At 48.8% G+C, this 71,471-nt stretch overlaps 1 protein-coding gene across 1 annotated transcript; it reads right to left on the reverse strand.

Annotated features, from left to right (window-relative positions):
• Positions 1-3,270: 3,270 nt before the first annotated feature.
• Positions 3,271-58,491, reverse strand: BCAM (basal cell adhesion molecule (Lutheran blood group)). Its single transcript, XM_054999193.1, has 16 exons — positions 58,361-58,491; positions 26,254-26,381; positions 25,927-26,143; positions 21,780-21,850; positions 20,454-20,550; positions 19,113-19,295; positions 18,876-19,000; positions 18,197-18,356; positions 17,963-18,078; positions 15,225-15,366; positions 13,802-13,926; positions 12,517-12,655; positions 9,168-9,200; positions 7,597-7,744; positions 6,341-6,455; positions 3,271-5,569 (listed from the first exon to the last, which is right to left on the reverse strand). The coding sequence occupies exons 1-16, from the start codon at positions 58,434-58,436 to the stop codon at positions 5,564-5,566; spliced, it is 1,881 nt and encodes a 626-aa protein (XP_054855168.1). The 5' UTR covers positions 58,437-58,491; the 3' UTR covers positions 3,271-5,563.
• Positions 58,492-71,471: the final 12,980 nt, after the last annotated feature.

A 71,471-nucleotide genomic window follows, 5' to 3' on the forward strand; every position in this document is an offset into this window, starting at 1 on the left:
AAATGGGAACAAGGTGATGTAAGTAGTGCAAAGAACTCTGTGTCATGCAGAGGCTTACACACGCTTTTACCGGCAAAAGTTGGCTGGATAAAACGGCTTGTTGCATTGCTTGTCGGGTAATACACACACTGCATTATTGAACGCCTTAAAATGCAGATTGTAAATGTTCCTGCATTATTTACTATGTTCTGGCTCCCCTGGTGATTGCTAGATAAACGTCATACCCATAAAGAAAGTTTTGCAGCTCAGCAGAGCTCTCTTAAGTTGAGATTTTTGCAGATGTGGAGTTATGCAGAACTGGCCGCCATTATTCCTGATAGACCTCAAACTGGAGCTTGGAGACACACACACACCACAAAGGGTAGCCTCACAGCTCTCCTCAATGCCAAGGTTGGCTCTTGGGTCAAATGATGCTGTCTTCTAGAGAACACGGGAGATCTCCTCCTCTCCCCTCCTCATTCTTGCTTGTAGCAGCAACAAGGTGTCTCAGTTAACACCAGGTGAAGAGGCACAGGTGTGCACTGGCACAGAGCAGGCCACATGGCACCCTCAGCTGTCCTCAAGGCCTGGGGGGAGTTTGACAGGGAGGCAGCAGCTGGAGGAACCAGCTGGCTTGAGCTCTGGTTACCTAACCCCGATGGCCTTTTCAGGCTTCTCTTTCCCCTCCATGTCTTATACCAGATCCCACCTCCCCCAAGACATTTTTTAAGGCCTGCATCCTTCTGAAGACTTCTCCAATCTCTCCTTCTCCCGCAGCCCCATATGAGACCAACCCCTTTCCTTCCATTGCAACCTGCAACGGTTTAAACAAGCAGGGGTTTCCCCCTCCCCTTTGAAAAACAAAGATTCTGGAAATGAAACAAAACTTTGCACCGGTTCAAGCTTTGGCAACATTTCAAATGTGTTTTGATTTGAAGTTTTAAACTAAAAATATTGTTTCCGGATTTCAGAGATGGCTGGCTGTAAAACGCCTTTCTGTGATCAAAACTAGGGCTAGTTACAACCAGTGCTTTTTTTCAGGGGGAACGCAGGGGAACGGAGTTCCGGAACCTCTTGAAAATGGTCACATGGCTGGTGGCCCCGCCCCCTGATCTCCAGACAGAAGCGAGTTGAGATTGCCAGCGTGGAGGGCAATCTCAACTCCCCTCTGTCTGGAGATCAGGGGGCGGGGCCACCAGCCATGTGACCATTTTCTCTGAGGCAACCCACTGAGTTCCACCACCTCTTTTCCCAGGAAAAAAGCCCTGGTTACAACCAATTCCCACATGCAGGGACACCACAAGTTGCCTCAGTTGTGTTTGGCTGCTCTCTCCATTGTTTCTGACCTGTGAGGTCTGTTTTCACACCCAAGGCACCGGTGGAAAAGCGCATGTGAGAACTCTTTTGCAGGACAAGACATTCTTCCGCCCCTTATATAAACCTGCAAAGAGTTCCACCAGAACCTCTAAAGTACCAATTGTCAAGTGGTACTAGAGCACACGCTCGTGCTTTTGAAATAAGTTAATGGGATGTTCACAGAACATCCACCTAGCATGGAGGCTGCCCATTGCAACTCTGCATGATTCCTGACTCTGGCGTTGTCTACTTCCCATCAGTGTCAGCTGGAGGGGGGAGGAGTGCAAGCTAGTCTGCTGCCATCTGCTTCTCAAACCCAAGCTAAACATCACTGGGGAGAACTGTACCTTTTCTTGTAAATGACGAACGCCCGCAGGAGGCCTCATTTATGAGCAAAGGAGCAGCCTGCTGCAGATAGGGAGCCTGACCCATCCCCTGTCCGCAGGTTTTTGAGCTAAAATCCCATCCTCCCGCTTTTTACACCCTTCAGGTGCATTTGAGTATCAAACTGGCTAGAGGCAAAAGGGTTCAGCAGTTCCACCCTTTCTTGCTCAAGCTGCACGGCTTTTCAGCAGCAAAAGGAGACTGAGATGCACAGGGGTTCTTCTCTAAAACAGAGGTCAGCCTTCAAGAGCTCCTCACAGTAAGCAGCACTGAGAATCCATTCCCCCCTAGGCTCCAAGGATGGGAAGCCTGGCTGGGCATGGTCAAGCCCACGTATGCCCGGGACCCTCCCCCCTTCTTGCCTTTCTTCAGGTCTCCTCAGGCGAATCTCAGCTTGCAGGGACAGCCAGAACCCGGAAAGGGAGCCTTGGCAGGAGCGGAGACCGCTGACGGCTGCCAAAGGCTTCCGTATCCAAGCACAATAGGGAAACTCCGTCTCCTCCCGCCTGTAGATTTCAGCTGTAGAGCAAAAGTCAGCCTGCAATTCTTTCGCCCCCCTGCACAGATGCAGCAGCCAGGGCCAGAAGAGCTTTGCCACTTGTTCACGCTGTCCCAAGCACCCATGTCCACTTCTGTGAACTTGTTCACGGCCAGGTGGCCTTCTCTATAGCCGTGTTTCAGATGACCTTCTGGCCTTCCCCAGCCCACTGCAGTTTCTTTTGGTTTGCAACCCCCACAATAACTTCCTTCCCATGACACTTCTGTCCCGTTCAAGGTGGCTCAGTCCCTTGTTTTCCAGCCTACTCCCTGTGCGTGCCCTCTCATCCTACAGCCACCCTGCCTTGGGGCTACCTGTACCTGCTGCATTTCTGTGGGATTGCCTCCTACTAAACTTTCCTGCCTCCAGGCTCTTTCTCTCTTCTGCTTGCACAACTTCACCTGGTTTTCTTTTTTTTCCCCCTCCCACTGAAAGTCATTTTTTTCATTTCAGTTAACAAAGGTTGGCTGCCTTGAACATTCTATGCCTGACAAGCCGTTCCCAACAGCAGGAAGAAATGCTTGTGAACATTCCGTGTCTGCCACAAATTAGAGTTTAGGTTCAAGAAGCGCGCACGCATCCACACGAAGCTCCAAATATGCCTACGGCCAGTACTCAACAGAAACGGTGCTTAAACTTGTATGGACGTGTTCAACAAAGAGGGCATGCAAAATGCAGCCTGTAGTTCACAAATGGTCTGGTAATTGGTTTCCAAGGGCTAGCCGGCTCTCTCAAAAAAGAAAAGAGCCAGGCTCTATGGAGTCTCCTTCTCTTCTCGACTCCGTCCTTCCTGGAAACCCAAACATCGCCAGCCTCCACGCCGAAATTAATTTTCCTTTGAAGGTGAGCTGAAGAAAAAAAAAATCTCTTCTGATCCTTCAAAGGCTGTGGATGTTACATCTCAGATGAGGTTCTATTTTTAAAACTCATTGACAAAGGGGTGGTGGTGGTGGTGGTCAGGAAATGGATAGAGAAGAAGGAAAAAGAAAAACACACACACCAGATGCCCCAGAGGAGGTTACAGTCTCTTTAATTGCTAATGTACAGTGTAACCCGGGGAGAGGAGCAGCAGGCAACAGGCAGTTTGGGAGAGAGGGAAGACTGGGGGGAGAAGAGGAAGGGCGATCGAGGAATGGCGACTGGCGAGGGTGGCCAATGGATCAGGGAAGGGAATAAGAGGGGTGGGCTGCTCGAGAAACCAGTAGGGGAAGAAGTTTTTCTACAGAGTTCATCCCCGCTGCCATCGGCTGGTAAAGGCACAAGAGCAGACCATTTATTTGTTACTTTGGAAGGGCATCTTTGGCCACTGAAATGTACATGGGAGAGAGAGAAACCTCACTCTTGTGAGTAAAGAAGTCGGGCAGGGCAGAAAAGAATGGATTTCCCAGCTGCCTTGCAAAGGGGGGGCATTAGAGTCTCCCCCCCCCACGCCCGCACAGAATGCGTCTTTCAGGCTAGCCGCCAGATGATCACCCCTCCGTCTCCCACCCCCGTCTCACCCTCACTGCTGCCTTCCCATCCCCTCCCCCAGTTGCCTCCCTTTAAATATACAACACGTTATTTCAAAGGCCCCACATCCCACCCCCATAAAAAGCCAGTGTCTTGACCAGACAGTGCAAGAGAGAAAGAGGGAGCGGTGGGAAAGAGGAGCTACCTTGGAGATGGAGGGATGGCAGGACGATTACAACCCCAAAACACAGAATCCCGTACAGACATATAAAAACAAATACATTTCATTGAAGAGAATCAATGTATTGGAGGGGACAGAAGTAGACCCACCGCTTATGTGTGTGTGTGTGTTGTGTGTGTTTGTGCCTATGCATGTTGGGGAGAAGAAACCTACCTTGTAGAAAGGCAACGAAGAGCGGCTGGAACCAACCACGGAACTGTCATTGGCTGAGACTTTGCAATGGGTGTGGACGGACTGCCCGTCCCCCCAGCCAGAAGGCACCAGCAAGTGTGGGGAACAGGAAATACAAATAGGATGTGTGTAGGTTTATATGGGGAGGGAAGGGGGCATGGCGTAGGCCGAGCTCGTCAGATCTCGGAAGCTAAGCCGGGTCGGTGCTTGGATGGGTGACCACCAAGGAAGACTCTGCAGAGGAAGGCAACGGCAAACCACCTCTGCTTCTCACTTGCCTTGACAGCCCCTTGCTGAGGTCGCCATAAATCAAATTGTGACTTGACAGCACTTTATACACACATACACAGAGGTTTATATGAACATAGCAGGGACTCCCTGGGCAAGTGGGGTTCAGAGATGCCAATCCTGAATTAGTAGAAAGACGTCCTGGAAGCATCACCCTCAAACCCCTAATAGTGGCAAGAGCTGGCGGTGGTGCTAAAATGCCAAGGGCACTCTGCAGCTTGTCAAGTACGGCAGAGCAACAAGTTGCCCTGCTGGGGTATCAGGTTGGAGCGTTGGGGACACAAGTTGGAGCAGTTCCAGCAGGTGGGCACCGGAAGGAAAGAAAGTGTGCTTCTGGGTTGCCAACTGGCCAGGAACAAAAAGGAAAACTCCTGGCGAGTGCTTTTAGTTTTGCTCTGGAAGAGTCGGCAGGCGACGCTTTTCATAGCACGGAGTGCACACGGGACACGTTCATACCTGGAAAAGAGAGGCCCACGTGCAATTCTGATGTGTGCAGGTAAGAGGCACGGTGAACGGACGCATGCCTGCAGCCGCTCAGTTGTCGCGCCTGCTTGCATGCAGGGGAGGAGAGCGTGTCTGGGGGGAGATGCTTCTTAGCACAAGCGTAACACAGCCACTTGCCTGGTCATCTAGGGTGAACAACCCCCCCCCCCAGCCGAGCAGGCAGGGCAGCTATACAAGAACCGATTCCTTCTAGACGACAAATGACAAAACAGGCACGCAAGACGCTTTTGTAAGCCAGTGACTTGGGAGGGGAAGGGGAGATTGACTTGCCAGGCCAGGTTAGCGCATGATTGACGTAAGTGCATGGGTGGGCTAGTTTCTGTCCACAGGTCGGCATGGGCCCGCAGGGGGATTCCGTCGCAGGCTGACGGCAGAGCGCTCTGAGCATGTCAGTCTTTTGAAAAGAGAAACCAGACGTTCTAAGGAGGAAGTCGTAGTAGTGGCAGCACAAGCCCCCCACCCCACCCTTGCACGTTCCCTGTGACAAGAGTCCAACTTGCAAGGATGCCCACTCCCCTCTTGGGCCAAGAGGCCTGGAGGAATCGCTGTCCCCCTCCTAGCACAGTCCAATCTGAGCACTCTCTTCTTCCATGGTGTGGTGCAGAGCGGGCGAGGGGGGGTCTCTCTGGAACGAGCCCACTCCAGGCTCCTTCTCAGCACTGCAGGGAGGCAGAATCAGAAAGGAGGGGGAAAAATCACCATCCTGCTCTTCGCATTTTGTTTACTAAATCTAAGTCAAAGTGAATATGCCAAAGCGGATCATGGTTCGCTCAAGGCACTGGAAAATTTCTCAAAACTCTCCGCCCTCCCCAAAACGCTCATCACTGCCCGCGTCCATGAATAATGCAAGCAGCTGTTACAGGGAGCTCACTGGGTGAAACGGGGAAAGGTAGGGCTGGTGCACAGTCCACACATTCAAGCCTCTGCTTACCTGCAAAGGATCATCATCTCGACTTAGATCCAGAGGAGTTAGCCGTGTTAGTCTGTAGTTGCAAAATAGTAAAGGGTCCAGTAGCACGTTTAAGACTAACCAACTTTATTGGACATAAGCTTTCGACAAACACAGCTCTCTTCGTCAGATGCCATTTGACGATGGCATCTGATGAAGACAGCTGTGGTTCTAGAAAGCTTATGCTACCATAAAGTTGGCTAGTTTTAAAGGTGCTACTGGACTCTTTACTCGTTGCCTTCATAAGCCATTTTACCACTTGCTAAAGCTACAACCAAAGCCGTTTACACTCATAGGTTTGGGTCTCCTTTGAAAGGAGCCAAGCTCTCAATGCCATCTCCTCTCTTTCTACTAGCTGCAGGCAAAATCAAATGACACACATCTCCATCTGGAGGGGGGGAGGCTAGACAAAATCTGGCAGACTTGAGAGCCGTTTTATGTTGGATGCCCGCAAGATTCCTTCTTTCCAGCTCTTCCTCACCTCGTTCGTCCCGCCTCCGCCGCCCCCACCAGGGCTCAGCAACCCCGTCTGTTCGTTCCGCTTGTCCGTCTTCATCTCCACCACGGTGTCGTCGGGATTCCCTTCCTTGGGGGTCCTGGCAGGAGAACGAAATGGACATCAGAGCGTGACGTTCCAGGGACAGGTGGCCGAGTGACCCGGTGGCATAAGATTACTGGCTGGGAGCTCTTTGATCCTCCCCTCCTCCTGCCCAAGGTCCTTCCATTCCATCTGGACTCCACAGTTGAACATGAGAGAGCTCCGTGTTAAAAAATAACAATATGTGCTCCGAGGCCATTGCCATATCTGCATATATTTGCATGTGTTTGGGCACAAATGAGGAGGGTTGGAATAAACCTCTAGTTGGTGAGTAAATTTTAATCAGGGGACTTTGTTTGAACTGAGCATGGGGAGACAGGCTGCAACATTAACCTTGAAGCAAGCAAAGGGCTCTTTACCCCCTTCCTTGTGTGTGAGCAAAGGTTCTTTGACCCAATCCTCTCCTGTCTCTGCAAAGGGCTCTATAACCCCTCCTCTTCTATGTATGCAAAGGGCTCTATGACCCCTCTTCTTCTGTGTGTGCAAAGGGTTCTATGACCCCTCCTCTCCTGTGTGAGCAAAGGGCTCTATGTCCCCTCCACTCCTGCAGGAGCAAAGGGCTCTATGACCCCTCCTCTCCTGTGTGAGCAAAGGGCTCTATGACCCCTCCACTCCTGCAGGAGCAAAGGGCTCTATGATCCCTCCTTTCCTGTGTGAGCAAAGGGCTCTATGACCCCTCCACTCCTGCGGGAGCAAAGGGCTCTATGACCCCTCCTCTCCTGTGTTAGCAAAGGGCTCTATGACCAGAAGTGCTGTCTATTATGCCCCCCAACTACTCTTTCACCTGTGGTAGCCAAGACATGAGCTGTGATGCAAAACTGCCAGAGCCTCCATCAAATGCTCTTGAGAGCCCGTTTCTTTAAATGCCACCTTGTAGAAGGAGATAGCAGTTTCATGCATAACGGGATGAGGTCCACATCAGAAGCCATTGTGGGCCAGAAGGATCATCTCAACTGCTGGTTGCCTAACCCCTACCAAAACCACAGACTTAAGCACCAAGTGTGCATGTGACAGCCGGCCAATAGGCACTCTCTGCTTCTCATCTGACAAATCACAAGGAGAAACTAGGAGGAAGGCCAAGTCTGGGCAGGTGCATTAGCAGGAGAAAGGAGGAAGGCATCAGGACACGGGACACTCACAAAGATCTCTTTTCACCCCCGCCACAGGGCAGCCGGCCCCGGCGCTGCATGAAGTAGAAGAAGCCCACAATGAGAAGGAGCAGGAGGACGCAGACGCAGACTGCGATGACGGCCACTGTGCTTCCACCCTGGCTCTCTGACCCATCCACTGGCGGGGGAGAAAAAACACAAGTGGAATAAGAGGAGCTCGTACGGACACACGCACCCCACCTTATGCCATACAGTCCCAGAAACCCATCGAGACTGCTGCCAGTTCCAATCAACGCAGGACATAAACGACCTCCTGAGAGAGGGACTTCCGGCAGCGATGACTCCTAGTCACAGCCATTATCACAGGAACACACAAAACTGCAAATCAGACCATCGCTCCGTCAAAGTCAGTCTTATCTACATGGGACTGGCAGCCGCTGTCAGGGTCTCGGGGACGGGTCTTTTACATCATTTCCTAGTTGACCCTTTTAACTGGAGATGCTAGGAACTGAAGGACACTCTTGGAGTCTATCTTGATACAACATTGGCCTATCCCGTGATATAGCAAAGGGAACCACGCCTGACCCTCAAACTCTGTAGCTTGCGTCGTGAGGAAGGGTATATCTACACTTAAGACTTCAGATAGGTTTACCTATCGTTCCTCCTCCCCCATGGAACCCTGGGAACTCTCTCTCTCTCTCTCTCAGCAGACACAAAATATATTCCCCAGAATGCTTCAGTTAAAGTGACATAAAGCTGATAAACCCAGACTCAGAGGACCAATCTCCCCAAAAGATATTCATGCAGATATTTATTCATTCATCCACCCATCAGTACACATTCTTCCACACAGCCTTTCTTTGAGAAGGAAATCTGCCTTGCCTTCCACGGAGGCGTGATTTCCCAGAAATCTGAAGGTGTGGGACTTTTTATCTCCTCTAGGGGAAAAAAAAATCCCCATGAAAGTCTGAAGCTAATATAATATTTCTGACCTTCTACCTGACCACCTTGGGGTCAGGTAGCGATTTCCCCCAGGGCATTTCGGCTGGGGATCCCAACAGTGTTTTGCCATCTTCTGGGCATGGAGCAGGGGGTCACTGGGAGTGAAGGGGGAAGGTAGTTGTGAATTTCCTGCATTGTGCAGGAGATTGGACTAGATGACCCTGGAGGCACCTTCCAACCCTCTGATTCTATGATTCTACAAATGCAAAAGAATCCTGCAATGAATTAAGTCGAGAAATTAAAATATTCCTTTCCTCTTTTCCTAGAACTCCTTTGCATATTTTCCCAAGTTTTCTGTCATTCCTTTGGGGAGAGGGGCAGGGGCAGAAATAAACGAAACTCAAATACTTTTTTTTCCTTTCCCAGCCAGCTCTCTGCATAACATTTCTGGGAGGACGTAACAGGCAGACCCTCCCGCCAATACCTACCTGTCTGCAGTACGGGGTTCCCTGGGAGGCATGCAGGAGAGGGGAAAAAGCAGTTAGCGGCCACCCCGTATGATGTGGCTTGCCAGCAAAGCCCACCCGGTCAACCTTGTGCCCACACTGTTCACCTTGCTCACCACACTAGAAGGCCCTTGAGCCAGGGAAAGAACTTACCTGGCACTGCAGTAGCGGATACTGTTGGGGATGCTACAGGAAGAGACAGGGTTGTTAGCAAAAGTTTGTGGGGAGTGCCTTGCTTCGGCCAACATTCCACCCACTCCAGTCCCCATTTCCCATTCTCCTATCCTGGCAAAATGACTGCCCGGGGCCCTGTTCACTCCACAGAGCTGGAAATGCATTGCATACATGCACAACAAATAGCCCTCGGTGCCAAATCGAAAGAGCAGAGTGGAATTAGGTGTTACCCAAGAGTTGCAAGGATACTGTCGTTCCATGTCTCTGTTCCCTCGCCCCATCTCTTGTAACACGTAAGCCTTGTTTACCATTTTATTATGAATTCATTGATCAGGGGCTACGGGTGGGTGAGGTCCCTCTGATTCGCTCTGGGTCTGAACCTTTGTGGGTACAACGGGAAATGTGTTCCCGACCCCAATCCCTGCCCCTTTGACAGAGTTCCCCACTGCCCAGCAGTCTTCACACCCAGTTGCTTAAACCCAAGACTCTGTTTACACCTTCCACTAAATATGCAGAGCTCGGGAGTGCAGCCTGAGAATGTAACATCTTCTCCCCTCCACCATCCCATGCCATCAGCAAATTTAATCAAAATTTAATCAAAAGAGTTTTTTTGCGGAACATTAGGAACTTCCTGACAGTTAGAGCGGTCCCTCATCGGAATAGGCTTCCTCGGGAGGGCTCTCCTTCTTTCCTCGGGTGGGCTCTCCTTCTTTGGAGGTGTTTAAGCAGAGGCTAGATGGCCAACTGATAGCAATGCTGATTCTGTGAACCTGGGCAGATCACGAGAGGGAGGGCAGGAAGGGTTACATCAGTGCTGTGTTCTCGTGGCCCCTTCTTACATGCCCAGGGTAAGGCCAATCGCCACTTCGGGGGGTCAGGAAATCATTTTTCCCCAGGCCAGTTTGGCTAGGGATCCTGATGGTGTTTTGCCATCTTCTGGCCATGGAGCAGGGGTCACTGACGGTGTAGGGGGGGAAGTAGTTGTGAATGTTCTGCATTGTGCAGGGGGTTGGACTAGATGACCTTGGATATCCCTTCCAGCCCTATGATTCTATGATTCTAGATGCAGTTTTGTTGTGCAAATACAGTGCCAGCTTAGCACAAAAGTGCAGCATGATGTTCTTGTGCTCTGTAATGCTTAGGGACCCCCTAGCCTCCTTGGCTGATGTGGCGGCAGGCCCACGCCGAGATGCTGCATCACTCTTTTCCCACTAAGTGAGATGTTGTGAAGAACACACAAGGCAGCAGCATCTCACACACACACACTTGCTCCTGCGTAAAGCATGCAACAGACTGAGGCATAAATGATCTAGTATAAAATAAGTAAATTATATATCTAATAGAAACAAAGCCCATTGTGCAAATAAATACAACAGGCTCTAGAAAGCTGGGGCTGGGGAGGGCTGGGGAGGGCTGGGGGTTGCGAAGGGCTGGCAGGCAGGCAGGGGGGTCTTGGGAGAGCTAACAGGCAGGAGGGTCTGGGGAGGGTTGGCAGGTAGGGGGCAAGGGGGGGTCTGGGGAGGCCTGAGACACAGGGGGTCGACCCCCCCCCGCCCTGTGAACCCGGGCCATGCCTCGCTGCTCTCGGTGGAGCCAGGGAGACTGGGCGAAGCACCCGCCGCCATGTGATCCCTGCTGGAAGGGTGTGCCCCGGCTCCGGCAGGGCTTAGAGGGGGGCAGACACGTCACCCCCTGGCCCCATTGCCCCGGCTCCACTGAGACCGACGCTGCCCGGCTCTGGCGGGGCTCAGAGGGCGGTGGGGGCTTCACTGGGAGGAGCTGGGGAGATGGGATGAAGTGCCCGCCACCCTGTGAGTCCCACCGGAGCTGGGCCGTGTCACTCCCATCGCTCCGGCTCTGCCGAGAGCGGTGTAGCGGGGCCCGGCTCCAGCGGGGCTCACAGGGCGGCAGGCGCTTCTTCCTCCCACCCTGTCTCCACAGAGAGCGGTGCAGCCCGGCTTCGGCAGGGCTGATGGGGCAGCAGGCACTTCGCCCCCGCCCCATTGCCCCGGCTCTGCCAAAAGTGGTGTGGCACAGCTCCGGTGGGGGTCAGAGGGCAGCAGGCACTTTGCCCCTGCCTTGGCTCCACCGGGGATTGCAGGTGTGCCGCCCTTCCCGTGCCACCCTCCTCCTCCTCCAGCTGGGCTACATAGCCCTGCGGTAGAGGCCCGAACAGAAGTGCCCGGCCCTCTGCCACCAGCGGCACCCTCCGGAGGCAGTGTTCCACGGTGCCCTTTTTATCCTGGTACACCCACGCAGGCGCACCAGGATAAATGTGTGTCGTCTGAAACACGGTAAGAGAATTATGTTATAGGATTTGTCATTTAAAACACTTGTTGTGGAATACCACCTCTTTCGGTACAGAATTACAATTTTAGCGCTGAAGTCGTCTGTCTGTGGAAAAACCCAGGAGGCAGTCAAGTTCAACAACTTCTCAGCCCTGTTCTCCAAGTTCCTCTAGAGTAAACCATGCAATCTGAACCAACGTATGCCACAAACAGAGATCGTAAGACGTAATGCAGCAAGGCCAAGAGGCCAAGCAGGTAACTCAAGTAAGTACCCTGGGACCCGATTTAAATATGATGCGGGCAAGGGAGAAGCACTCTGCTGCAGGGATTTGGGCACGTGTGACGTCTCGTGGAAAGTGGGCCACTAATGGTGCAGCCTGCGTAGCCCGCTTTGCAGGTGCGGCAGCCCAGTTTCTACAAGATGACAAAGCCCCACATGAGAGCAGTTCCGCCCATTTGAACTGGTCCCGAGTGGCACATGATGGGGAAAGAAACTGGAGACAGCAGCCAAATAGCTGGGAGTGGGGGTGTAGCGCAATGACTGGGAAACTTGGGAGCATTAAGCCAAATCTAGCTAAAGGTGACCTGAAGACAGAAATTGGGGGCATGGGGGAAAGGAAGGGCTCACGGGAAATATCAAAAGCTAAAGGAATATCTTTTTGAATGTAAGCAGGAGCTTTAAATTAGAAGGACGTTTTAAATAGAAGGAAGGCCAAGCAGACAGGCACCTGGCAAGTGGTGGGTGCCTGCTCCCCCCACAGGGTTCCCCCCTGCCCCTGGCCAGCGTGGACAAGGGTGAGATTCAAGAGCATCAGGCTACAGGGAGAGACAAGAGATGGTATTTGGTAGGAGGGAGCAAACTTCACCTGCGCCAAGTATCTCATCTGTCCCAATGATTTCCCACTCTTTAGTCTGGACGCTAATTTAGCCAAACGGCCATTATCGCTGCACAGCGCATAACTGGCACACACCCAGCCCACGCATCCTGTGCACGGGAGCAAAACACTGCAACCTCTCGCTTCTCCCTTGGGGCTACTCACCGGTCTCCAACTGGAACGTCCGCTCGTCCGAGCCGTGCTGGTTCTCTGCCAAGCACTTAACCCCGCTCTCCGCCAGCTCCGGAGTCACCTCCACGGACAGTCTACTGGTTACTCTGTTAGCAGAGCTGTTAGTCAAAGGCTGGAAGCAGCAAAGTAAAATGAGGTTTACTCGGGGGGGCAGAACCCGGCCCCACCTCCTACTTTGGGCTGTCAGTTTTGTCTCTGTGGAACACCTGAAGAAGTTGGCTGGCTTTGAGATGGTTGGAAGAAAAAGGCCTCTAACACCATTCCAGGCAGGAGTTACTACTGTATCTACTAACGGAGAGAGCTGATGGAGTGACCGAGAACCAGGTTTAAATCTGCCCTGGGATATGCAGCACCAAAACGGGGCAAACTTCATTCCCCAAGGCTATTTTGGCTCAGAAAGCGGCATGGAGGGAGGCAGGAGCTCTTTCTCCCATCCCATACTGCAGTCCCAAACCAAACTGCCCTCCCCAAAACAACTGGAATGTCCGCTCGTCTGAGCTGTGTTTCGAAAATGTTTCGAAACAACATTCTCTGCAGCTGTTGCATGGCTGCAGAGAAAGCAAATGAAGTCTAGGGAATCAAACGTATTGTGCAGTTTGGCCCTGCGTTCAAATTTTCGCTGCAGTGTGTATTGAGTGCTGCAAAACCGGTAATTTTCGAGTCACTTCTGTTCTTGTTGGGCTTCAAAAACTTGGCAAGCTGTTTTGCATTACTTGGGAAAAAGCAGGCGTTTTAAATTAAGTCTGTGTACAAAAAGCAACGGGGGCACTTAAAACCTAAAGTGCTGCCATATGTGCCCTCTGGGCAAAGTTACCCTTTCCTGGTGCAAGTTAAAACATAGATCCAGGACATTGAAAGGGCAGGGTAAGGTTGGAGAGAAAACTTTCTGGGGAGAAGTGGCAGACAGGGAAAGTGTTAAGAGCTCCGGAGCAAATGTTTTTGTCCCCTAGGCATTTGGCAACGAAGAACCCCCACCCTGTAGATATACAGCAGCAATGGATGTGCACGCTCACACCAAATGATCCCTCAAGGATGTGTATTTTAGGAGGACGAGTAGCAGAAGTAAGCAAACTTTGCAAGACAGCTCAGCTACCTTTCCCTATTGTATTCTTTAAGAAGCTCTGCGACACCTTATGAAAGCCAGTGCCCTAGATGGCATGGAGGGGGTGCGGAAAGTAAGGCCTCGAAGGCTTTCACTCAACGATCTCCCCAACAGACACCTGTCTTGCCTTGACAAGCCTCCTATCCCCATACTCACCTCTCCAGGTATGCTCCAGGTGATCCGTGGTTCTGGATGGCCCAAAGCAGAGCAAGTCAGCGTTACCTTCTGGCCAAAGCTGTGGTAATGGCTCGGCGACTGATGCTGCTCCAGCTCTGGTTTCCCTGGTTTGGGAAGAAGTCAGAAGGTTGAAACTAGAACCACAGGTATTCGGCACGATGAACAGGTACTTGCTTTGCACACCGAAGGTTCCAGCTCAGGTTCAATCCCCGGCATGTCGAGTTAAGACAGGATCTCGGGGTGCAGGCAAGAACCAGCGTAATTATGATGCTGGGCCAAGATTGCCAAGACAGGATTCAAGCTCCTATTCTGCCAAGAAGCAGAGAATGCTGGGAAAAAGAGAGGGAATGGCCTTACCCTCCTCCTTAGTTTCTTTCATTTTTCCTCCTGGTAAGAGCAACAGGGGGCATGTGCAATCTTACCATTTGGAGACCGTGGAAAATATGCTCACTGTGACTTCCTGAGATATAATGTTTATTTGTTTGCTTGTTAGTTTTCGCCTTTCTCACTGAGACTTAGCGTGGATTACACAGAGCAGGTGAAATACAATATAATCAACAGCCAGGACGTTCCCTTGGAGAATTTCTCAGTGCTAACTGAGCTCCTCAATGCGACCGATGCAATCTGAAGAGCTCAAAGAAGCAATTTTGGCACTCAGAAAATGCACCCCAAATGCTGAAATCGCCTGTCCAAGCACAACCGTAGGCTCCCGGAAGTAACTCTAGCATTTACAGAATTCTCCCTTATGTACTAGCTTGCTGTACTCACAAATGTTACGATCCATCCCTCCCATCTCCTGCAATGTACTTTTTTTCTGGTTTGCTTCTTGCTTTTTAACACCAAAAAAAATAACAACATGCATTTTTTTCTGGACATATGGTAGGGGGAGAGGGATCCAAACTTGCCTGGATCGCTCACAGAAAGTTCTGTGGAAGAGGACTCAACCCAAAAACACGGGTGAAGGGAGCAGAATGTTCAGTTGTGAAATCTGGTTTAATTGGATTTTGCAACCATTCCATTTTGTGTAGCTCTGCCCTAAGAAACAGTAGGTGGGACAAAGATCCCCTGCTTTGAACTTAACGAGCATAATCCGCTGGAATTCCACCGCTCACCCTGTTTAGTCTTACGTTCACGCTCTTTCAATTTCATGCGTGTAGAGATCCAGGATTAGGGCTCACACTGAGCCGCATCAAACCAGATCCATGGATGTGCTCCGATGCAGTTTGAAAACCCACAACGGAGTTACAAATCAGATCAACCAGAAAAAAAACTAGTTCTGGAAGGCCTGCTGAACTGGTTATTTGAATCTGTAGTGGCCTCAATGGGCATGGCGACAGTCGCAAAAGTGAAGCAACCCATTGAATGGTGCAGGGAAGCACCTTTCCCTGCTCCACATCCGTACCTTCTACTATGACCCGGACAGACTGGTCCCTCCGCAGTCCAGGGACGCTGGGCACAGAAGCCTCACATGTGTATGTGCCAGCCTTGTGGTAGGTTAGTGAAGTCAGGCTCAAGATCCCGCTGTTTTCTACTTGTTCTTTTCCCTGCGGGAAGAAGAGGAAGCTGCTGTTTGGGGCTTTTAAAAACTGCTTTAACCTGATGTGAGTGCACCAGCCTCAAAATGTGCCGATATACAGGGGTCATATCGTAGAAAAAGAGCTGCAGGGACTCATTAGCATAACTTATTCACTCAACACATTTGCATATGCCACACCCCTTGTCATCACCTATCCTGGCTGTTTTGGACCCAATCCTGGCCATTCAGGGCCAAAATTGGGCCCAAAATGGCAAGAAGGGACTGAAAATGGCTGAAAAGAGGCCCAAAATGGTCAGGATTGGGCCACTGTTGAGCAAGAGAATGATCCACTACCCATCAAAGACCCGATCCTGGCCATTTTGGGACCAATCCTGGCTGTTTTGGGTCTGATCCTGGCCATTTTCGGCCTGAACTGGGCCGTTTTGGCCCTGATCCAGGCCGAAATGAGCCCAAAATGGCCAAAAATCAGGTGGGCAGGGCCACTTGACATGTGACCTTTTTGGAGAACTACCGGAACTGTGTTCCTGCACGTTCCCCCTCAAAATGAGCCCTGCCAACCCACATTGGTTATAAAAAAAAAAAATGAGCCCTGCCGATATATATCCCACTAGCCCAAAACAGAGGGAGGAAGATGGAGGCCACACACCTCTCCATACTTTCTTAACGAGGCCAGCTCAGATATTAGATGCAAAGCCAGTTCACAAATCTGGCAGACCCTCAGACAAACAAAACCCAAAACGGGCACAAGTTCATCCCTGTTCATGTCATTCAAAAAGATGTAGCCAGCGGTTAGTTCTTATGCACAGCCTTCCGGCAGGAACCATCTTTCTTTAAAGTGAGACCGGTTGGGGCTTTTTATACCCCCAAGGTCTGGAATTTCCTTCCTCTAGAAATGGAAAGAGAATATTCCCGACAAACCTGAAACCACTATGAGAAAGAGACCGAGTAACCTGGACTCTGTACTCTTTTTAGACTTTCACAAGAATTGCAGTCGTTTTTATTATGATTTGGTTGTTTTCCATCTAGATCTTGAATTTTTTAAAATCTGTTGGCTAAGAAGTGGGTTCTAAGTATCCTAAAGAAATGGAAGTGCTAACTTTTGGATGAATCGTTCCCTTAGACAGGACTTCTGTGCCAAGTCTAATGGTTTAGGGTTTTGTTATCTGGGAATACAGAGCTTAGTACAGTATCCAGTTTGTGGAGTTGCAATGGATACAGTTTACGGGGATATGATAAAGCCAGAACGAAAACAGCAGCATTACGACAATAAGCAGAGAGAAAAGGGCATGGGTCACGGCGCGCCAAGGATGTTGTTCGTGATCCCACTTTGTAACACTGCGAGGTCATTTGGTGAACCTCAGAGTGTCCCAAAAAACTCTGATAAGCAGAGGCACGCTTACTCCCCCACCCTGAATTACAAACAATCCAAGCTACCCTTTATTCCTGCACCCAAGAAGACCGACATCTAAAATGTCCAACAGTAAGAACTCACTGCCCTCAGAAGAGCTCTCCTCCTCCTCTTATCTCTGCATGAGTTACTGATGTAAGCATGCTTCTTGGCTGGAAAGGAGTAGGTGCCTCATGAAGAGATACAACAGGCAGACTCCTCAACTGGAAAGAGTCTGATAGTATTTGACTGCAGACTCTAAGCTATTTCTGAAGCCAAGGGGGTTATTTTTACCTGAACCACCAAAACCTAACAAGGAGTAGCAGCATGAACAGCAGCGGCCAGACAATTCTGAGAACTGCAGAAAGGACACTAAAACCTCCATCTACCAGCTGTGTAAGACCACACCTAATCTGTTAGTGGATTTTTAAAGCTGCCTCAAGACAGATATACAGTAGAAAGGTGGAGTTTAAAAAAAAACCTTTTAATTAAATAAATTAAAAACTGTAGCATGAGACCTTGTATAAACCATTACAAATACAGGGAGACCACAGGCTCAAGCAAGCCAACGGTCTCGTTCGGTATAAGAACCAGTGTTTCCCGGGCTTTTTTTCTGGGAAAAGAGGTGGTGGAACTCAGTGGGTTGCCAGCACAGGGGGCAAATCTTGGTGGGAGGTGGTGCCCCTGGTACCACACACAAAGTACACGCATGCTCCCAGGGCCAATGATGTCACTTTGGGTCAGCTGGAACAAGAGGGGAGTTTTTAAAAGTTTGAATCACTTTCGGCGAAAATGGTCACATGGCTGGTGGCCCCGCCCCCTGATCTACAGACAGGGGAGTTTAGATTGCCCTCCGCACTAAAGCGGCGCGGAGGGCAATCTCAACTCCCCTCTGTCTGGAGATCAGGGGGCGGGGCCACCAGCCATGTGACCATTTTCAAGAGGTGCCGGAACTCTGTTCCACCATGTTCCAGCTGAAAAAAAGCCCTGAGTGTTTCTATCTGACTTTTCTAGATCTAGACTTTACCAGGTTTCCTTGGTGGCTGTAGCGGGTGGAGCAAGAAGCATAAAAGATGCAATATTACTAAGAAGTAACTCTATGGGACGTATGTCTAACGTTGATGAGAATGACAAAGGACACAGATTTCCCTGCTGCCAAGCCAGGCACATCACACACCGTTGCCCCCTCTGCCATGTTGGTGGAGGCCCAACTCACCTTCCTCCATGACAATGTGGGTGTCTGGGAGCCGCTTCCGGCACAGGCAAGCTCAATGCTTCCTCCCAGGGGGACTTTCACGGTCTTATTAGGATTCAGTACCAGCGTATCTAGATCTGGGGTGGGGAGAAAGAAAAAAAGATGGAGAGACAATATTGGGGTTGAATCCCTGGCTTTCTTCTTTCAGGGAAGGCCACGTCAGCTTCTCTCCCGGAAAATCCTCGGGGCACTCACAGTTGACGTGGATGGTGACTTCCTTCTCCAGTTCCACTTCAGGGGGGCTGTCGAAATCGAGCACTTGGCACCGGTATGTCCCGCTGTCGCGCTTGGTCACTTGCTGAAGGACCAGGAGTCCGTTAGGGTTGGCCCCCAGGTCTTCAAACTGGTCTGCAGTCTGGATTTGCCGAGGCAGGCAAGGGGGAACGGAAGGCAGCAGAGAAGGCGAGTCAGAAAAGGCCAACCCAAAACACCAGCCAGAGTTCCACCATCAGAAACAAATGCGTGCCAAAGCCAACAACTAGAATGCGGAGAAGGAAGCTGCAATCCACTCTGGCACCCCTTGCATCATGCGTGCATTTAGCACATTCAAAGGGGTGTACGTTTAACGCCTTCAGCAGTGCACCGAAAAATGCCAAGGACGGGTGGTCAGCATAGAGGCCCAGAGGCCAATCCCAAAAACGCAACAACAACAACTATAACAACTATTACTACTACTACTACTACTACTACTATTATTATTATTATTATTATTGAGAGGGGTTAAAAAAACACTAACATAATAAATAAAATCTGGCGCCTGCAAAGTAAGCCACCTGGCACAAGAGGCAAAAGAGAGAAGCAAGAAAGATGCCATGGTTGGCCAATTCCCTCCCCGAAGAATTTCCCGAGTCGGGTAGACAGCAGTGAGCGTTACCTTCATTTTGGAGAAGACGTACTCTGGCGGGGGGTTTCCATCCCCTTGGCAAAGCAGCCGCACTTCATCCCCTTCCTTGATTACCTTGGGAGAGTCCAAACTAAAGTGCACGTTCTCCGTATAATCTGCAAGTTGTGTGCGGGGAGGGGAACGAAAGGAGGAAGGAGGGTCACTCTCTTGCACGCACCAGGGCTTATTGGCACATGACTCAAGCACGCGGGTGTGGGAAGGACTCACAGTGCAGTGTGAGCTTGAAACTTTCCGACTCGAGGCTGCCGACTTCTCCACGGGGCATTGAGTAGTTGACCCGGCAGTGGAAGTGCGAGTCTTTGTCAGTTTTGTTCGGGCGGAGATACAGCGTGCTGGAGACAGAATGGAGCCCGGAAGCCTCTTTCACTGTCCGAGACACAGCGTACAAGTCTGGGGAGAAGCAGAGAACCGCTGGTGATAGGAAGGGGGCAGGGAGCATCCAGGGAGGAAGAGAAAACAGTAGAGAGGAACTGTTCTCCAGTGACAGAGTGGAGATTATTTGCACCTGCTTTTGGTTTCTTTACTTGGGAATATCATCCCTACGGACAAACTTTGCATGATTCTTGCAAAGACTGCTGTGATCATACCCACGGAAGCACTTTCAAACACCCCCCAAAACAGGCTGCATCAATACGATTTATAACTACAATCACCAGAGATATGGAAGCAATGAGTTTGAGGCTCACGGATTCTACAACGGGCAGGGGAATATCACAGCCGTCGAGATGTTTCCTTGACAAACAGAAAGGTGGAATTTGGTATCTACTTGGGGCCAAAAGACACAGTGTTAGGAATTCTGTGGAAGGATCTCTTAGACATGTTCCCCTGTTTAAACAGCTGCAGCAGAGAGGTACTGATCAGAATTGGGACACTTCATTCACATTCAATATGAATGAATGCAGAGTGGGGGAGGGAGGGCAGGAAGGGATGAACCGGTGCTAGGCTCTCGTGGCCCTTTCTTTTATCTCCAGGGTAATGCTGATCACCACTTTGGGGTCAGGAATGAATTTTCCTCCCGGCCAGATTGGCCAGGGATCCTGGAGGTTTTTTGCCTTCCTCTGAGCATAGAGCAGGTGGGAGGAGGAGATAGCCCTCTACACAATGCAGGACATTCACAGCTTCCTGCATTGTGTAGAGGGTTGGACTAGATGACCCTTCTGACCCCTTCCAGCTCTATGTTTCTATGAACCTGTAGTGTCGTTCAAGTCGTAGCATCGTTATCTGGTTCATCCCTTGGCTCAACACACCTTGATCACTCAGATATCGGAGGACAGTCCCTTTTCACCTCTCTAAATATAGGACATGGTCTGCCTTGCCTCAATGGTCCTACTAATACACAGCAAACCAAAGCAAGGAAGGTACAGAATACTGGATAGTGAGAATTCAAAAGCAGACTCAGATTTGGGCCACGAGGGGAGGGGGAAAAGAAACTATCCCGGGGCAAGAGGGCACACACATCTACGCTTGCCAGATGAGAGCCATGTTTTCATGTATGGTGTTTAGATTGTCCTGGAAAAGAAGGTTGAAGCAAGGATACGGCTCCCTTACTATTGTTGCGTTCTGCCGGGACTTGCAGAGGGTAACTGTCTTTGTACCAGCTGATGGTTGGCACTGGGTTGGCGTTTCGGCTGTTGCACGTTGCGATCTGGAAAAGAAAGGTGCTGAATCACTGCTAAGAACGGCCTTGATGGCATCTCCTACTTTGCTCCCAACCAAGGAGCATTTGTCCGACCCAGCTCTGCCAACGCCTCTTTCCTTTCTGGCCACCGACTGCCATTGCCAAAGCAAATCAACGGGAGTCGAGGCAGCAGCCAGGGAACCTGCCATAGCCGCAAACTCAAACATCACTCATAAGCTTTTCCTCCTTTTCATTATATTGTAACTGGTGTTTTTATTATTTTTTATTACTGTAAGTGTAAGGTGTTCCAAGTTGTATCCTCCCCAGCTGGGCTTTGAAGAAACAAGAAATTCTAAATCCTATGTCCAAGAGAAACTGAATTCCACAACCTGCATATGTTATGAAAATTAAGCCAATCTGCATTACTTCTCTTACGTTCCACCACTGCTTCCCATTCAGAGACCAGTGTCTTATATATCTCCTGGAAACATCACTCAAGAAATTCTCTGACTTTTGAGATTCACCAGCCATTGACCATGCACATAAAAGTATGCCTTTGCACGATAAGGACTAAGAAGTTACTTTAAATAAAAATAACAAAGATGAATCCTAGGACGGCTGCTGGCTTTTCTGCACTCCTCAGAAACCACGCAGCACACATGTATCCTTGATCATGTGAGACAACCACCCTTTCCACTTGAAGGAGTAGTCACACACCCGAGAAAAACCTTTAATTTTCCTTGATACCGCTTTTAGAGGGGCTCCCTCAAAGCAGTTTGAAAAGCTGGGCCTCAAAATGTGGTTTTGCTTTCCTCCCTCCTATTTCTGCGCTGCTCTTCAAGGAACCCTGAGCACTGCGCATGATTTCCCCCCTCCTCCATGTTATCCTCCGAACCCCTTTGGGAAGTATGTTAGGCTGATAGAAAGTGTGGCTGGCCTAAAGTTACCCAGCAAGCTCCACGGCAGGCAGAGAACCTGGGATTTCCTCAGTTCTCGGCTGATCCTCTAAACCCCTACACTCTGGCTCTCAAAACCAGAGTTGTGTATTAACTCAATTCATTTCTCTCTAGGGCAGATTTCTCAGAACATGTACAGAGTGCCTTTCTCTTGCTGCAGAGGTTCTCACAGTCAGCTGCTGCTCTCACACTCTTGACGTCAGGAACAAAGTGTGTTTCAAGCAGAAGCAAATCTCAAAAGCTTCTCAAGTTTATCTGCCTCTTCTTCCCCCTTTCAACAACCAAAGCAGATTCTCTCACCTCGGAAGCGTGCTCTCCAGTCACCGAGAGGGTCCGGGTGTTCCATCTGACCTCTGGGGATTCCGGCGGGTCTGGAGGGCAAGAAGCAGCAGTTAGGAAGGCCTGGAGGCAGGACGTGGGTTACCGTGAACTAACAGGGGCTCATCAAAAGCATGTAAACTCTACCGCTGTAGTATCCCCCAAGGGCAGGCAATCGAAGCGTTAGCGAACGAGGTTTTGTGCTGTGTTTCAGGAGATTCACTGGAAGCTGGTTGGGGGTTCCTCAGTCAGATGGGCTACAACAAAAGGTTTGTTCCTCCATTGCTCAATCTTTCCCTCTCTGCAATCATGCAAGGGAGAGAATGGTCCGGGAGATACCTTTAACTCATATGAACCAACCGTGAAGCATAAAGAAAGGATTCATTGTCAGCCATAACGCTGCTTTTATGGTCTGCCTCTAGCCCTGGGGATGTTTGACAGATATCATTTTAGGCAGCTGAATGCATTTTTTTCAAACGCCTCCAGCTCGATTTCATAGACAGTTCCAATGCTGTTTTTGCACTGATGATTTTATTATCTTGTGTTCACTTTGCATGTTGCCTTGAAGCAGGTGGAATATGAATTTTCTAAATAAAAAATAAATGCAATCAGAGGTGGAAAGGTAAAAGGATGAGGAGCCACCATCCCGAGCGCAGAAGGCATGTAAACAAACACACGTCCTGTCTCTCTACACTTGATGTTCGCCATTGCTCGGTTGAAACAGGTGATCTTGCCAGACAATACAGCCCGACGTGGCCGAGTTCAACCCAGCTTGTCTGTTTTGTTCTGTTTGTGACCACCAACGTGAAAGAGTGAAGCACGCTAGCGATACATGCTTTAAGAAATGGGGCAAGGTTGTCAACAAGAGATGACGAGAGATACAGTCCTCTCCTTTGCCGAAAGAACAAAGAGTCATCTCCAGGTGTTTGGCTGCGGGCGGGGAACCATTTTGTAAGCCAAGGAATTACGTGTTGCTGGGGGAATTTGTTGCATGTTGCTGGAGAAAGAGACTGGCGTTGTTAGGGATTGCCGAAAGACCTAGAGATGGGCAAGACAGTGAGACGTCAGGGCAGGGAAAAGTTGGGCTGTGAGTATTCTTACCAACTCGGGAACCTAGAACGAGCTCCCTCCTCTCAAGACACACATTTTTCTAGAGGGGATACCTAACATCAGGGTGCAGGCTGTGACAATTTTACTACCTCCTTGCTGATGGGGGACACATTTTACTCAACAGTTCTCTTTGCATTGGCCCTGCAAAAGATTAAAAATAAAATGCGCTGGAGGGCATAACGGAGACCATCTTAGCTAACTGGGGATAAGCCAGCCCATTTTGGATTATGCATTAATGGCCGCTTGGCAGCTGGTTTCAAATTTTTTAATTCTATTTATCTTATTTACACTGAGACTCAAGGCAGGTTACCGGGTAACAAAAGAGGGGGGGCCTATAGCATAAGACATCCAATGAACAATGCAACAGGATTGGGAATGCAAAATTCAAGCAGCCACAATGAGAATGGCAAATTGCTTAATGCAAACTGCGTGGTGAGCAACGTAGAATATGGGATTACAAGGTATAAGGCAACACAGTAAAAGCCAGAGGATACTTACAAGGACCACTGCTGTGGCCTGCTGACCTTTTCCCGTACGAACACGTCCCTCTGGACTGTTCCATTTTACCCCTGTTCCATTATCAGAACACCCTCCTAAACATTTCTTGTTTGGTACATTTTGCAGAATGGTAGTGCTGTATTTTATCAAACGGAAGATGACCCTGAATGTAAGAAGACCCCCTTATAAACTGCAAGATTTGAGTCCAGTGGCATCTTAGAGACCAACAAGATTTTCAGAGTGCCAGCGTTTGGGAGTTATATCTGAAGAAAGACCACAGTTCTCTTTGTCAGATGCATCTGGCAGGGAGAGCTGTGGTTATCGAAGGCTTATACTACATAGGAATTGGATGCTTATACTGCTGCAAACTAACACGGCAAACTGACTCCACACCAAAAGGAGATGTTTACATTTACTAGCAAAGGAATGTTTTGGTTGCCTCCCCACTAATTGCATCTTGTCCCCTTCTGATATATGTCCTCTTCTCTCCCCTCCCCTCTCCCTCCTCCTCTTCTGTATTTGACCAGTTTGTATCATGCATCTGACGAAGAGAACTTGATTCTCGAAAGCTTATGCTACAATAAAATTGGTTAGTTTTAAAGGTGCTACTGGACTCTTTTTGATATCTGTAGAAAGGAGCTCTAACTCTCAAAAGCATACACTCTGCAAATCTTGTTGATTTCTAAGGTGCCACTGGACTAAAATCCTGCTGTTCTACTGGAGATCAACATGACTACCTACCTAAACTACCCCTACCTACCACAAAAAAACCCCTTATTATTGGATATAACTATAACATATGCAACTATAAGATGATCCCCTCTTTTTTAATGGCATACCTGTGGAAAAAGTCCCTAGCTACTCATTTGAGTAAATACTGCAGCACTTTGGGAGCCTTCCGAATCCTGACCTTCAGTACGCTATACAACAAGTGTAAAGTTTACTTCTCTGTTCTGCACTGACTAATGGCCACAAGCAAGTCTCAGGATACTGATCTCCCAAGGCTAAAACCCGACTCTGCTTATTTATTGATCAACAACTTGTATCTTTCTTGGGTGCTACTAACCCCACCAGCAGTTAGAGTAGCTCGGGATCCTATTAAAACAGCCTTGGAAATAAACCATTAGTCCACAAGACTGTTGTACTTGCTCATCTGGTCTACACAGCTACAGTAATCACCTGTGACATACCAAGAGTATTAAGAAGGAGAAAGAGAGCAGACGTGTCTAAGTTCCCATGCTCAGTCGCCTGGAGGCGATTTTTATTCAACTCAGGCGACCACACATGGAACTGTTTACAACCTTGCATAAACGAGCCAACAAATGATGAGTGGCTTAATATTTGTATTCTTGCTACAATTCCAGAAAGGAAGCAGAGGATAGCGGTGGGGGAGGAGAGCCATTTCAATTCTCTCATTCTGAGCTAAAAAAATTTTTTTTAACTTAATTGTGGCTATTGGTAACTGAAGAGCTGTGCTTGCTAGATCACATAAAGAGTAGCTCCTTGCAACCTTCCTGCATGTTTTCAGGACCTGCCAAGTACACTGTTTTGCACATGAGTCCCTTTGCTGGTATGCTAAAACAGGTATGTCCAGCTTAGCATGCACATCCCCAACAGCCACTTACTGTTGGCTTAAGAATGTCGAGAGACCAAGCATCTTAAGGGTTGAGCCATTAGTAATTGCGACTGGAAACCAAGCAAATATTTAACGTACATCTTATCCAGATTCTCTCCGCTCAAATTTCCCCATGAAACACACTCAAGTTTACAGAGAGCCAGCCCCACCATAACACCAGGTGAGGCAGGCAGGTTTTGAAATGCTACTTAAATTGTCAAATATTTTGCTTTTTCCAGCATCCTTCCAGCAGGGGAAGAATTTGATGCTCTGCCCTGCAACATTCTGGGGCCATCTCAGGTTTTAGATCTCCCTCTCTGGGAGGTTTCAAAAGCTGACAGCAGAGTGTATAAAGATCACACAACAGGGTTGGAGCCGGTGGGACAAACAGCGGCAACGACACATGGGGAACAAAGGGAGCCACCGTACTGCAAGGATTGGCGACTTCTACAGCGCCATCAGCATCTGTGGCACTTTACAGAAGAACAGATGCCAAAGAGACAGGCCCTCGCCCTGAGGAGCTTACAATTGAGGCTTCAACCAGGAAGGGAGAGGAAAGAAAGATGAAGACGAGAAGAGCAAACACAGCCATATTGTTAAATATATATTTATAATATATATATTTTGGTTTAATTTCGATTCAGAGTGTATATTGTTAAGCCAAAAAGGAGGTGTTGAGGAGGAATTTGAAGGATGAGGGAGGCAACTGAGGAGCGCGAGGCATAAGTGAGGGACTTTTGGGTGGCCATTTTGCGGAAAGGAAGGACATGAACGTTTTGTGAGGCAATGGCAGGACAAGACAGGGACAAGCCTGTGGGGACCTTTGAAAAGGAAAAGGATGGGGTGGGGAAAATAGAGGAGTCACAGAAAAAGGATATTACAAGGGAAATCTCTGAAGAGTCTCACCGTACACCTTGAGCTGGGCCGTCCCACCACCATCTCCTGCAGCGGCCGCCATCACACGACAGGAGAAAGCCCTCTCGTCGTTCACATTAGCGGATTCGATGATCAGGCTGTAGTCGGAGTCCATGGAGATCCGATCGGTGTATTCGGTGTTTTTGTCCACCTCCCAGCGATCCCGCTCGCTGAAGGCCACACGCCGCTGCTCTCCATTCTTGTCCGTCTGCGAGGGGGTGTTGTGTTAGTTACAGAAACAGTTTTTAAACCCCTTTTTTTAAAGGTTACCTCGACCACTCCCAGCATTGTTGACTGTTCCAAGCCCCACATACTCACGATGAACCACTCCACCAGGTGGTAACCTTTTCCTCCCGTTATGGTGTGCGTGCACGAAATGGATGCACGTTGGCCTAGCAGCACCTCTACCTCAGCTGGGACAGACACTTCAACTTCTCCATGGCACCCTGAAAGACAAAAACAAATACCCAGATGAGGGAAGTATACAGCGGATCTAGACAGCAGGCTAAGTTTCTTCTCAGCAAAGTCGCTTTTTCCTGGAGAAGGAAGGAAGCAGGACCAGGCCCTGAGACATTTCTGCTGGAAAGTCTACCAGTCCAGCCCATTAGCACACTTATACCCTCGTATCTCTCTAGGTAGACAACCTGAGGGTTACATGTAATCCATCAGGAGCCAGATTAGGTTCAGGGTCTGTCAGCTGTGTACCCCTCTCTGAAAGACCATATTGACAAGAAAAGTCCTTTCTCAGATTCCAAACCCTGCTTGCATTTGTGTGAACATATCTTGATGAGATCATCGCCTCTCTAACATTGGACAAAGGAGGGACAGACCTTCCTGAAATAGTAACTGCAAAAAAATACAAATTACAGTAGAAAATGCACATTCCCCCCCACCTTATGTGAATTGAGAGAGACAGCATATTTTTCTCCCAAGCCTTATGTGTATTTGAGAGTCACAGTATATTTTGGAGGGGTAATGATAGCAATAATAAAAATCACTTTGCATTTATATAGCACTTAGAAGGGTTTCAAATATTTGTACCCTGCCCTCTCTACAGACCTGCTGAAGGTGCCCAGCAATGAAAAGTAAAACTTTTACAAAGTTAAATAAATACAGCTACTCAATAAACGCCACCAGCAATAAGACCATTCCAATCTAAAAACACAAAAGTGCCTCGAATAATAACAAAATAAAACATCAAACAGGTAGGACCATATAGGTCATAAGATCATTTTAAAAAATGATTAAAATGTGGGACAAAACTTCAATGAAAAGCTTGGACTTGGAACATAAATGGCACCAATGCAAGTGCTGAATATGACCCTAAGGGGGAGGGTATTCCAAATGACCAGGGAAGGGGCTACCACCAAAAAGCTGCTTCACTTCTTGGGGGGCAGAGAAAGCAGGAATCGAGGGGGACATTCAGTGCTCTTCACATATGTGTGTGTTATGTGCTGTCAAGTCATCTCCGACCTATGGCGACCCTATGAATGAAAGACCTCCAAAACGTCCTATCATTAACAGACTTGCTCAGATCCTGCAAACTGAAGGACGTGGCTCCTTTTATTGAGTCCAGCCATCTCGTTTTGGGTCTTCCTCTGTTCTTGCAGCCTTCCACTTTTCCTAGCATTATTGACTTTTCCAGAGAATCTTGTCTTCTCATGATGTGACCAAAGTACGATAGCCTCAGTTTTGTCATTTTAGCTTCTAAGGAGAATTCAGGCTTGATTTGATCTGGTACCCACTTATTTGTCTTTTTGGCTGTCCATGGTATCCGCAAAACTCTCCTCCAGCACCACATTTCAAATGAATCCATTTTCTTCCTGTCAGATTTCTTCACTGTCTAACTTTCACATCCATACATGGCAATGGGGAATACTATAGTTTGGATTATCTTGATCTTGGATCCCAGAGAGACATCTTTATCTTTAAGGATATACTGCTTCAGTAGGTTTGCCAGCCTCCAGGTAGTGGCTGGAGATCTCCCGGAATTACAACTGGTCTCCAGGCCACAGAGATCAGTTCACCTGGAGAAAATGGCTACTTTAGGGGGTGGACTTTATGGAATTATGCCATGCCAAGGTCCTTTCCCTCCCCAAACTCCACTTTCTCCAGGTTTCACCTCCCAAATCTCCAGGAATTTCCCAACTTGGAGCTGGCAACCCTATGCCTCAGTAATCCTAACAACCACACTGCAAGGTAAGCCAGTATTATTACCCCCTCACATTGCAGAAGCACCGGGTGGACGCAGAAGAGAAAAGACGGAGAGGACTGGTTTGCCTCAAGCCACTTAGTGACTTCTTGGCTGAGGTAAGATTTGACAAAGGGGGAAAAAAGAGAGAGGAAGGAAAGATATTGCTCATAAAGGACGGGATGATGGTGTTTGTGTTGCATTAAAAGGGTGTTAATGACAAATTAACACCATTAGTCATTACACTAAGTGGCTCTGAGGGGCCGTTCCAGGTCTTTTAAAATTGCTCTTCCATAATAGAAGAGAAATATACTAGAATAGCAGATTGTTTGCCAAAGAAAAGGAAATATCCTCTGGAATTTTAAAGTTTGAGGCTAGTTTTTTTTTAAAAAATCTTGCCTTCGTTCAGAGCAGCACACCCAGCCTCCCCTCCCTGCCTCTGACCATCTTATCTTCACAACAACTCTATGAGGTAGGTCTGGCTGAGAGAATGCAACTTGGCCAAAGTTACTCAGTGAGCTTCACAGCCCAGTGGAGATTTGAACTCGGGTCCCCCTCGGTCAAAGCCAACACGGTCACCGCTTAGGCACCTTGGTTCTCAAAACAAGATTAAATCCTCCCTTCCTTCTTTTAAACTGGAATTCAAACATATTAAACTTCCCTGACTTAAATGGGTGCTGGTTTTATAGCTAACTTTACAATACTCTCCTGTCGCCTTTACTCAACGTTTCTGGCTATGGGTCTGAGAGCCAAGCTACAAGTGACGCCTGACACAGGTTGGACACTTGTCAGCTTCCCTCACGTTTTGATGGGAAATGTAGGCGTCCTGGTTTTACAGCTTGGCTCTCCATTACAGCTGCAAGACCAGGGTGCCTACATTTCCCATCAAAACGTGAGGGAAGCTGACAAGTGTCCAACCTGTGTCAGGCGTCACTCGTAGCTTAGCTCAGTGGCTTGTCTCTGTCCCCACAGTCCAAGGAAAGCCTTCTCACACACTTCTGCCTCCTCAGGGTGCCGGCTCACAACGCATGACCTTTTATGCTTCTCTTGCAAGACGTTTTTAACACCAGGTTCCCCCCCCCCCACCCTGCTGCTGACAATCAAGATTCAAAGGAACAAGTTTTCCCTCCGAATTTCCTAGCTGGACAACAGGACCACCTCGAGCCCTACTCGCCTTTCTCAGCCTTTCTAAAAATACTTTGGACGGCCCTGCTAAACTTTGGCTGTGCCTTATAAGTGGGCAAACAACTCTGGCAGCAATGATTTAAACAGCTTTGCTTTAAGTGGAGCGCAAAATCATTTTATGTTGATCTTCTCCATCCTGAACGATTTAAAATTCTCAGCTTTGCTATCTGACAAACATGGGGGATTTTTTCCACTCCAGGCCTGTATGTATGTATGTATGTATGTATGTATGTATGTATGTATGTATGTATGTATGTATGTATGTATCTATCTATCTATCTATCTATCTATCTATCTATCTATCTATCTATCTATCTATCATCCTGCTGTTCCTACACAGAGCTTAGATCTCCAGTCCCCCATGTTTCCCTCACAGCAACCCTGTGAGGTAGGCTAGGCTAAAAGTGTGGGACTAAAGTCAACCATTGAGCTATGTGCCAAAATGGAGATACGAATCCCGGGATCCCTGCTGCTATTGCAACACTCTAGCCAGTACACCACACAAGGTCTCTGAAGCAAATGCCTGACAAACGCACTGCCTCTCTTTCACCCTGGACACCCTAACTTGTCGCAATCCTGAGCACAACCAGCCAACTGCATTTATTTATCTTGCCAAAAAAGCAAAAATAGTCTGCCCCAAACAGGAATTACCCAACTTGGACAGCTCGTTTTTACTGAGCTGTCTAAAGGTCTCCTGTTCGGATAGGGCCAAACCAGACGCAAATACTGGGTGTTCCATGTCAGAGCCCCAAAACTTTTTTGTGCTTTAAACAGCAGCTGTGTCAGGGACTGCTTCAGATCAGTACCAGGGTATGGAGGCGTGACTTAAACACTTTCACGGCACCACACACAGAGTCAATTTTCCTGGCCTAAAATGGTCCCGTGGACCTATCTGCCCCATTGTGGCAAACTGACAAACATTCTGCATTGCAGTAAAGAAGAGTTTTCCAGGAAAACAAGGCAAGGAGAAAGTATTATATCCTCCCCCCCCCCCCGGTCCACGTTCCCCGGTCCTGATCCAAAACAAAAGCCCCACATGGCTATTATTTACAAAGGGACACCCTGAACACGGAACCTGCAGCATCTCTTGAAGACTCCATCCATCCTCCCCAATTCCTCCGCATGCCTAGAACTTCCTTTCACATCTCCTGTGCTCTTCTCTCTCCCTCCCTTCGAGCTGCCGCTCAAAAGCCCCTTCTCCACACGCTTTGTTTCTGTTGTAGAGAACAACACATCTGTCATTTCTCTGGTGAGCAGTCATCTCCTGATGCCCTCCAGCTACCTAAATTTACTCTGAAAACGCCTTGGGGCAGAGACCTTTTCCTTTCTTTGTTTGTGTTATTCTGCAAGTGCAGGTGGCACAATGTTAATCATACATCTAAGTTTTACATTCAGATCGTCCAGGTTTTTTAGGCGAGATACTGGCTCTGTTCAGCCATGGACTCATGCGCACTCTCCTCTCCCCTCGTGCGTAGCTTCCATTCAGTGCCATTTGCCGCAACATCCCAACTGACAAACTACCATTTGTGCTCAGCCTCCAAGCCAGAAACCCACTGTGAACCACAGTTTCCAGTTCTGCTTTGGAGACAGAACACCAAGCGGAGTTTGCTGATCTGACAAACGTTGGGCAGTTTTAAAGAGAATATGGGAAAGGAAACCGTGTGCCAGAAGGGAAGAGCATGCGCATGCGCCTGTGGTTCATCTGAATGGAGCCAGTGTGTGGTAGTAGTGACATGAATGCAGACATGTTTTCTGTGTATGCGTCTGGGCTTTTGAGAAAGGAATACCCTTGAAGTGAGCATTTGCATTTTTTTAAAAAATGGGAATCGCCCCCTTTACACGCTGAACTTCTCCAAGCATGCTCCTTCGTCAAACGTTAGATGGTTATGTGCCTTGGCCTTACTTGAGGCAATCTTGATTTTTTTAAAAAATGCAGTGGGGCAGTGGTGGTGGGGTATAAAGCAGCTATTTGGCATTGTGTGGGCTGGGGGTGTGAAAGGAGGGGAAATCGCTGATATGAAAGGCCCACAGCAAAGCAAGCCAGCAGCTGCTTGGAATTCCAAGCTGGCGCTTGGGCCTTTGTTCTTGGATAAGCCCCTCAAATGGAGGGAGGGGGGAGAGAGAACGAGAGAGCTTTCATCTCCCAGCCGGGCAGGGGAAAGGAGGGGGAGAATTCTGGCAAAGCTAAGTGCCCAGAAACTGCCGAACGCCAGGGAACCAGCTGGGAAAGCCGCGGAAGGGGAGGGGGAAAAGATTGATTCATAATTGCTGACGGAGAGACAGAAGCGTCCTCTTCTTAGAACATCCCAAACTAAGGCAGATTAAAGAATGGGGAAAGGCACCTTCGCCTGCCTTTCTGGACAGTTCCAACACCCAAGGGTGCCCGAAGTCAGAGGCAATGGCAAGAACGAAACGGAGACTTCCAAAACAGATTTACCAGGACGGAAGAAACCTACTCAGACTGCAGAAGAGCCAGGCACCGGGCCCAGATACAGGGTGGTTGCGGGAGCTGAAAGGAAATTAGGCTGAGGGGGGGCAGAACCCCGCAGGGCAAGAGGCAGACAATTGCCATGTTCAACTTCGGAGGAATTATGGGGGAGGCGTCGTGCTGTGCATGCACTTCTCACTGTTTGGCCCCAGTTGTCTGTGCTTGAACAAATGCCACCCCCACCCCCCTGCCCAAAAAATTGCAAACTTGTGTGCCGGGAGGGGATAGCATCCATACATTTCCTGTACTGCTACAGATTATCGGGGAAAATACACACACATATATAAAATCAGTCTCGAGCTTTCTGCTGCCCAGCGTTCTTTTCATGGAAAAGGCCGCAGGGGTCGCAGGGCAGCCAGAGCTAACAGCAAAACTTTGGGAGAGCCCATCTGCGTTTCTTATCCTGCCCCACACACATTCTTAAGGGAAGCCATGGGAAGACAGACAACATTTCGGGCAATAAACCAGAGGTTTTTATGTGGACCTTGTGTGCGTTCAGCGAGCTACCCAGGCGTGGGCTAGGATACAAAAGAGTGCAGGGCATCCTCTTGAACAGTGGGTTACGCAGAGAAGTTTTACAGCTTATTTGACAGACTGGCAACCTCTTTCCTCCCCTCCCTGTTTCAGGGACCCACGGTAGGCGACAGGAAAGTCATAGCCTAAAAACTCCAGCAGAAATAAACAAGATACTAAAGTCTGTAAAGTGCCATCAAGTCTCCATTGACTTACAGCAGCCCCAGGAAGGGGCTTCCAAGGCAGATGAGAAGCACAGCTGGGCCGATTCCAGATGGGCACTAATAAAGCGAGTGCTTTCGCTTTTTCTCCGTTCACACCCGTCATATCCCGTCCCATCTTACCTGCGCTTCATGGCGTCTTGTTGCGTGCTATAGGCTACCGGTGCGAACATCCGAGTACGGGTTTGCACTGTTCTCGACGCCCCGTCACCGCTCAGAGGCCTGCCCCTTTCCCCTCCGCCAGCCGACGGCGAGGCCATTTTTTTTAAAAAAAAAACGGTGCAATTTGCGCAAGAACGGGAATGCGTTGGTCGATGCGCGAAAATGCGCACTTCGCTCAACAGAACGGGTAAGGAATTTGCCATTACCTTCCTCTGCAATTTTCCTTGGTGTTCTCCCATCCAAGTACCAACCCTGCTTAGCTTCCAAGATCTGACAAGATCGGGCTATCCAGCACCGCCTTCCCTCCCACCATCAAGACGAAGGAGAGTTTATTGCAGCAAAAGCTTTTGTGGAGTTTGTGGCCCATTTTGTCAAGATGCCTGTAGCGGAGTCCCTCTTAAATCCAAAATGTCAGTCTGCTTGTGTTTTGGCCCAGCTGTGTATCGGATTTCTGCTTGCTTTGAAATTTCGGCAATCCTTACCCTATTCTATTGTTTATTGAATGTCCCATCTGTTGACGTACACTGTGTAATCTACCTGGAGTCTCAGCGAGAAAGGTGGACTATAAATAATAATATAAAGAAAGAATGAATGATAATAAAAGCATCTCATAAAGTCCACAAAAACAGGTGCCGGGCCAAAATCTTGTCAGTCTTTAAAGGTGCTACAAAATTCCTAGTTATTTTCAGTATCCCAGGGTTTACCCAGGTATAACAGCTTTATCATTCTCATCTCACCAGAACTATTCCTGGCGGTCAACGAAAGCCGATTTATTTGGAACTCTTTTCATCTCCCTTTCTCTCACTATGGGCTGAAGGTTGGTAACAACAACAGCAATGTTAAAAGCGTCCATCAGACAAGACCCATTCAACAGCATAGACAATAAACATGTAGTAAAAACCACAAGACCCACTAAAATTTATATCCCACTAAGTCCATCACCCGATTCAGCCATCCGCGGAAGTCTTCCTTAATAGCTCAGACTTATAGAGTTTATGAAAACTCTACAAATGGGTAGCCTGCCTGATATACCTGGAGGTGTTTTGTCATCTTCTGGGCATGGAGCAGGGGTCACTGGGGCAGTCGGGGTGGGGGTAGTTGTGAATTTTCTGCATTGTGCAGGGGGTTGGACTAGATGACCCTGGAAAGCCATTTCACAAGAAAGGAATACAGCTGTTCTTTCATCTATTCAGTCAAATGCCAATAGGCACCAACCCAGAGAACTTTCAGGTAGGTCGCCATGTTGGTCTGGAGTCAAAGAGTAAGATCTGGGTCCAATAGTACCTTAAAGACCAACTAGATTTCTAAGGTATGAGCTTTCAAGAATCAAAGCTTCCTTGGTCAGATACCTTCGTCAGAGATCATGAAGGGAGCTTTGACTCTTGAAAATGCATCCACTTGCCGTTCAAGTGTCATTCGTCATGTGTAGCTTGGCCCTCAGAGGGGGAAGAGGTAAAGAATTGGGGTAGACCCTCATGTCCCTAATAGTACCTGTGCTTTTCTCCCCCTAGTATTGGTAGTAACCAGGGCTTTTTTCAGCAGGAATGTGGTGGAACGGAGTTCTGGCACCTCTTCAAAATGGTCACATGGCTGGTAGCCCCACCCCCTGATCTCCACACAGAGGGGAGTTGAGATTGTCTGGAGATCAGGGGACGGGGCCACTGGCCATGTGACCATTTTTGCTGAGGGCGATTTAAACTTTTAAAAACTCCCCCCTTGTTCCAGTTGACCCAAAGTGACGTCATTGTGCGGTCCTGAGTTCCACCACCTCTTTTCCCAAGCCCTGGTAGTAACAGCTTTGGTAGTAAAGAAGGAGCGTGGTGGTGAAACAGTCGGAAGAATGAGATTACCCTCCCTTCCCCGCTGCCTCCACAGCTGCTATTTAATGTTATAGAAAATGTCAGGAGCGCCAAGCAATCAGGTCTCGAAGTAGCTTCATATGCCACTCGTCACAGAGACCGAGGGGAAAAGGAGGTGCGAAAAGGAAATGAAATGTTTTAAAAGACCCCAGGGGGAAATAAAAAAGAACGGGAGCTGGAGAGGCAGACGAAAGCCCTCCGCTCACACACCCTGGGTATTATTCCAACGCAAGCGCCTTTGCGCTAAAGAGCCAGAAGTCGCTGCTCAAAGCAACCGGGCGGCCAAGGGATGCAGCACGAGGGCCAAACCACACATGTGCTGCTGGGATAAGATCTGCAAATGTGTGCTTTAGCTGCAAAAAGCAGCCGCGGCAGGGCCCGATTGTGGCTGTGATACAGGTTGGCTACTCTTTGCCCCCAGATCGTTTCCCCAATAAAAATTACGCTTATGCCTTCCCCTAGCTACTTTAAGCTCCAGAACAGAAAATAAAAAGACCTTTACTGGGGTTTTTTTTCCTGACTGTATTTTGTCCCTTCTGAAGCCTACGAGCCAAGCTACAAGTGACGCCTGACTCAGGTTGGACACTTGTCCGGTTACCTCAAGTTTTGATGGGAAATGTAGGCATCCTGGTCTTGCAGCTTGGCTCTTCATTTAATTGAAGTTGACAGAACCCCTCGCCCCACACCCAGCAGAGGGGGAGGGGGGCGCCCAGCAAGAGCCAGACGCCTGCACTCCCCACCCGACCGCATGTTCTCCCTCCCATAGACTGCCACACTGTAAACTTCAATTAAATGGAGAGCCATACGCCTACATTTCCCATCAAAACTTGAGGTAACCTGACAGGTGTCCAACCTTTGTCATAGATCCAGAGGAGTTAGCCGTGTTAGTCTGTAGCAGCAAAATCAAAAAGAGTCCAGTAGCACCTTTAAGACTAACCAATTTTATTGTAGCACAAGCTTTCGAGAAGCAAGTTCTCTTCGTCAGATGCATGGAGGGCAGAAGGAAACTGGTCAAATATAGAGGAGGAGAGGGGAGGGGGGAGGAGGAGAGGGGGGGATGTAAACAACTCCTTTGATATGGAGATGCAGACAGCTCCTTTTGGTGTGGGGATCAAAGGTTCAAAGGAGTTTGCCCTGTTAGTCTGTAGTAGCAAAATCAAAAAGAGTTCAGCAGCACCCCCAGACTATCCAATTCCACTGCAGCACAAGCCTTCGATAACCACAGTCCTCCCCGCCAGACGCATCTGACAAAGAGAACTGTCAGGCGTCACTGGTAGCTTGGCTCTCAAACTGCAGGGAGATGCTTCCAATTTCCTATTGCTACGGCCCCAATTTATAGGGCCCCTTTTCCTGGTGCTTCCCCCCCCTTAAAATCCCTCCCTCTAGACTTTTCTCACCCTGGAACTCAAAACAGAAGACAACCAAACTTGATCACAGATTCCCAGTGGGATTTGTTCCTAAGTTACTGGACAGATACCATTGTGTAGTTTGCATGCAAGGCTGAAATATTCCGAAAATATACTCCCACACCTAACCTATCTCCCGTTGTCCGTCTTTGGTTACGCTTCTATCCCATACTTTTGTCAAGAAGCTCGGAGTGGAACTACAGAATATCAAGCTAATGCCAGGTTGCCATTTTCATCGGTAGGCCTGCGACAGTCTCCTCTCTCCTTCCTCCCTCCCTGCTAAAACCTGCACGGCTTATGCTGTCTCCCGATATTCATTTCACTGTGCATCTCCCTGCCTGCTGCACCAGACAACGATAAGAAGGGGCAAAGCATAATCAGATCAAGATGAAATTAAAGTCTCTCGTAGCGAGGCGGGGAGGCCACTTACAAAGTTTGGCTAGCCCGGCTCTCTTGGGAGAAGGAGAAATTTAGATGCACAAAGACACAAGATGGAGGGGGTGGGGGAGATGCAAACAAGCCCTTGCGATTTCTGTCCTGCCACAGGTTAAAACAAGTCCACCGAATTGCCTCTGGCCGAGCTCACAAAATGATGCAGAAACACAAGAGCATTCTTTCTTTTCATACGTAGAACTGAAGAGTATTTTCCTCCTTAGGCTAGAATCGGCTGCTGACTTCACTTGGGTTGGGAGTCAATCTCTGTAAACATGTAAAGAACTGAAACAGCCAGACCTTGCATTTAATCCTCAGGCAGGGACGTTCTTCAAGGAGGAAAACATATCCAGGTTATGAAGTTTGATTTCAGCTGAAGGATTTGGCGTTCCAGAACAGAGATGGACCAGGAGAGGCTGCCAGATATCCCAGTTTCTAACTTTTGGGGTTGCAGAGGAAATCTTACACATCTCGATGAGAGTAGATTATCAAAATTCAGAAAAGCGACACATTTCTTAGGCATTCAAGTCTCAGGATTTTGAGAGACAGCTTAAGACTTTCAGCCTTCATTCAGGCATCTTGCCTGGTTAAGATGTCTGAATGCAACTACAGGAAATCTGTACCAAAAAAATCATGATTCCCACCCCCCCCCTTACAAGAACAAGCCTCGGATGTCCTCATACACCTCCCTCCACACCTCACATCTAGTTCTAATATTGAAAAACTTGCAGGTTTACAAAAAAAACTATAATTTATACCCAAATGACAATTTCTTTTGTGTTGGACAAACCTGGATTAAACTTTTCTTTGGAATCCTGACTTGCAGGTAACTTCTGCACCGCACTCCCAAACTATAGCTTGAAATCAACGGGCTTAGACTGGAGTAACTCTCCTTAGGATTTCTGAGACAGATCAAGATGGGTAGCTGTGTTAGTCTGTCTGTAGCAGCAGAAAAGAGCAAGAGTCCACTAGTCCAGATCTGAAGAAGTGAGCTGTGACTTACAAAAGCTCACACCCTATCACAAATTTTGTTAGTCTGATAGATGCTACTGGACTCTTGCTCTTTTATATTGCTAGGAATTCACTATTAGTTCAGGCTAGGATCTGGGAGGCCCAAGTTCGAATCGCCACTCTGCCATAGAAACTCGGTGGGTAACCTTGCTTCTGTCACACCCTCTCAGCCTAACCTACCTCACAGGGTTGTTGTGAGAATAAAATGGAAAAGAGAATGTTGTAAGCCACCTTGAGTCCTCATGAAGTAAATGAATGGGAAGAAAGAGCCCAAGGACTCCAAAGGTTTGCCCTTTTCAGCAACAAATCCCGGTTTGCCATTATGCTCGAACGATTATGTCTGAATTGTCAAGTCATGGTTTGCAACTGGTTTCAAGCTCACAGTTAGTGATAAGTATACCTTGGTGTAGGGTTGCCAGCCTCCAGGTAGTGGCTGGAGATCTCCCGGAATTACAACTGGTCTCCAGGCCACAGAGATCAGTTCACCTGGAGAAAATGCCTACTTGGGGGGGGGGGTGGACTCTATGGAATTATGCCATGCCAAAGTCCTTTCCCTCCCCAAACCACTTTCTCCAGGTTTCACCCCCCAGATCTCCAGGAATTTCCCAACTTGGAGCTGGCAACCCTACCTTGGTGCAATGTCCACACTGACTAACTACAGTGACGGCCAGAGTCTCCTACCCCAGATGGGAATGAAAAGGGTAGAAGACCAAAGGAAATAAATGCCTAAACACCCATTTCAGTTCTCGGCTAGAGTTAATGCAAGCTAAAGCGAATGCAAGCCGTTATTTGGTGCTGTGTCCTATCAGAGCCTCTCTTGCTCACTCTCAGCAAGGGTGACAAGATACAAAGGAGAATTTTAGTAGGTGCCATATGACACGGGGAGGGGATATCTGCACTTGCTCGAACTCCTTCTGTGCAACTATTTTAAAAAAGACATGAGCCTTGCCGTCCCATTGCATACGGCTGGAAGACTTTGCGAAAGAAGACTTGTGACGGGTTTGCCAAGTGCCAAGATTCTCTCTCTCACGCAATACACAAACTTCCCCCAAACATGCTGATCTCACAGTTCTGTGACAACCTTCTCCCAAAACAACGAAACAACATCCACCTCGAGCCTCAGACTGGAAATTATATAAAGGACCACCGGGGAAACGTTGCCGCAATATGTCTGCTGGCTGTAGCTTTAACACCCACTGAGCGCATGCCAAATTGTATGCAAATAAGGTTAATTATGCATAAATAAGACAGGCAGGTTAGCAGCAGCAGCCAGCCAGCTTGTGAGGCGTTGCCAATGTGGCCGTCCATGCTGAACAAGCCATCTAGCCCCGAGCCGGGGATCGCAGACTGTATTCTTGGCTGCTAAACACAGGTTGTAGAAACTGGTGGCCCCCCAAACAGCCCATTGTGAGGCTTGAATTTATTACTTAAAAGTCTCTCAGCACCCTCTTATTGATTTATAAGCAAGATCATCCAACACTCCTGCACGTGAAGACTAGTTTTAGATCCGTTTTCATCTTTGATAGAACGCAAAGATTATGCGTCTCTCTTATGCTGCTTGAACATGTGAGGGGACAAAGTCCTATGAGGAAAGGCTGAAGGAGCTCAGTATGTTCAGCCTGGAGAGGAGACAACTAGGGTTGCCAGCTCCAGGTTGAGAAATTCCTGGAGATCTAGGGGGTGAAACCTGGAAAAAGTGGGGTTTGGGGAGGGAAAGGACCTTGGCGTGGCATAATTCCATACAGTCCACCTCCCAAAGTAGCCGTTTTCTCCAGGTGAACTGATCTCTGTGGCCTGGAGACCAGTTGTAATTCCGGGAGATCTCCAGCTACCACCTGGAGACTGGCAACCCTAGAGACAACTGAGAGGTGATATGATAACCACCTTCAAGTACTTGAAGGGCTGTCATATAGAGGATGCCGCGGAGTTATTTTCCATTGCCCCAGAAGGTTGGACCGGAACCAACGAGTTGAAATTAAATCAAAACAGTTTTTGGCTAAACATTAGGAAGAATGTCCTGACTCTTAGAGCCGTCCTTCAGTGGAATAGGCTTTCCCAGGAGGTGGTAGGCTCTCCTTCTTTGGGTTTTTTAAAAACGAGCCTAGATGGCCACCTGACAGCAATGCTGATTCTGTGAACCTGGGCAGATCATGAGAGGGAGGGCAGGAAGGGTTACATCAGTGCTGAGTTCTCGTGGCCCCTTCTTACATGCCCAGGGTAATGCCAATCGCCACTTTGGGGTCAGGAAGCAATTTTCCCCAGGACAGTTTGGCCAGGGATCCTGATGGTGTTTTGCCACCTTCTGGGCATGGAGCAGCGATCACTCGGGGTGTAGGGGGGGGGGAGTAGTTGTGAATGTCCTGCATTGTACAGGGGTTGGACTAGATGACCCTGGAGGTCCCTTCCAACCCTATGATTCTGTGTTAAAGGATTGAATCCTGATGTGAAGCTCTGTGCTCTTCCATAATGTATTCAGGCGGTGGTGGGCGGGAGCGAGGAAATATGATTAAGAGAAAGGAATTTGGATGGTGGCCTTTGAGCCCAGTTGGCCTGGCCTGAAGCTAGAGTTCTCAAAGAAAATGTTGGGCTTCCCCAGGGAAAGAAGGAGGGAGGGATGCCAAACATACACCAACCACCCCATTGACTGGCAGACTCTGCCAGAAGGCCGACTGCCAATTTGCTGCCACCCTGTCCAAGCCAGCACAAAGTACCTTCATGACCCCATTCTTGCAAAGATAGCCAACTGCGGTAAGCAATGAGGCAGCCCCTGTTTTTCCCACCCGTCTATTGCATCCCTTAAGAGTCTTTTTTCCTATGGAGAAGCAGGACAGTGTATGTCTGTGCTTCTCTTTCAGTTAGATTTGCTTGTCCCCAGGGCCACTGCTGGGTACAAGGCTGATCCTACACTGGGCAGGGGGTTGGACTAGATGGTCTGTATGGCCCCTTCCAACTCTATGATTCTATGATTTTTTATTTGCTTAGGTCCACCTCGCATTAAATACGGGGAGGCTTAATTTGAAAGCTCAGAACCCCTAGACTTAATAGCAAAGGTGGCTGTCCGTCAGGTTAGGGTTGCCAACTTAGGCCTGTTAAAGCAAAGAAGTTTGCCGAAATAGTCAAAGATTGGTGGGCTAGAAGAACCAACAGCGCAACTTAGCATGAGAACCAACTTGCATTTTTATACTGATTTGTTAAAAAACAACAACAGTTAGATGGAAACATTCACAGTAGGTGTGAAAGCAGCCAGGATTCAATGCATTAAAACTGTGTTTGGTAGGGTTGCCAGCTCCAGGTTGGGAAATTCCTGGAGATTTGGGAGATGACGCAGGATTTGGGGAAGAGAGGAACCTCAGCAGGTTACAATCCCATAGAGTCCATCATCCAAAGCAGCCATTTTCTCCAGGGGAACTGATCTCTTTGGCCTGGAGATCAACTGTAATCCCGGGAGATCTCCAGCCACCACCTGGAGGCTGGCAAACCTAGTATTTGGAGAGATATTTGACCTCCCATCTCTACGTTTATTGCAAATAAACTTCTCCTTATTAACTGTAGGCACTGTGTGTGTTTTGCCTTTTCAACTTGGATAGTTTTCTACCCGGCTAGTGAAGCAAAGGCCAACAGCTCCTTGTCAAACGCCCATATCAGGGTTTGTAAACAGCGGTTTGTTGTTTTTTTAAAAAAATCTATAACATGACACCAATTTAGGCCGCGCTTCTGGTAAAAGCTTGCTGAACCGAATGCATGTCTGCGGCGGATTGTATAATGCCTTTTTCCTCCTCTGCTGCATCCATTTGTACGCAAACGAATGAATGAAAACACACCCATGCGGTTGCCAGCAACCCACAGATAATCCTCCTTCCCAAGCCATGTGTGTGGGCAAGCAAGAGTCCTTGAAATGTATTTCGTGCTGTGCCTACTTTGTAAGTTGAGTTACACTGGGCATAAATTCTTTCTGGAAGTGCTACCCAGTGAAATTCTGGATTGCGGGGGGGGAGCCACCTATGATTGCTCTGCAGCAAGGAACCTGCACTCTGCACGTGCCTTGGGACACTCTCTCTTCTAACCTGACTGGAGGTTTGGAGATGCCCACTCTTTCCTCTAACCTGCCTGAGAGTGATTGCGCATACGTTGGATAATGCACTTCCAATCCTCTTGGAACAGATTTTTTTGTGTGCGGAACAAAAAATCCACCTCAAACAACTGATAAAGTGCATTGAAAGTGCATTATCCAACGTGTGCGGAATCAGCCTGAATGTGTGAAAATAGTCCACGGTGGCTTATAAGAATCATTTAAGGCGCATGTTCAAAAATAAACCACACAAAATACACGCCAGCCATAATAAAATTCTCAGACCCAGGAGAATAAGTTGTTATCACAGTAAAAATAACCCTGTGAACCAAAAATGTTTTACATATCTTTCAAAAACAAGCCAAAGAGAGGACGTGCTCTGCACCTCCTTGGAAGATCGTGCAGCGCTGTGTGAGATGGGGCACTGGACTAGATGGACCACTGGGTAAGGGGGAAATAAGCAACTTTAATGGGGGAAGAGTACTCCAGTCAGAACCAGGGACAAGGGACCTTGGATAAAAAGACTGGAGTTAGTTTAAACTGGTAAAGAGTCCAGTAGCACCTTTAAGACTAACCAACTTTATTGTAGCATAAGCTTTCGAGAAACACAGCTCGCTTCGTGAGATGTATGATGAAGAGAGCTGTGGTTCTCGAAAGCCTATGCTACAACAAAGTTGGTTAGTCTTAACGGTGCTACTGGGCTCTTTACTATTTTGCGACTACAGACTAACACGGCTAACTGCTCCAAGTTTAAACTGGTATTCCCTCCAAATACAGTTTAATGAGCAGGGTCAGAGATCTCTTGAAGAGAATTCCCAGCAAACTAGCCGGGATTCCTTGGAAGAAGCCACATTTAACACCAATTTCAAGATGACAATACACATCTTTTCTCCCTCTCCTCTTTGCTGCCTCACTTAAGGGTAAAATGAAATTAAACAAATAAACTGTCTGGATTCTTAAAAAAGAAAAATGTACATCTTACATCAATCATAGTACATTAATCTGTTATCAAAACGGTCACTTACAACGGCATTCACCTCAACACACTTCAATTAACGTATTTTTAAAATTGTGCCTCCCAATATGTATATTTAAATACATGCAGTTAGGAGAGGTTGTTTTTTTCCTCTCACATACAAATTAAAATAATGTATTGTTTAGGACCTCCAAACCAGCACTTACATTTTATTCAATGTTTGTTTTTTTTGAAAGACAAATTCTGAGGGGGGGCCGTCTCTGGCCTGGCAGCCGCTTCCCTTCCCAAGGGGATGCAGCTAGGCCCATCTCAGTTAATTTAGCTCCATCTTAAAATTGCTTATTTAGCAGACTGCCTGTCCCCCTAGCAGGCCATGGACCATCTTCCACACACATATACAAAAGCCACTCTGGTAGCGCACCTGAGCCCAACGACACCCCCTGTCCGCGCACGGACACCCTGCCTGGGTTCAGGCAGCCCGTTCCTCCCTCAGGCCACCCCTGCTGGGGAAGAGATGCTAGAGTGACAGATTAGCCTTGTTAGCCACTGTCCCTGCCACAGGGACACAGACCGGTGACAGCTGGCGTCAGGGACGAGCCGAGGCCAAGAAGGGAGCCCCCCCCATCCCAATATGAGCCTGTACCAGATGTGAGCAATGATGGCTGAAAAGGAATGGATTATAAAGGCTCCTTCCCCCCCCCCCCAAAAAACTATCCAGCTCTGCCTTTATAATATTTGGGTGGAGAAACAGAATAATCAGATTCTCTGATCTCACTGCAAATGAGAGAGCTATCAGAGAATCTGTACGTTCCCTGCATTTCCCTTGGCAATGAACTCAATGAATAAGCAATCTACCTGCAGCGGAGAACAGCTACTGGCATCGTTCCCCCAGAGAAGGCTGCCATGAGTCACCTGCGATGCATGGTGAAATATGGGGCAGAAACCCCAACGCTCTGGCTCTCCGTTCCCAGGCAACGGCAGGCCCCAAGATTTGAGAAGGCAACTCCCAGGCCCAGCCTCTATTTGCCTGTCAGCCAATTTATAATCTGACCAATTTTGTGCACGTTTGTAAGAATTACGAACAAATTGCATCTCTGAGGCCAAACACCACTTCCCCATGGACAAGAGAACACAGCACAATATGGGTACCTTCCTTTCTTCGCACACCACAGCTAACAGTAGCTTAGGAGCAGGGCTTTTTTTCTGGGAAAAGAGGGGGTGGAACTCAGTGGGTTGCCCTTGGAGAAAATGGTCACATGGCTGGTGGCCTTGCCCCCTGATCTCCAGACACAGGGGAGTTGAGATTGCCCTCCGCGCCGCCGAGCAGCGCAGAAGGCAATCTCAACTCCCCTCTGTCTGGAGATCAGGGGGCGGGGCCGCCAGCCATGTGACCATTTTCAAGAGGTGCCGGAACTCCGTTCCCCCGCGTTCCCCCTGAAAAAAAGCACTGCTTAGGAGTAAGGGAGAATTACAATGAGGGAAACGGGGGTGGGGGTGGGGTGGAGAATAACCCCACTTCTCTCTCCAACAAGGCAGCCTCAATCCAAGCCACTCGTTCCCAACATGCTTGGCTGCATTGAAGTTTTAAAAAAAACACCTAGCGATACTCCTGCATTACCTGTATTTTGGCCTCATCATAGCTGATTGCAAAGGATTTGGCTGAAACCAGGCCAAGAGCCTGTGGCTGGCCTCTGCCTTAAATAACTCTGCAGAAAAGAACAGCTTTGTAGCAGTAGCTTTGTCTGCCATACAACTCCGAGACTCTGTTCTGGGATTCGTTGCACAGCACGTGACATCCCTGTGTGCAAGCAGCATACAGAGAAAGATCTCAGCAGGACGTTTGCCAACCTGGTTTGGTTTCTGGTAGCACCAATGCACCATTTAGTGTGGTGGAGAGCACCCTCAAGTCATAGCTGACTTATGGCCACCCTTGGTGGGGTTTTCATGACAAGAGACTGACCGAGGTGATTTGCCATTGCCTGCCTCTGCAGCCCTGGTCGTCGCTGGAGGTCTCCCATCCAATTACTAACCACGGCCGACCCTGCTTAGCTTCTGAGATCTGACGAGATCAGGCTCTCCTGGGCTATCCAGGTTATTTCCCTCTCAAGCAAAAAATGCGACAAAGGGGGCCACCAACAACAGGTCTGCTTTGCCGGAGTGAACTGCAAGCAACCAGGCGGCCAATATCAGCACCATTTAATATGCAAGATTAATTTCTTAATTAATTCGTTTTTTTTAATCAGAAAGGCAGCCCCAGGCTCAGCGAGCCCTTTGCGTTGTGATAAGAACCTGACCGGTGAGGGGAAAGACAGAAATTGGAGGACAGACATCCTCCAGCCAAGTGTCCACCGTGAGATGCTTCCTCGACTCAGGAAGCGCAAGCGGTCATACGCTGGCACACAAAAACAACAAAGGCAAAGCTGTCACTGGGAGAGGGGAAAATGCCAAAATCTGCAAACAGAAACCACATCCTCCTGCTCTGGATTAATTAATCCAGAAATCAATTAATCCAGAACACCCACCCCTTCTGTATACATGATCACCAGCGAAGTTGTACAGATCAGGTAAGGGTTCTAATTTCAGGCTTGCAAGCTTTTAAATCAGATTCAGCCAGTAGTTTAATCTGCCAATCAGAGGAACAAATTTAAATTGGATGCAGGTGCCAATGAATGGTACATTTGTTTTTCTAAAGCCAGCTTGGCGCCGGTGTGTTACTACAGTAGGGGAATTTAAAAAGAATCTCGAGTCGCAGCCTTTCCTTCCAACAATGAGCCGTGCCTTTTGTTTACTAAAATGGTGAAGTTCTGACATACTTCCTTCAAAAAATCCCCAATTAGTCACCAATATTAACATACAGATAATGGACAAGAATTGAAAGAGTAGAAAAGTCGAGCCTTTAATCACCCCCAAGGACTACAGGTTACAGTTTTTAAGGGGTGGCAGAAAGTGCTGTCAAGTTACAGCTGACTTATGGCACCTCCTCCCACTCTGCTGGTGTTTTCAAGGCAAGAGACTCACAGAGGTGGTTTGCCATTGCCGGCCTCTGCAATCCTGGTCTTCTTTGGAGGTCTCCGATCCAATTACTAACCAAAGCCAACCCTGCTTAGTTTCCAAGAACTGACGAGATTGGGCTTGCCTGGTTTATCCAGGTCAGGGAAAGAAGTAATTAAACTGTCTTAAATTACCCTTCCACGGTAGAGTACAGATATAGCATCAGGGATAGCAGAGATCAGGGCTCATTTGGAGGGGGAACGCGCAGGAACACAGTCCATCAGTTCCTCCAAAAGGTCACTGTCAGGTGGCCCCGCCCACCTGACTTTTGGCCATTTTGGACAGGGGAATCCTCCCCTGCCCGATGCCAACCCGATACCGGCTGTTTCAGCCCCGATCCAGGCCCAAAAGGGCCCCAAATGGCCATTTTCGGCCATTTTCCACCAGGATCGGGGCCGAAACAGCTGGGATCGGGGGCCATTTTGGGCCCATTTTGGCCTGGATTGGGGCCAAAACAGCCCTGATTGGGCCACTGCCAGGTGGGTGAACACTCCCCCATCTGGCAGCAACCGAATTCCGGCCATTTCGGGTCTGATCAAATCAATTATGCTAATGGCACACTTCCGGTGATGGCAAGGGGCGTGGCATATGCTAATGAGTTCCTGCCGCCCTTTTTCTACGAAATGACCCCTGGCAGAACAGAAGAGATTCCCCAGATACGTGGGGCATAAAACCCTCGCGGGCACAGTGGCCTAATCCAGCTTTCGTTTCTTTCAAATGGATGTTGCCATTTGAAGTCCACCCTGATAAGGTGAAAATGACGACACGGTCTGCAGAGCTGGAATCCAAGCCACCTTAATCCTTAAGGACACTGAGAGATCTCTGTCTTTTGGTGCTACACCTCTGAAGATGCCAGCCACAGCTGCTGGCGAAACGTCAGGAACTACAATGCCAAGACCACGGCAATACAGCCCGGAAAACCCACAACAACCACCACCTTAATCCTGTTTCCCTCTGCCGAACGAAGCCCTGCAGGTGCATCTGCTGGCCAGGCGGGAGCCAGGCAGACCTGGGGACGGTGGAGAGGAAGGAGTTACAAGGCCACTAAGAAACGAGGAGGCTGATTAAACAGTAACAGGTGCCGCTGACCCAGGGAACAGCTGTGTCCTGCCATGGAAAAGAAACCAGCCACAACCAAGGATCTAAAACAAAACGGGGAGGGGGGAAGAGCAGGGCCCGAGGGAAAAGGACGAGCACCAAGAGAGACTGAAGCAGCCATGAACGGGTAGGAAAAGAGAGTCAAAAATAAGGCAGAGGCACGTGTGTTTCATCATTGATATATTCTATCAAGTTGTGATTCTGGCTTGCAATTCCAGAATTTGGTATCTGCCATACAGCTTGGAAAAGAAAAAGCAAAGACACATTTCCAGCTTCCGTGGCTGGGGAGAAAAGTCTTGCAACGTTTGGGGAAAGATCAAAGGCCAAAGGTCAGGAGGTGGAATGTCAGTCTTTGGCATCAACCCCTAACAACTCGCCCCCTTCTCAGTTTCCATGGATGACTTTTCATCCATTTGCCCTGTGAAAGATACCTAATTCTTTTGGAAAACATGGCTCTCAGACATCCAACGCATGCATATTTTTTTGCACAACTTACGCGGGTTAAGTTACACTACACACACACACACACACACACACACACATCATTGATTTACACCATTAGCCTGGCTATGCAGAAAAAGGAGTCCGCCGGCTGGCCTGCACAGGACACAGAGGCAATAAAAGAGAAAGAAAACCTGACAGCATGGAAAAAATATTAGGGGCTCCAGGCAGTGGTGAACCTAATGGACAAGCAAAAAGCTAGCTTTGCAATTGCAACACAGGTTGCGTCAACATCTGTCCACAGCCCTCTCATGCGCACACATGCATGTGCTCACCCACTGTGATTGCAGCTCATGTCTTGAAGGCATTCCTTGCATATGGGACCCAGTCTGCAGCATTGCACCAGAACCGGAAAAGACATAATATTATATTCTGGACAAAAATGGCCTCCACAGTAAACCTGTAAAATGGGCAATTGTGTGTCCGCACCCATTCTCCGAGGTTGCTCTTACATGGTGAAACAAAAGGCCCCCATGCTTCTAACATTTCAAAAAGGGCTTAACACAGAACTGTTCAGGAGGAGGGCGTTCTTGTAGAAAAAGCCAAACTGGGGTGCAACGGTTCAGCTCAGCAAGTGACTTTTATTAAGGATAAAGTCTTTCTGACACCGATTAGCATGTTAGCTTAAATGGACAGGTTAGCACGCATTGCTGTTTTTCTCCCCATGTTCTATAATCCCGGCCCAACTCCACTGTTTTGCCTTACCAGGAATCTTTGCTGCTACATTCAAATGTTACCATATTTCATTATACACTCGCTGACTGAAAATTTTTCATACTTGTAATCTGCCTTGAGTCTCAGTGAGAAAGGCAAGACTATAAATAGCATAGTGGTTAAGTGGTTGGGCTGCAAATCAGCACTCTGCTGGTTCGAATCCCACTGCAGCCATGAGCTCCGCAGGTGGCCTTAGGTAAGCCACTCCTCTCAGCTCTAGCTGTATTATAGGGATAACAACAACACTGACTTCGTTCACCACTCTGAGTGGGGCACTAATCTGTCTAGGACAGCAATATATAAGTGCACTGTTATTCACAGAAACATACCATCTCTGGAGGGATCTCTAGGGTCATCTAGTCCAACCCCCAGCACAATGCAGGAAAATCACAACTACCTCTCACACACACCCCACACACCCTTGCTCCATGCCCAGAAAATGGCAAAACACCATCAGGATCCCTAGCCAAACTTGGGGGAGATTGCTACTTACCCCAAGGGGGCGATCGGCATTACCTTGGGCATGTAAGAAGGGGCCACGAGAAGTAAGCACCGATGTAACCCTTCCTGCCCTCACTCTCATGATCTGCCCAGGTTCACAGAATCAACACTGCTGTCAGATGGCCATTATTGTTGTTAGTGTTGTTGTTGTTATTAATGAAAATAATACCAATAACAACCACCATTAAATGGATTGGGATGTTCAGCTTCCCAAAAAGGGATTTCAAACACCTGCAGAAAGCAGGTCTGAAAAAAAAATCACTTATTGACAGCAGCGGTATAAAGGAATTCTGGACACTGCCTCCTTTACTGACTCATAAAGGAGCAGGGACCGGACTAGCCCCTCCTGCTAAGAACAGACATAGCTGTTAGGCAGAAGCATCCAAACCCAGCCAACCAGGGGCCTTCGAAAGAGATCTTTCCCACCCTTGCTGCCCCAAGAGCAAACTAAGATGGTGGGAGCTAAGCCTGGTAACAGCTCCACCCAAATAGTAGAAGTCAAAAGAGAAAAGGGCCACGCCTCCACTTGGAAGCCCCACCCTCTCTCCTGGAAGCCCCGCCCTTAACTCCAGATATCTTCAGCATGCTGCCATTCTGGGGAAAAGTACAGTGGACACATTTGGTGATATTCATCTTTTTTTATCTGTATATTTTGGGTTCTTGTGACTCAGTCTCAAACAATGTCCTCTTCTACCAGCCTTCCCCTGAGCTTGAAAGAAGCTGCATAGTGTTACAGGCAGGGCTCATTTCGAGGGGGAACGCACAGGAACGCAGTTCCGGCAGTTCCCCAAAGAGGTCACATGTCAGGTGGCCCCGCCCTCCTGACTCTCAGCCATTTTGGGCCTGTTTCAGCCTGGATTGGGGCCAAAATGGCCTGGATCGGGCCTCTGACGGGTGGTGGATCACTCTCCCACTCATCAGTGGCCAAATCCTGACCATTTGGGGCCCCTTTTCAGCCATTTTCAGCCCCTTTCTGCCATTTTGGCCCCAATTTTGGCCCTGAATGGCCAGGATTTGGTCCAAAACAGCCAGGATAGGTGATGTCAGGGGGTGTGGCATATGCAAATCAGCTATACTAATGACACACTTCTGCTGATGGCAAGAGGCGTGGCATATGCTACTGAGTTGTGCTAATGCGTTCCTCCAGCTCTTTTTCTACGAAATGACCCCTGGTTACAGGAGGTACATTCTACCAAGTAATTCCTGCTCCATCTCTGACCTGGGTCAGTTCACCCCTCCTTGGGCAACCTGGCGGGCCCCGGCTCCCCATGGCCCGCCATACTGATGCTGAACTTAGTGCGGGCACCCGATCAGCCCAGCCCACTACAGTCCACAGCTCCTGGACTCACGTGATCCACTGGCCACAGCCTCCCGGGCAGCTGGGACTACAGGCATGTGCCACCACGCCCGGCTACCAAGTAAGTCACGGTATCACAGAAACCCTCATAGCACAAAGAGGTAAACAGTTGACATGTGTGAGAAAAGGGGAAAGAACACTGTCATGGCACCTGATTAAATTTTTTGGCAGATTTTTTTGAGTTCAAAAAAGCTCCGCCTGGGTGCAGGTAGGGCCCGGAGAAAACCAATTCCCAGAGCACAGGATGCCGCAACAGGCTCCGGTGACATTTGGCTTTTCTTCTGCGTGAGCCCTTGTCGTCTTCCGTGCAGAGGGACACAGAAAGAAGGGAAAGGTTGAGCTCCTATCCTTTGAGAACTCTCACATGCCGTTTCCCCCCCTGCTCTTTACCACTCCTGAAGAAGGAAAGATGCTAAGCTGTTAGTACGTTTGTAGAACTAGCACGCATGCAAAAAGACTGAACGCACTCAGGATTCTGTGTTTGCAATGATTCCGTATAAATACAGCGAGGGGAACCACAGGGAATACAGTATTAGGTACACAATTGAACTCCTTGAGAATTTTGGCTTTTGTTTTAAAAATAAATCCAATGAAATCACAAGAGTCTAGCCTCTCTAGCCATTATGATGTAATCCAAAGCATGCAGGCAGTTCCAGAAGCCAGAGATGGGTAACCTTCTCAGTGCAATTTTGGGTGCAATTTCACTGCCTTGCATAGCCCCAGGGTCCCTCCAAGGGGCTGGCAGAATCAGAATTTTGCAAAAGAGTAATGACACATTCACGCAAGAGAGTCTTCTTCCCTGCACACACAAAGCCCTGCCCTGGGGCATAACCTTTCTGCAGCATGCAGGCCAGTGTGTTCCTGGGCACAGCCGGGCACGCAAGCAGGTTTGCGGCATGTCCAGCTCAAGCATTCCAGAGGGTGGGGTTAGGGCAGGGGCTGGAATCCAACGAAGCTCCTTTGCTCTTTTCGTGTCACGTTCAGGGCCAACGAAGCTGGTTTCCCCTCCGCTCCCCACTGCCCTGAGAAACTGCAGGAACCAAATGCCCAGCTATGAATAGCCGCAGCCCTTGACTGACTGGGGAGACCGGGCCCCAAATCCCCAGGGCAGCTAAAAAAAGACCCCGAGTCCAGAAATAAACACAAACCGGAGCTGGAGCAAGGACTTTCCAAGCTCTCTTCCCTCGACTCGGCCATGCCTGTTGAAGGATAAAAGAGACGGCAGTGCCGGGAGGCACACTTTTTATCTCTCTGGTTCCCAGGGCAGCTATGAGATCGCTCCAGCCTCCCAGCTGTCCTTGGGCACTCACAGACATGCTTAAGGCAGCTAGGAAATTAACATGGAAATGGGGAGAACTGGAGCTGGGATGGGAACCTCCCAGCAGAGCAAAACTCCAGCACTGAAGGGATGGGGAAGGCAAGGGATAGGGGAGCCATAAGAGAATATTCATTAGAGAGAGGATCTTGGAGTTCTGTCCCCACCTCTGAAAGAAGGACAGGATCTCAGCGGAGTTACAGCCATCAGCTTGCAACCTGGGCTCTTGAAATCAGTTCTCCATTTCTGAGCAAGCAGGCAGGTACAGGAGTTCCCCAAATGCGGTCACTGGCCATTGCAATCCAGCCCCCAAACCACAGAGGCATGCAGAAGATACCAGCTGCAGTTTCCCACTAGAAAGATCCAGGCCCTCTGCACACGCGTCACTTTTTAATGTTCAAACAAGGCCGCAGGGCAGATTCTCTTCCACACCTGAAATCCTAGGTCTAGAGGGTTCAAAGGATGGAACGGGAGCCCAGGACGACCAAGGGTCCCAAAAGACAGCCATCCAGAAAGCAAAGACCGTTGCAGAAGATTCAAAACTTCTTACTTGGACGCCAGACTTTGTGGTGTGACAAGAAGTGACACTTTGGAGCTGTTCTGTTACTGTGTGTCGGAGACTTCCCACAGACATGTGCGGAGGCAGCAAGGGGGGAAAGGCACTTTAATTTCTAGCCTAAGACAAGATGGGCATCCAGAAAGCGGACACCATCGTAGAGGATTCCAGACTCCTGAGCTGGACATTGGACTTTACGGTGTGACAAGAAGTGACTTTTCGGAGCTCTTCCGTTACCGGAAAATCTGTGTGTCAGAGACTTCCACAGACACGTGTGGTGGCAGCAGGGAAAAAAACTCCACTTTAATTTCTAGCCCGTGATTTGAAGAGGTTACATGCTTCGCTGGATAAACACAATGTAGCCGTGGGAGGGGGTGCGACTGAGCAAAGGAGTCACCGAGAGAGAGAGAAATGGAAAGGGGGGTGGAGAAAGAGAGAAGGCAAAAGCGGGAAAACAGGCCCGGCCTTGGAGAGGAGGGGAGCCAGGGCAGGTGCCGAGCAATGAAAGGCGTTCTTGTGGGATGCGAACAGGCCTCAACACACCTGAAACCACAGAAAGGGGCTTTTGGAGGCCTCGATGAAAGGGGGGAAACAAAGCACAGGGGAGAGGTATTACAGGCTTGCCAGGAGAACGTGTGGTGGGGGCGCTGCACCCTCTCGTAGGCCCCAAAGGGAGAATTGGCCACATCCCCATCTCTGGTTAATGCCCCCCCCCTCAAGCTTTCCACTCCGAGGGCCCCTGAAGTGGTCAGACTGGTTGTCTCTCCATGGCTGTTCAGGGATACCGAAGAGATGTTATCCAGGAAGCAAGCAGCCAAACGTGGAGGTGGGAGAGATACACAGGCTCAAAAGAGGACAGGAGAGATTCCCATCAATGGTGGCAGGAGTTCCCTGTAGGGCTGCAATCCTCCAGGTGGTGGCTGGACATCTCTTGGACTTGCAACTGATCTCTCCTGGCCACAGATTTCAGTTTCCCTGAAGAAAATGGCTGCTTTGGAGGTAGGGTTGCCAGCCTCCAGGTGGTAGCTGGAGATCTCCCAAAATTACAACTGATCTCCAAGCCAAAGAGATCAGTTCCCCTGGAGAAAATGGCTGCTTTGAAGGGTGAACTCTACAGCATTATATCCTACTGAGGCCCCCTCCCCTCCCCAAACCCCACCCTCTCTAGGCTCCACCCCCAAAATCTCCAGGAATTTCCCAACTTGGACCCGGCAACCCTGTTTGGAAGGGTGGACTCTGTGGCATTATACGCTCTGAGGTCCCTACCCAAACTCTGCCCCTCTTTGGGGTCCATCCTCCCAAAGCTCCAAGAATTTCATGACCTGGAGCTGCCAACCCCAGGGCCCAGTTCACAGATATCACTTGAAAGGACAGTCTGTGAGGCAGGCTGTTTGTGCGAATACGATGCAGACGGGCAAAAGGAGATGCACACAAGCAGGCTCAAGAGCCAAGCCAGACAGAATTCTGAGAGCAGATTTAAATGGCAGGCTTTGGGTCTATGTGGACGTTATCTGAAAGCGCATTCATGCCCTCGGCAGTGTGCGAGGCATGCTTTCTGCACGGATCAGGTCCACCACACTATCTGTCTCCAAATGTCAGCAGGACGGCAAAAACCAAGCGGTGTATGACCTCAAGAGCGGCACTGTCTCACCTCACAAAAACACCACAAGCAGCCACGGCCACGCAAACTCAACAGCCCGCGGCAGTCTGTGTGCGGCCAACCCAAAGTCTTGTTCTCTCCGCCCCTCAACGGAGCCAGTTCTCACAAAGCAAGCCAAAGCAATTTCCATACCTCCGAGGTCACCCACGAACTGCGTGTGGGCTCCCATCAGCCCTGTTTCACAATCTGCCAAGCCAAACCACAAGAAGGTGTCCCCCAACAGTGTGCGCACAACTTTCCCCCCAAGCCATACCAGCTCTCCTCTCCATTCTCTCTCTCCCTAGGCAGAGATCCATCAGCTTGACATCTTATTCCCTAACCTTCTGTTCTCCGACGGGCCAAACTACAAATTATGAGGGAAACGCAGGGTTGGCAGTCGTAAATTTTTTTTGTTCATATGCAAATATGATGCTACACCAATGCTCGCCTCCCCACAGATTATTTAATCTCCCCCACCCAAACTGGAGCCCTGAATCCAGAAGAGAGACAGACTACGGAGGAAATAGCAATAGTGGGGGGTATTTGCAATGCAGAATGAGCAAACACAGCCGAAGTTATGGAGGAGACAGAAAGAGCTCCCTTTTAACAGCGCAGGACAGTGATGGTAGAGAGAAGATAAATGGACGCTAGCGAAGGACGGAGGGAGATATTTACTTATTTAAAAGCTTTCTATGTTGCCTCTCAGCCGTAGACTCCCTGGGTAGCTAGCAATAAGATAAAACATCATAAATTTAAAACATCATAAAATTACAACAGTTGTTTTTTTTTTAAAAAAAAGATCTCAGCAGCGAAAACCAATAAACTAGACTAAGACGTACTAATCCGGGGGATGGAAAAGGAGAAGACCACACTGAATAGCCCACAAACCCAGCAAAGCTGCCAGGGTAAACGGAATGTTTTAACCTGGCGCCTAAAAAGGGAAGGCATCAGGCACATAGCTGGGAAAGAATATTCTACGGATGAGGAGCCGCTATAGAGAAGGCCCTCTCTCTGGTAGCCCCCAACTCACTTCTGAGCCTGGGGGGCATGTAGAGAAGGAGCTTGGCAGATGACTTGGAGCCCCAGGAAAGTATAAGGTTGGGGGACGGAAGCAGCTGCTAAAAATGTCCAGAAACATGCCAGATAAAAAGAGTAAGAGATGAGGATTTTAAGAGCTTGGGGGCAGGGCAAGGTATCATCCTCTTTTGTTTTTAAGCTTCTCTTCCCCCCAGATGATGACGACGACGCCGATGATGATGATTCGATTTTTAGCCTGCCCTCCATGCAAACGGGCTCAGGGCAGGTTACATCAGACATAAATACAATTAAAAATCACAGTAAAATCATATCGTCGTAATAGACATAAAATGTACAGTTTGTAAGGACTGCGTAATACACACAAAATGTACAGTTTGCCGCTTAAGGATTAGACGCTCGGTTTTTTTAAAGATCAAATCCTCACAGTGCTAAATATTCCATTTGAATATGCGCTGTACTTTGACATGTCAAGAACCGGAGCACTGCACGCCGCGTGTTCTCCTTCGACTACCATAAGCTACAGAGCTCACAAGCTTGAGCCCCATATTAACTAAATGCTACCTTCTATTCTGAAATTGATGGCACAGATTAAAAGCTGAGAATATCCCACCAATTTGCATACTAAGGGCCGGGGGGGGGGGACCATATGTTTACCTGTTTAAACCATCTAGGACCAGGCGAATACAGGCAATCATTTACCAAGTGATAACTTAACTGTGGCCAGACGTACGGCCACATGGGGAGCTGACCATCTGCCGTGTCTCCCACCCACCCACCCCAACCACGACATGACCAAAGAAAATGTTATCGCCCGTCAATGCCCTCGCATTGTGGAACTCCTCCAAGAGATGGTCCCTGCCCCTTTTATCAATATTTTTGCATTTCTCTCCCTCTCTGTCTATCGGAAGATGGCTCCCAAAGCAGCCAAGGACATTTATGTAATCGCTACAAATCAAGGGTATTAACAGGAAAGTATCTATCAGAAAACAGGAAGCTATTATCTAAAATCAAGTTTTAAATGATTTTTTTTTTAGAGCTCTGTCTTTGAGATCTGCCGCCTTAGGGCCTTGTTGGGTGAATAAAAATAAAGACGGCTTAAGTCATGCAAAGCTCCAGCCAATGCCTTCCGCCCAGCATCTGATGGAGAGGGAAAGAGAAAGATCCTCTCCTATCTATACCCACACGGCCCATTCCTCATTTCTTCCTTAATATTCACTTGCAGGGGGTGGGGGATGGAGGAAGGAGCTGCCCTATCTGACTTCCTTCAGAGGAATATTAATTCAAACGGATCAAACCTCCTGGGGAAGATGAATACGCACGAGAGGATGTGGTGACTGCGTGAAATTGTTGAAGCAAACGGGTTCAGCTGCAGAACTGGCAAAGAATGCCTCTGAGCATGTGCAGAGTGCACGCCCCTCCCCACTGCCAAGCAGAAACCACAATTAGCCTGACCTCACACATCCAGGCCTGTGGACGGGACTTCCAGAAGAGGACTATATTATGATGCCCAGGCTGAGCCTTACCTGAACCAAATGGACTAGTCGCTTTACGGAGACAAAGTTTTTTTTTAAGGCCCCTTTTGTGGGCAGACAATTAGAGTTGCCCACCTCCAGGGGGAGCCGGGAGATCCTCTAGAATTACGACTGATCTCCAGAGATCAGTTCCCCTGGAGAAAACGGCTGCTTTGGAGAGGGGACTCTTACACCCCTTTCCTCCCCAAACTCCACCCTCTCCAGGCTTTACTCACCCAGTCTCCAGGAATTTCTTAAACTGGAGTTGGCAACCCTACTTACAACTTAATAGGAACACACGGGAGCCGCTCAACTCCTCTTTTTAGAAGTTAGGGATTGGAAAGAACCAGTAAGGAAGGGAGCGAGAGGACCAGCAGAATCATCTGGGTGATTCTCTTTCAAGCTGCCTGCTATGGCCTCCCAGAACATTTCGAAGCAGAAAAGGGAGAGGCTCCGCAGAATAAGCTCAGGAGGTTGAGAAAAGCTAACGCAGGGGACCTGGAATGCAAGAGGCAGGGGCCTGAGCAAACAACCAGCTGGGGCATGTTTGGGTAGAAGCATCCTTCCCAGTCCTTCGGCAGGGGGAGGGAACTCTTTGTGGCTTCGCCCGCCTCCCCTGAGCCCTCCTGCCTCATTCCACCGGAGCCCTGTTCTCCGCCCCTCTATTCCTCCACACCCAAGTCACACCGCGTCGCTTCGGCATCCAACTCCCCCATCTAGGTTATATAAACATCCTCCCCTTCATGCCAGGCCTCTGGCGTCCACGAGAATCCAGTGCCAGGGAGGCATGGGCAAGAGGGAGAGGTTCAAAGAGATGAGAACTCCAAACTCCCCCCACCCAGAAATGAGTATAGAGTCTAGTGGCTAGAACCAAGCAGGGAAACAGCCAAGATGCTCCATTTCAAAATTTTAAATGCAAAAGTGAACTCAATGTTCGTAGTCTTTCAAGGTGCCGCTGCACTTTTGTTTTCTTTTTGTGTATCCCAGGCAAGTATCAGCTGTTTGCTCCTGGCTAAGGACTAGAAAAGAGATGGCATTTTTTGTCAGCTGGTGTGCGGGAAGAAGGGATGCTGGTTTTCAAACCTGCCTGATCGTCCTTGGCTCCCAACGTCAGGGGCTGAGGTTACTTAAGGAAGAGGAGAAACGTGCTCTGCACATGGTCAAAGGCACCCTTCTTTAATTCACATGTTCCAGGTGTTCAAGACAGGGTCTGTGGCTCAGCCTCCCCCCAATATTCAAAGTAAAACCCTGAGTTGCAAAAGTTCCCATGAACTAGTTACCTCTTTAAACATCAGAGCATAGCAAAAGGCTAGGGGGGGGGGGGTTCAAGGGTGGAGTTTAAGTTTCCAGGCAAAGGGAAGGGATGAAAGTATATTAAAGACACCAGGGAGAGTGGCCATTTGGGGACCAGAGCCTATAAGCAGGGAACTAGTTAGTTATTCCAAGCGAATGCAACCAACAGCAGGACCCGAGGACCGAAGCAGGTGTGGTGTGGTTTGACTCTCCCCTCGACACACACAACGCTTGTGGTCCCGGGTGGAAGAGGGGCTCTTCCGACTGCACCCCCACCCTCCTTATCTTCCCATCAGATCACTTTGCCGGTGAGTCACTCAAGAACGGCCAAGTCACCGCTGAGCAAGAAGGAGCCAGGAAGAACCGGGAGGGGGTTGCCTGAGGATGGGAGATGGGGAGGAAGGGAAGCAGAGCCGGGGCAGAGGCAAGGAGGGCAAGGCACAAAGGGATGCCGTGCCTGCGCCCTGGGGGGACCCTTTCTCTTGCCAGGGACTGCGGAGACTATTCATTGGAGGGGTGGGGCAAAGAGGGGAGAGGCATGCAAAGCAGAAGACACCATAGCTAGGGTTGCCACCGAGGGTTGGTAAATTCCAGGAGATTCGGGGGGTGGAGATTGAAAAGGGCAGAGTTTGGGCAGGAGGAGAAGTTCAATGGGGATGTGAGGCCAGGGGAATCTGCTCTCCGAAACTGCCATTTCTCCCAGGGGACCTGCTCACTGTAGTCTAGAGATCAATTGTGATTCCGGGAGAACTTCAGTCCCCACCTGGAGGCTGGCAACCCCATAGCCTTCCACCAGCCCACACGCATACCCTCCTGTCTCCACTGCCACAGGCACGCCCGGAGATCCCATCTGGACAGCTGATCCCCCCCGTCCAATCTTTCTGCTTCCTTCTGGCTGGCACCGCCCGCCCGCACCGCCACCCCTTGCCGCGCCCCGGAGAGTCCGGCGGCAGATCGCGACCAGCCGGAGCGGGAGAGAAGCGGCGGGTCGCAGGTGCAAAGTACCCCCCCCCCGCGCCAAACAATAAGCAAAGTTGCCCCCTAAAGAAGGAAGGGGCGGGAAAGAAAGGGGCGATCCGCAGCGGGTCTACTCAGAAGGAAGTGGGCTTACTCCTAGGAAAGCGGTCGGGGGCAGGGGCAGGTGAATCCCAGACTTTGGAGAGGGGGTGGGTCTGGCTCGCTTTCTGGGTAGGAGCGCGTCCAGGGAGGGTCGCCTCGGCCGGAGGGCGCCCGGCGGGCACCGGAGCGCACCGACCCCCGGCGCACGGCCCCTCGCCCTCCCGGGGTTCCCTCCCTGCTTCCCCCCTCCGTCCGTCCGTCCGTCCGTCCGTCCCTCACCTGGGCAGGCGAGCAGGCAGAGGCCCAGCAGGGCGGCCGGCCAGCGGAGCGCCTTCGGGGAGCGGCGGGCGCCCATGCTGCGCGGTCGCGGGAGGAGCAGCGGCGGCGACGGGGGCAACTCCGCTCGGGCAGCCGCGACTCTCTCGCTCGCTCCGGCTCGCCGCCTCTTGCCCCGGCCGGCCCGCCCCCGGCCCGCCCCGAGCGGCTCAGCCCAATCCCCAGCCGCGCTCCCTCCCCGGGACCGCCTCTGCCTTCGGGCCGGGCTGGAGCCGAGCGGGGGGCGCACGGAGCGCTCCTCTCCCACGGTGCAGTCCTGTGCAGAGTTAAGCCAAGCTAAGCCTGTGGAAGTCTATGGGCTTGGAATGGAGTAACTCTGCGTAGGATTGCGTTCCTCTCCAATAGTGTGCTCCGCTCCTATACAGAGTTACTCCATTCTGTCCTTGGAGTAACTCTGCGTAGGACTGTGTTGCTCTCCAACAGTGCGATCCTAGATCAAGACCTGCAGCTGCGTTAGTCTTGCAAAAGTGGAAAAGAGCAAGAGTCCAGTAGCACCTGTAAGACTAACGAAATTAGTGGCAGGGTGTGAGCTTTCGTGAGCCACTGCTCTCTTCGACAGATACGATCCTATGCAGCGTTACTTCAGGCTAAGCCTATGGAAGTCTGTGGACTTACAGTGGAGTCACTCTGAATTGGATTGGAATGGAAGTTGGGGCGGGGGTTCTTGTGTCCCTCTGGGTTGGAGTCTCCCAGTGGGACCTGGAGATCTCCTTCAGAAAAGGGCTGCTTTGGAGAGTGGACTGAACTCGAGGTTATTATGCTCTGCTGAGGCTCCTTTCCTCCCCAAACCCTGCCTTCCCCAGGGTGCGCCCCCAAATCTCCAGGAATTTCCCATCCCAGAGTTGGCAACCTTCTTTCTCAAAGGCAGAAAAGATACTCTGGACATGCTCCAAGGTGAGGTCAGTAGGACTGGGTCCTGGCTCAGAGCAAACCGGGTTAGGATTACCTTTGGCCCCCAGTTTCCTGCATTGACTCCCCAGGCATCAGCCGCTGCCATTTAAGAATGAGAGAATAGCAGTGCAATCCTAAACAGAGTTACTCCAGTCTAAACCCATTGAAACTCTGGAGTAAATCTGTTTGGGAATGTGCTGTACTGATCCACTCCCTCCATCCCTTGCGTTCTCCATTGCAGCTGCAAGCTGTCTAGTGTTGTCTCTAACAATCGGACTTTAGTAAACAACTGTACGCTCCAGCCAGGGGTTTATCCTTGCACTCTCTTTTCTTTATTATTCTTTATTTGTTTACTCCATTTATACCCCATCTTTCTACCAGTTGCAGACCCAAATCAGTTTACATCATTCGCCTCTCCTTCATTTTATCCTCCCAACGACTCTGTGACCTAGGTTAAGCTGAGTGTGTGTGACTGGCCCAGGGTCACCCAGCACACTTCTGTGGCAGAACAGGGATTCGAACCTGGGTCGCCCTGATCCTAGTCTGATACTCTAACCACTACACCATGCTGGCGTTCTCAAAATAGAAGGAAAGGAATGTAAGGACGGACTTTATTTTCAATTTGGGACCTGTTTTGGACACACTTGGGTCTCCCTCATAATCTTCATCCTCTCTGTTAAACTCTTTCCCCCACTCATCCTCCGCTTGGCATGTCACTCCATAAGCTGCCTGCAGAAGGTTGCCAACTCTGGGTTGGGAAATTCCTGGAGATTCTGGGGGTGAAGCCTGGGGAGGGCAGGGGTTGGGCAGGGCAGGGCAGGAACCTCCGTTGGGTCTAATGCTATAGAATCCACCTTCCAAAAGAGAGTTTTTCTCTAGGGAAACTGATCTCTTTTGTCTGGAGATCAGTTGCAATTCCAGGAGATCTCCAGCCACCACCTGGAAGTTGGCAGTCCTGCTTGTTGCTTTTCCTATCGGGCCTAGTTGGAATCATCAGCAACTGAATGCCTGCCCTGGTGAATCCGACAGTAAACGGGCAGCCCAGCTTCCCCCAGCCAGATAGGAACGGTCCAAGGTCAGCCAGTCCAAACAAGAAAAAGAGTATTGTAAAGAGAGCAGGTTGAGAACCTGGGAAGTTTCTGGGTGATCTCTCTGTACCATCAATCCTCATAGGGGCCCAGAGTCAGAACAAGAGCTCCCACCTCCCTTGGGAATGGGACAGAGCCAGCCCAACTAGACCAGCTGCCCAATCGTGTGCTGAAACCAACAATATTTGCAGAGAGAAGACAAGAAAAACACACTCACAGAAGTCCGATCATGGGTCCCTCTGGCCCAATTATGTCTACACTGGCAGTCGGTTCTCCATACTCTTTCCCACGCCCGCTACCTGCTAGAACATATGGGGACTGAAAGCCAAACTACACGAGATGCCAGACACGTCTTCTTCATGTGTCGGGTCCCGCAAGGTTCCCTGGGCAGTGTAGTCTTACGAAGAACAGCTGCTTGATGCGATTCTCCACTAGGGGAAGAAGGATAGGAGGGATTCTCTCTCTTGCAAAAAGCCTCGGCTTGAATTTTCCTTCGGGCTTAACAGGAGGCAGGAAACCCAGGCTGGCTTTTTGCAAGAGGGAGAGAATCCCTCTCATCGCTCTTCGCCTGGCAGAGAATCACATCAAGCGACTGTTCTTTGTAAGACGACACTACCCAGGGAACCTTGCGGGACCCGACACACATCCAGGCATCTCGTGTAGTTTCCCTCTGAAGCTGGGGCCTTAGATGTGCAACACAGAACCTCTACAACTCCTATAAACCTATAAAGTGGTACACGATCTCAGCTGCACATCTCAAGGTCCGTTGCAATACTGCAGATGATTCTGAAGCCCGATTCTCACAATGAAATCTTTAGCAGAATTACTCCCGTCTAAGCCCATTGATTTGAATGGGCTTAGACTGGAGTAACTCTGCTTAGGATTTCACCGATAGTCGGCTTGTAGCCATGAACTGTCTTAAGAATTGTGTTCCAACCACTGGTCACTGCTGAGACACTCACAACCAGTCTCGGTGTGTATTTTTCTGATTTTATGGCGCAGCTGCTTAGGGAAGTAAACTTTTGGGGCTGGCCCTGGAATTACAGACAGAACAAACAATTCAGGGTGTAATAAAACCTCTTCAGAGTTTTTCAAGGTAGAGGATTCAGTGATTAAATACTTCCTATTGTTGAAAAAAAGTTGTTTCAGTTTATCTTTCCCTCCCTTACTATGGGGAGGGAAGAGTTACCATTTGGATTTTCTGCCTCTGGCACCCAAATGCCTTATTTTTTTTTAACTTAATTCATACCCTGCCTTTTTCCCCAATGGGGAAAAGTGGGTTAAATTGTTCTTATTTCCTCTACTTCATTCTCAAAACTATTTGGGGTAGGTTAGACTGAGAGTATGCGGCTGGCCCGAGGTCACCCAGCAAGCTTCCATGGTAGAGTGGGAGATAATGGTTTAGTAGCTGGACTGCAAAACAGCACTCTGTTGGTTCAAATCCCACATATGCCATGAATTCTGCAAGCAGATTGGGGCTAATAATAACAATAACAACATTTGATTTATATACCGCCCTTCAGGATGACTTAACACCCACTCAGTGTGGTTTACAAAGTATGTTATCATTATCCCCACAACAATCACTCTGTGAAGTGGGTGGGGCTGAGAGAGCTCTGAGAGAGCTGTGACTGCCCCAAGGTCACCCAGCTGACTTCAAGTGGAAGAGTGAGGAATCAAACCCCATTCTCCAGATTAGAGTCCTGCGCTCTTAACCACTACACCAAACTGGCTCATCTCAGCCCCAGGGATTATAATAACACTGACTTTGTTCACTGCTCCAAGTGAAGCGCTAATCTGTCTATAAGAGTGGTATATATATAAGTGCACTGCTATTGTCCTAGTTGGACACTCTAACCACTACACAATACTGGAAGACTGCTTGCACATGCAAGAGATATCCTCAGATTACGTCCAAAGGCATGCTAATCTATGGCCAGTTTCTCTCAATGTGTTATGCTTCCCTCTTATCACACACTGAAGACAGCCCAAGATATATTTTTCTCTGCCAAAGGCAGAAAATCAAAATACCACTCTACACCCTCGACACAGTGATAAAAAAATATAATAAACTAGTTACTCTTGAATGTTACCTCCAAGTCTGTTGGCCGAGGCAGGCTGCTTATCCTGTCCAATGGCTTTACCTCACACGTTTATAGGGACACATGCTGAACACTGCGGTCTGAGACACTTAACTCTCTACTAAAAGCGTGTGATGGTGCGCATAGTAGTTGGCCTGTGGTAAAGATTGCGCTGGTCACTTTCTCATGCCTCTTTTGTGCCATTTCAGGACATTAAACTTTTGAAACTGGAACAAGAGAATTTCCCTAGGAGGAAACCTATCAACGCTGTTGATGCTTTAGGAAGTTGCAAAAGGGAAGGATGAGCATGGAGCCGATCTACCACATGCTCTACCATACATTTGCACCTGATGAGTTGTAATGTCCTTACTGATTAGCAGGATGGCACAGGTTACCAAGCTAGGAGGGAGACAGAGCTCATCTTGGAATATCTTGGTAATTTAGACGGGTTCAGAAAGAAGAGAGCCGCAAAATCATTTTCTTTTGTATTTTCTGTGGGCAAAATTGGCATATACTAAGGGGCTTTGCCCACTCCACCTCACAGGCCTTTGTGACTACAGAGTAAGAATTCAACAAGTTATCTCTTTGTGTTGAATTCTTAAAAATCCTCCAGCTGGGACATTAACAAGCAGAGATGGGCACAAACTGAAAAATGAACCAAAGTTTGGCACGAACCAGGTCGGTTCGTGGTTCATGAACCAGGTCGGTTCGTCGGAGCCCATTTCTGACAAACCACCACGAACTTTAGGCTGGTTCATTTGGTTCTTTTTTTGGTTCATCACTGCAGACAGCCTTGCACCAATCAATCAGTTTCCTAGGCAACAGGGGATGGACTTTCTGTAGACCTTCTGCTGACCTGGAAGTGGCCTTCTGCTGGCCCAGATGTGATGTTTTCACAAACCAAACGAACTGGTTCGTGAACTGGAGCAGGTTCGTGAAAGTTCGTGGTTTGTGAAATGCGATGAACCACATGGTTCGGTTTTTTTCCGGTTCATGCCCATCTCTCAACAAGTCTTCCCCGCTACATCCATTTCTCACTCCCACCTTCTGCTTCAACTTTTTGCTTCTGACTTCCCAAACAATATCTGCAAGCTTCCTCCCACCAGAGTGGAAACCCATCCTTTTCAAAGGGCTAAATCCACCTGAATGCATATGGGCGTCCGGGATGCATTTAAATATATTTATTCCAGTTATAGCCAAGACTTCTGAATTCATGCGCTGAACTGGACATGCAAAAGGTAGAATCTCCTATCCATCCTCCGTTCCTTCCACATTCTGTAGGATCTGCAATTCCAAGACTACAAATCCCAGATAAGGCACTGTTTGCCTTCCAGCTCCTTCCATTTCCAATATATTTCCAATAGGCTGCAACTCTCAATGAGATAATTGGGTTTTCGAAAAAGTTTGACGTATGCTGGTTACTTGTGAACGCATTTCTATTAAAGAAGTGTATAATGCTCCATCCAGATACGCGTAGTCATTACACACAAGTCCTATCAAATCTTGCAACATGTCTTTTTCACCTATGGCTAGCATCTCTTTTTCGGATGCCCACTGACTAACTGCTTCCTTTGAACCATTTGAACTCATTGAGAGCTGCAGCCTATTGGAAATATATTGGAAATATATTGGAAATAGAAGAAGCTGAAAGACAAACAGGTTCTCTGCTATTCTCATTGAAATATATGGCTTTCTGATTTCTCTGTCATCACAACTCCTTGGAGCCTTCTCTGTGTTTTTTTTTTCCAGTCGGCCCTACGTTTTTACTTAAAGATGCTCCATTATCATGATAGGTAGCCATGTTTGTCTATAGCAATTAAAAAGAGCAAGAGTCCAGTAGCACCTATAAGACTGTTATGCACAAACTTGTGCCTTAGGTGCACAAACTTGTTATGCACAAACTTGTGGTAGGGTATGAGCTTTTGTGAGCTACACTTCACTGAGACAGATGGACTCACGTTCTAGCTGTATCTGAAGAAGAGAGCTGTGACTCACAAAAGCTCATGCCCTACCACCAATTTTGTTAGTCTTAGAGGTACTACTGGACTCTTCCTCCTTTCATGTGTAAGTTTTGTTTCCTGTTTGCCGAAAATTTCCTTCTCTCAAGATCTCGCTGCAAGGAACTTTACGTAATGGTCACCCCTTGGTTTACTACCAGCACCTATTCCTTTTATTCTGAGAACTGGTAATAATGCTTCATGCCAGCCTCTTCTGAAGAACTGTGGCTATGCATAAAAGTTAAACTCTTCCTCTGCCATCCCCTTTTCATCTAGAAACTGCATAGCCAGAGCAGGTAAACTATTTAGACCGGGCTTTTTTCTGGGAAAAGAGGTGGTGGTGGAACTCAGTGGTGGAACTCAGGACCGCACAATGACGTCACTTTGGGTCAGCTGAAACAAGTTTAAATCACCCTCAGTGGCACGGAGAGGAATCTAAACTCCCCTCTGTCTGGAGCTCAGGGGGCGGGGCCACCAGCCATGTGACCATTTTCAAGAGGTGCCGGAACTCCGTTCCACCGTGTTCCCGCTGGAAAAAAGCCCTGCATATCAATCCCAAAGAACTTTCTGAAACCTGCTGATAAATCTCATAAAACTTTTACTTTCACTTCAGGATCAGAGACAATATTGCCATACACTGTTTGTAGGATTGCAAAACAGGTTTCTGCAACAGCACTTCCATCCGCTCTAAAGCTCCTGGCCTAGGCTAGTCCGAGCTCATCAGATCTCAGTAGCATTAGTTTATGGATGGGAGGCACAAGTCCAGTGTTGCTACACACAGACAAGGTTGCCACACAGAGACAAACCACCTCTGTTCACCTCTTGCCTTGAAACATTTATGATGGGGTTGCCATAAATCAGCTGAGACATGATGGCCCTTTATACACACCTACCTGAAGATACTTACGATACAGGTGGAAGCAACCTGTCCGGGGTCCGCAGCCCAGCCCCCGGACTTACCTGGAGAAGAGGACAGGAGACACCCGGGAGACAGTGGCCCAGCTGCCTCAGCAGACTGCCAGACCCAGAACCAGCTGGTCACAGAGGGAAGGGAAGAGACACCCAAGCCTCAGAGGGTTAGAAGGGGCAGGTGGAGGCCAGCTAGTCCCACCCTCCAGTGGGAGTCCAGGGGGCCAGGCAGGGAGAAGGGGGTCAACCCAGAGGGGGCTAGGGCAGATGGAGATAGCAAAGATAGTGGGGACAGACAGACAGCAGCTGGCCAAGCTGAAGCCTTACCCAGCCAGGAAGAAGAAGCAGACTCAACAGCTCAGAGCCACGCCCCAGCCTGCAGCCCAGCTGGAAAGCAATCCCCTAGCCCAGGGAATGCGAGGAGCTAAGCAGCCCCAGGTGGAGCTGCCTGAGGCATTCTATGGGAGAAGATGGACTGCCAGCCAAGGAGGCTCAGCTGTGCCTGCCTGCAGCTCTCAATGAGTTCAAATTGGTTCAAAGGAAGCAGTTAGTCAGTGGGCATCCGAAAAAGAGATGCTAGCCATAGGTGAAAAAGACATGTTGCAAGATTTGATAGGACTTGTGTGTAATGACTACGCGTATCTGGATGGAGCATTATACACTTCTTTAATAGAAATGCGTTCACAAGTAACCAGCATACGTCAAACTTTTTCGAAAACCCAATTATCTCATTGAGAGTTGCAGCCTATTGGAAATATAGTGGAAATGGAAGGAGCTGGAAGACAAACAGTGCCTTATTTGGGATTTGTAGTCTTGGAAATGCAGATCCTACAGAATGTGGAAGGAACGGAGGATGGATAGGAGATTCTACCTTTTGCATGTCCTGTTCAGCGCATGAATTCAGAAGTCTTGGCTATAACTGGAATAAATATATTTAAATGCCTGAGGCATTCTATGGGAGAAGATGGACTGCCAGCCAAGGAGGCTCAGCTGTGCCTGCCTTCAGCCAGGGAGGCTGGACAGCCAGCCAACGAGGCACAGGTGGACCAGCTCAGTGCTTCCAGCCAAATGAGCACAGGTGCAGCTGCCTAGACCAGCTAGGGCCATGGGTAGAAGGCATCAGGAGGGCGTGGTTGGCAGGTGGAGCATGGCTAGGCTGAAGGGATAAAAGGGAAACCCACCCGTAGGGCATGGTGGGTTGAGTTGAGGGAGGAGATCAAAGGGGGTGAGTGGTGCAGGTTGAGCAGGCCAGCGAGTGGACTGAGAGGGAGTCTGGGTGAGCTATACTGCCTCTCCTTCCACAGAGCAGGGTACTGCACTATCCCTGCCACCCCTTTGATGTCAGGGCCAGGCATGGTGGCACCCCGCCCAGCAGCACCTGCGGCAAGCCCTGACACAATGTCTTTGTCTTTCTTTGTCTTTTCCCTTTATCCTTTGCATCTTAGCAGTTGCACCAAACTGTTCTACTGCAATTTTTTAAAATCTCTGCACTTTATCTCACTAGAATCTATATAATTTAACGGAACAGTCCTATGTGCATCAAAACCAGCCTTTTGCACACACAACCATTACAGAAATCTGTTTGCAAGTTCGCTTCCAAGCCCCATGCTAGCTGAGTACCCCTTTTAATAACCTCTGCCTGTTAAGGTTGCCAGCCTCCTGGTGGTGGCTGGAGATCTCCCGGAATTGCAACTAATCTCCAGATGACAGAGATCAGTTCCCCAGGAGAAAATATCTCCTTGAGAGGGCTCACTAGTTGTAATTATACCATACTGAAGTCCCTTCCCTCCCGAACTCTCCTCTCCCCAGGTCCCACTCTCAAAATCTCCAGGAATTTCATAACCTAGAGCTGGCAAACCTAACGATGCCTATGTAAGTTCTAGGAACAGAAGTTGTAAGACAATGTAAGCCCTTTGGAGTCATAACCTTCCAATATACAGAGCAATAATAAGCACAGGTATAACAGAGAACAGAAACTTGCAAGGATGATATATTTGGATTCAGTTAAACAGCTGGTTCTTGTTTGATACAACTTTGTGTTGAGCAAGGTCCAACTTTTTTGGTTCACCAAGTGCCAGAGTCTTCCAATGGACTGTACCTTTAACAGGCCCTGTATGGTACGTTCCTGGACAAGTGACATAATTTGACCCACCCCTATATGAAAGTGCAGCTGGAATTTCTCCGTGAGACAATCCATATTGACAGATGGGCTTCCTCTGGTAATCTCTGTCAATCCTCCCCAGGCCAGCAATACACATTGAAGAGTTTTTGAAGAGGACTGAACAGCTTAATGGAGAATAATGTCTGTCGATGGTTGTTAGGCGTGACATTTAAACAGAACCTCCATGTTCAAAAGTACTCTACCTCTCACTACTGGACACTTGACGTAAAGGATTCTTTAATGTTAATGTTATTGTTGCATACACTCATGGTTATGGTGCGAATTACCTACGTGTTTTTCAGTGCTTTACCGTAACTCTCTCAGTTTGTTTGGATTACTGGATGCTGGTGGCAAGTGGCACTGGAGGCCATAGAAAGCCACCTGGTTGCCCAGTGTAGGAAATGGGATGTTGCATTCAACAAGATTTTCTCGTGGTGTCTAGCATGGGGCTCTACATCCCCGAGAATCACTGACTGGCTAGCATCCTTTGTGAGCTGGGATGGCACCCCAGCATCTTTTGCTATGCGAAGGGTCTCCTTTAGAGGAGCTCAGGGCCCCTCCATGAGAAAACGGTTCCCGGGATGGAGAAAGTGTGCAAATTTCTTGTGGAGATGTAGCAGCAGAAGCCGGGCTGTGACCTCTCCCTGCCACAAGCAGGTCAGCGCTTGCCCCCTGCCTTCCAGTCAGCCCGGAACCAGAACACGCATATTCCACATTCCAGTGATGTTCCATTGGGATGAAGCAACACCCACCCCCAAACTTTGGAGTAAAGGTCACCCTTAAGCAGGAGGGGGAAGGGGCAAAGGGATTGATCTGAGCAGAAGGCCCCAGTCTCTCAGTCTCAGAGAATGTGAAGGGCGCCTTTCTTCCTAAAGCATTCCCTCCCAGCTCTCACCCCATTCCTAAGAATGCTTTCCTGGGAAGAAGCTCCATTGAATAGGCCTTAGTAGGCTCCTAGTAGTAGTAGTAGTAGTAGTAGTAGTAGTAGTAGGGGGAGTAGTAGGGGGAGTAACAATGGCTCAGTGGTAGAACATCTGCTTTGCATGCAAAAGGTCCCAGGTTCAATCCCCGGTAACTCCAGTTAAAAGGACCAGGCAGGAGATGGTGCGAAAGACCTCTGCCTGAGACCCTGGAGAAGCACTGCTGAAGTAGATAATACTGACTAGGGGTGTGCATAATTACAAAAGAGCCAAACATACAGAAATCACTACTACTAGTAGTAACTGTGCTTATATACCAATAGGAACCCCAAGCGTTCGGTGGTTGAAGGGGGCAGTGCCATGTCAACCTCCCACCTTCGGGGTGGGGTGGGGGTTCTCCCCACCATTGCACTTGGTTAATTTATTTCATTATTGTTTTGTATATTGATTTTAGTATTGTTGTTTTCTTGTTTTTATTGATTTTAAACTGTTCACCGCCCAGAGCCCCTGGGGATGGGCGGTATATAAATTTAAATATAAATAAATAAATACCGCTCTTCTAGACAGATTGGTTCCTCACCCAGGTTATTATTGTGGTTATTATTATCCCCCACAATACAGCTGGGGCTAAGAGGAGTGGCTTACTCAAGGTCACCCACTGAGTTCATGGCAGTAGTGGGATTTGACTATACTACCAAAAGGAAGCGCTCAAAGGAGGTATAACTGCAAAGCCGAAAAGAAGCGTCTCCCACCCAATATTCATATTTTTTATCCATTTTATGAAATTATCTATTCAGTATTCAAAGTGCTCCGTGCCTATAATAAATAGTAATAATAAATACAATCATTAAATAGCTCAAGTCAGGTGTCATTTCATAGAAAGAGCTGGAGGAACTTATTAGGATAACTCATTAGCACATGCCACGCCCCTTGCCATCACCGGAAGTGTGTCATTAGCATAATTGGTTTGTATATGCCACACCCCCTGACATCACCTATCCTGGCTGTTTTGGACCCAATCCTGGCCGTTCAGGGCCGAAATTGGGCCCAAAATGGCAAAAAGGGGCTGAAAAGGGCCAAAAAGGAGCCCAAAATGGTCAGGATCAGGCCGCTGCTGAGCGGGAGAGTGATCCACCACCTGTCAGAGGCCCAGTCCTGGCCGTTTTGGGCCCGAATTGGGCGAAACGCGCACAAAATGGCCAAAAATCAGGTGGGCGTGGCCACTTGACATGTGACCTTTTTGGAGCACTACCGGAATTGCGTTCCTGCCTGTTCCCCCTCAAAATGAGCCCTGGCTCAAGTACAAATTTCATCTAATGTCAGTCTACTCTGGCGAACCTATGATGAAAAATGTAGACTTAACTAAAACCAGCGAAGGAGGCGTTATTGATATTAACACCGATTGTACTGCTAATTTATTATGGGCTATTATGCTGCAAATGATATACAGATATTGTATGGATGTTATTGATGAAATTTGTACTTGAGCTATTCATTGATTGTATTTATTACTATTTATTATACGCCCACAGCACTTTGAACACTGAATAGATCGTTTCATAAAATTGTTAAAAAATATATAAATATTGGGTAGAAAACACTTCTTTTTGGCTTAGTAGTGGTATTTGAACCAGTGGAATATTGATTCACAGCCAAACCACTTAACCACTGTGCTACAGCAACTTAACCTCCTTAGGACTCCTCATTTTACCTCTTTGACAGTGGATTGTTGCAGTATTTCAGAAATTAACTGTTTGATCGTTTTGACTGCTGTAAGATGGGTGGAGGGGTGGGGGTTGGATCCTGGGATGTACGTGACACATCCCATTATCAGATTTAAAAAAAAATGTTAAGTATTCAAAGCAGTTTTTGAGGGGAGGCCCTGGTTCAGACTCCCGCTTTGCTGTGAAGCTGACTGCCTGACCTCAGGCCGGCCATCTGGATTGCTAACCTCCAGGTCGTGCCTGGCGATCTCCCGGAACGCATCTCCAACTGTCAGAGAACAGTTCCCCTGGAGAAAATGGCTCTTTTGGAAAGTGGTCTCCATGGCATTATACTCTCCTGAGGTCCCTCCCTTCCCCGAACCACAGTCGCCCCAGGCTCCGTCCCCAAACCTCCAGGAATTTTGCAACTTGGAGCCAGCGACTCTACCAGTCACATGCTCTCGCCCTCGACTGCTTCACAGGGTTGTTGTGTGAGGATAAAATAGAGGATGTGAGCTGCTTAAAAGAAAGGCAAGATAGATAGACAGACAAGAGTTGCCAACCTCAGCTTGAGACATCTCTGGAGATTTGGGGGCAGAGCCTGAGGAGGACGGAGTTTGGGGAGGGGACATGATGCTATAGAGAGTCCACCATCCAACACTGCCATTTTCTCCAGGTGAACTTATATCTATAGTTTGGAGATAGAGTTGCCAGTTCCAGGCTGGGAAATTCCTGGAGATTTGGGGGGTGGAGCCTGGAGAGGGTGGGGTTTGGGGAGGGGAGGGGCCTCAGAATGGAATAATACCATAGAGTCCCCCCTCCAAAGCAGCCATTTTCTCTGGGTGAACTGATCTCTGTCACCTGGAGATCAGTTGTAATTCTGGGATATCTCCCGCTACCACCTGGAGGCTGGCAACCCTATTTGGAGATCAGATGTCATTCTGGGGAAACACTGGGCCCCACCCAGTGGTTGGCATCCTTAAGATCAATCGATTCATAGATCTATCCATCCATCCATGGGGCCTCTTTGCACATGGTCAGAAAGGCCAGCAGTGAGACAAAAAGCCTCTGATTTCAGTGTGATTTCAAATTTTGTGAGAAGCTACGTGGGCCAGTTTCATAAGTGAGTGAGTGGTACTGAGCCACACACCCACACCCACACCCACCCACCCACACACACACACCGTCATACAGGCTGAAACAAGGTGGGCCCCTCAGCCTTTTCCTAGCTGCTGAGTAACCACAGACGGCCTCCACAGAGGTAGGATTAAGAGACAAGGCTAGACAAATATGATTCCAGGAAC

Source organism: Eublepharis macularius, chromosome 15 (genome assembly GCF_028583425.1).
Source record: "Eublepharis macularius isolate TG4126 chromosome 15, MPM_Emac_v1.0, whole genome shotgun sequence".
NCBI classification, from domain to species: Eukaryota; Metazoa; Chordata; class Lepidosauria; order Squamata; family Eublepharidae; genus Eublepharis; species Eublepharis macularius.

Excerpts from the sequence above, each read along its gene's own strand:
- BCAM (XM_054999193.1), bottom strand. The coding sequence starts at position 58,436 with ATGGGCGCCCGCCGCTCCCCGAAGGCGCTCCGCTGGCCGGCCGCCCTG. Across the intron at positions 19,296-20,453 it reads CCCGGCAGAACGCAACAATA|ACTTGTACGCTGTGTCTCGG; the intron begins GTAAGGGAGCCG and ends GCTTCTCCCCAG. Across the intron at positions 15,367-17,962 it reads CCACATTGTCATGGAGGAAG|GGAAAAGAACAAGTAGAAAA; the intron begins GTGAGTTGGGCC and ends TTCTTCCCGCAG.